At 36.1% G+C, this 72,089-nt stretch overlaps 2 protein-coding genes and 1 non-coding gene across 4 annotated transcripts; 2 read left to right on the top strand and 1 right to left on the bottom strand.

The window, feature by feature from the left end:
- Positions 1-32,267: 32,267 nt before the first annotated feature.
- On the top strand, positions 32,268-36,251 carry LOC133312579 (calcium uniporter protein 2, mitochondrial-like). Of its 2 annotated transcripts, none has more exons than XM_061513805.1 (2): positions 32,268-32,915; positions 35,484-36,251. In XM_061513805.1, the coding sequence occupies exons 1-2, from the start codon at positions 32,367-32,369 to the stop codon at positions 35,940-35,942; spliced, it is 1,008 nt and encodes a 335-aa protein (XP_061369789.1). In that variant the 5' UTR covers positions 32,268-32,366; the 3' UTR covers positions 35,943-36,251. The 2 variants fall into 2 exon arrangements, with proteins under 2 accessions (XP_061369789.1, XP_061369790.1); XM_061513806.1 differs by lacking the exon at positions 35,484-36,251 and adding an exon at positions 33,206-35,474.
- Positions 36,252-46,678: 10,427 nt separating this feature from the next.
- Positions 46,679-46,784, bottom strand: LOC133312590 (small nucleolar RNA R71). The gene has a single exon (XR_009751700.1). It is a non-coding gene; the product is annotated as a small nucleolar RNA R71 (small nucleolar RNA).
- A 1,305-nt stretch (positions 46,785-48,089) lies between these two features.
- LOC133312577 (uncharacterized) lies at positions 48,090-48,994 on the top strand. The gene is made up of 2 exons (XM_061513803.1): positions 48,090-48,389; positions 48,476-48,994. The coding sequence occupies exons 1-2, from the start codon at positions 48,090-48,092 to the stop codon at positions 48,992-48,994; spliced, it is 819 nt and encodes a 272-aa protein (XP_061369787.1).
- The last annotated feature ends 23,095 nt before the right edge of the window (positions 48,995-72,089 follow it).

Genomic DNA, 72,089 nt, shown 5'->3' with positions numbered 1-72,089 from the left:
ATATGGGTCCTAAGAGTCGCCCAAGAGCCCATGTCAACTCAATTTCTATATCTTAATTCTTACCGACCAAAGCCTCTTTTATTTCAAGAATAGGACAAGACATGGATGAAGGTAAGCCACTAATGATAAGTTCCTCCTTCCAACTTTCAACGTCCTACGAATTGCCAACTGGTAGGTCTCTTTCCTTAAATGGCATAGCATCTATTATTGCTAATACTCATTCGTGTTTCACTATTTATTAATTAATTATGACGTGCCATTGGAAGTTATTACATGAATTTTATGAAAGGAATTTTTCAAAGTTTTCAGCCACAATCTTCAATAAGAGTACAATCAATCCCATCAATCTAAATTTTCATGAAAAATAGGACAATACCTCGTCCTCTACTTGCCAAGCACAGCCACTAATTCATATTTGAGAATATTACGAAGAAACCTTGAATGACATCGGAAATTTACTCCCCAATCAACCGTAGAGAGAATAAAAATAATGTTCAACCATGCAGTAATCAGAGGACAATAATGCTGCAGAATATATGCTATAGAACATTGCATATAAACTTCACCATACGCTATCATTTCCATCTTCCTCACCCTAGGTAATGAACTGTAAGGTGACAAACATTGCTGCTTTTTAAGATATGGCTTGTTCTATCCTCGCTGTCCCTAAGGCAGAGGTACCTTACATCCCCATATTCAGGGGCAGAGAGGCTAGGGGGCTACTGTCCCTTGAAATTCCAAATTTAAATTTCACTTTAGTATACAATATTTCACTTGGATGTTATGCTGTGCATACAAATTGCTAGTGGAATAACTTCACTTAGGTGGTTATTGTCTTGTAAATACAATGGGTTATTAGTTCAAATAATAACATGAATTCTTGAAACAAACCCAATTAATAACTATACAGCCTTATTATTATTATTATTATTATTAGACAATGGAAGACTTTGAAATTAAGTGATTTGAACGTATAAAAAATATAATAAGAAAAGACTTCCTGGCTTAAATAATTTTTTTATATTATTAAAATGATATTTTTCATTATTAATATATCCTTCGTAAGAAAGTTATTATTGTTCAGTTTGTCTTATCTTTTAGCTATTGACGCATAAAAAATTCATTAGAATCTCTTAGAAGTTTTGTTTTTTCAATTTATGCTATTATATTATATTAAAAGAGAGGGACTTTTGACTCCGGTATAAAAATAAGAAATTTTATTTTTCATTTCAACAATTGATTTTTGTATACCTGACATTTATAATTTATTAGGAATTAATAATTAATTAATAGATATAATTCAAAAATTTGCAACAATCACATGCACAAGATAAATGATTGAGATTGAGAAGAAGATTTTTTATTTTTATACTGAAGTCAAAAGATCTTTCCGGTAATATTATATTATGTATTTTTTAAATATTACAATTAAGTTGGGTTTTATATAGTTTTTAATTTTAATTTTCTTATTCAACCTCTTAACATATGATAAACTGTTAATCAAGTAACCTAACTCTTTGACCAAATCCACTAGCTATTCAAGATATAAAACTATGTACATTGCTAATGGCCAAAGTCTTTACTTCCTTGCAAATAACGCACGAGTTTCCTGTCTTTTATCGCAAAGCTTGGGGACTTGGCGTAAACAATATGAATAATCAGAATGTGGAGTGAACCCCTCAGGTTCGGTTCGGTTCGGCTCGGCTCGTTGTCTTTATTATTTTCCTTTTTTTTTTTTTTTTTTCCACTTCACCAAAAACAATACGGAGTCCCATGTTTTACCTATGTTTTCGTAGCGTCCTATTTTTGACTTTCGCATGTTACAGGTGAAGTTTATATCACACACGAGTACAAAAAAATGGAAAATTCCATTAACATATTTTGTTTGACATTCTATTTTGGCCGACAATTATTTATGTTGGTCCTTAGATTCTTTTCTAGTATGAAGAAATGGACAATTATTTTATACAAAAAAAACCACTATCATGATTAATTATTATAGAGGTACTAGTTAAACTTAGGGCGGTAGATATTTGTTAGATTTTGTTTATGGGGTTTTAGTCGGTCCTTTAACATAACCAGAAAAACTTTTCTACATACACAATATTTTATGGGGCCCACACTTTTTAAAGCAAAAAAAAAAAAAAAAAACTATGGCATACAAAACAAATCTCTATAACATTACACAATCACTTTTCCTACAACATAACTCTTATAAAACCCTTTGTTTATTACTAAAAGTTCCAGCGTCGTGTGCTCTCTAACGTAAATTTTTTTCATGGTTTTGCACCTCATCTTACCCTCTTACCTAAAAAAAATTAATTTAATTACGGTACACTTTAATACATACTTTAAAACTAAAAGCGATTTAAGATTGGATAAAATAAGAACCTAAAAGATCGCCACATATGGTAGCTTAGTTGGCACATGAACATGTAGAAGTAAGAACATGTGTATAATTCTCGTAGTAAGGATTTAAAGTTTTAATCCTGAACCGTCCCCGAACAGAATTGCCTCACATAAAGAATATATGTGATTTGCTAAAAAAAATAAAAATGATCGTCACATTTTTCTTATTATTTTATTTCAACCAAATCTACTGCTATCATGCACCGAGTCCATTCGTGTTAAAGAGTTAAATTTGTGAATTTATTACGTACAATACTTATTTTTAGGGGTGTTCGCGGTCTGGATTGGATTGGTTTTGGAAACAAAAATCATCTAATTCAATCTGTTCGGTTTGATCATGTAATCATCCATTCGGTTTGATTTTTTTTTTCAAATCCGATCCAATCCGATCAAATTTTAGTCGATTTAGATTGGATCAGTTTTCGATTTTTGAAAAACCTAAAATTTCAATCATATAAATCACTAGCTATATCAAAATAAGTCATACAAAGTTACAAACCACTAGATCTTTTCATGTCCACAAATCAATGTTGTAATTAGGGCTGTGCATGGGTCAGGTCGGGTCAGGTTTTTGTCCGACTCGACCCAACTTGGTTTTTATAGGTCAGGTATTTTGACCCGACTCGCTTTAATTTGATCCAAGTCAGGTCTGACTTGAATTGGATTTTGTTGAACTAGTTCAGAACCAGTTTGGATTTGACCTGACTTGGTTTCTGAAGTGGGTCTGACTTGGTTTCTGAACTGGGTCAAATCTGACCTGACCCGTTTTTGACTTGGTTTTCTCAAAAAAATTTGTCGAAATTTTTACGTTACAAAAGACGAAAATTTCGTCACAAAATTCTTTTTTCGTCGAAATTTTTACAAAAAAAAAATTTTCTATTGAAATTTAGTTTCCGTCAACAGTTTTGACGAAAATGATTTCTTCCATCAAATGTTTTAAACGAAAAAACAATTTTGTCAAAAAATTTGACGGAATGTTTTTCGTTCAAAATTTCGATGGGAATGTGTTCTGACGAAAATTTTGACGAAAATTATTTCGAGGGAAATGTTTCATTTGAAACTTTCGACGAAATTTAGATTATCTAAAGAATTTTGACAGAAGATTTTTTTCGTCAAAATGTTTTTTTTGACAAAAAGTTTACGGAATTTTTTTATAGAAATGTGTTTCGTTGAAAATTTTGATGGAAATTTTTTATCAAAAAACTTGACGAAAATATTTAGTTGAAAATTTTCGATGGAAATGTGTTTCGCTAAAAATTTTGACGAAAATTTTTTTTTGTCAAAAAATGTAACGAAAATTTTTTCGTCGAAACTTCCGCCAAAATTTGAAATCTGTAAAGAATTTTGATGAATTTTTTTGCCGTCGAAATTTTTTGCCGTCAAAATTTTTTGATGACGAAAATGTTTCCGTCGAAATCTTTCGCCAACATTTGAAATCTGTAAATAATTTTGATAAAATTTTTTGCCGTCAAAATTTTTTGATTACGAAAATATTTCCGTCGAAAACTTTCGCCGAAGTTTGAAATCTGTAAAGAATTTTGATGAAATTTTTTGCCGTCAAAATTTTTTGATGACGAAAATGTTTCCGTCGTAAACTTTCGCCAAAATTTGAAATCTGTAAAGAATTTTGATGAAATTTTTTGCCGTCAAAATTTTTTGATGACAAAAATATTTCCGTCGAAAAATTTCGCCAAAATTTGAAATCTTTAAAGAATTTTGATGAAATTTTTTGCCGTCAAAATTTTTTGATGACAAAAATATTTCCGTCGAAAAATTTAGCCAAAATTTGAAATCTGTAAAGAATTTTGATGAAAATTTTTTCCGTCAAAGAATTTCGATGAAAATGTGTTTCGTCGAAAGTTTTTATGAATATATTTTTTTGTGAAATATTTTGACGAAATTTAGATTCCTTAAAAAATTTTGACAAAAAAAAATTCCGTCAAATTTTTTTTCCGATATGTTTTTAGTCACAAATTTTGATGAAAATATTTGTAGACAAAAATTTTTGCGATAATTTTTATGAAAATATTTTCCATAAAAAATTTTGACGTAATTGTTTTACGTTAAAACTTTTCTTTTAATGTAATTGTGATTTTTTTTTCACGTAATGGGTATGGGTCAAGTTTTGGGTCAGTTGGTCTATATTAAAACGAGTCATGTCTAAAACTGACCCAAATAAAAGTGGGTCAGTATTTAAACCAGTTCAAAAAATATGGGTATTTATGAGTCGGGTCAAGGTCGGATCAAGGGCAGGGCAAGTGAACCAGTTTTTTTGCACACCCCTAGTTGTAATATATTCATATAATATGCAAATAAAATATCGTTTATATGTATTGACTTTGTAAAGTTTGTAAAATAATTATGGGTTTGTTTTTTCTAAAGTTACTTTAGATAACTTTTTTAATGTTCATCAAAACGACGTCATTTTGGGGCGGAAATCATGGTATTTTTATAATTTTAATTTATTTCAATCTACAAGATCAAACTCATAGAAGGCATTAAGAAAAGATAAATTCATTCAATTATAAAAAGGAAAATTACAGTAAAAATTCATTTCATAAATATAAGAATTCAATTGCGTTCTATTTACCCTTAACTACAAAGAAATCTAGCCTAGCATAGCGAATTCAAACACACAAGAAAACAATAAAGCTTTCCCAAACTCAATTGGTGTGATGGCGTTGTTAATCTTTAAAGCTCCCAGCGTATCCATGAATTCAATCTGCCTCTGATACTCTAAAGCGTAAAACTCACTTCTATGACCAAAATAGGATTCTGCTCTTCCGAATTGGCAAAAAGATCCTTAATTGTTTCCCTAAGTGAAAACAAGAATTTGGGCCCAAGTTGGATCTTAGTAGAGTGCTAAAGCGCTGGTGAGCGGGCTTTAGCGCACTTGCCTTATACTTTCTCACTAGAGGAATGTACTTTAATGCGCTTTTCGAAAGGAATTTTCTCCATGATAGCGCATGTTAGCGCACTCCTACAGAAGCTTTTCTTCATTTATCTCTGTATCTAGTGCATTTTAACGCGCTTGGGTGCGCTAAAGCGCGCTCTTTCAATGTTAAAATTGCTTCTTAAATGTGCTTCAGACTTCTTTGATCTTCTATTTCACGCTTCAAATCCTCTAAGTCCTTTGACTTCATTCTTTCCTTAATTTGTGTCAATTTACCTTCAAAACACATAAGAATGAGTAATGTTATTTTGTAACTCAACTTTTCATGATTTTACACCAATAAACCCTAATATTCGTGCTTTTGACTATATAATATAACCGTGATTTTAGCCCTTAAAACATGATAAACTAAAGGTTTATCATTGATCGTGTCGGCATCAGTCGAGTTGCTCCTATCGTTTAAGTGTATTAATGCCCCATGCCCATTGTGGGATGGCATAGGTCCATTGCCAGAGACGTGGTTCGAATTAAAATTGCCAGCCATAAGAGTTTTGAGTGGGATTAGGAATTTATGGTTCCCTGCAGGCGGCGCCAAATATTCGGAGGTGGACAAAGATGTCTAATCAAAAAGCTAGTGATTGTATCTATAGAGCACTGGTAAAGATGACTAGCAAGGAATGGCACTACACCTTTATCCAACAGTCCGATGAGAAAATATCACGGCTGTGTGTATACACCTAGAGATTATGAATGCTCTAAGGCTAGAATAAGCAATGAATTAAAGTTTTCCCCATTGGGTACTGTTTCTAGTATATATTAGGCCCCAGGGATGGTTAGGGCGGTAAAAAATGATGTAGAGCAGTTATCTCAAGGTGGTGGATATGGGTGAGACAGTGACTTCATAGTATCGTGGATCGTAGACCCACTTCCCAAGCTGGAGGGACGAGACAGGCTCTTGTCCGGCCCGATTATACATGACTACCAGAGATCCTAAGCTGGAAGTAACCTGGGCCATGATGCCCAGACCTTACTTGGAAATCTCCCCGGAATAGTTGTGATGTTGATAGAATGCTCTATTCTTATTAGAATAAAATAAATAAATAAATATGGAAAAATAAAATCACATATGTAAATAATGAATGACTACAGTGTTTTTCTTATACACATTGTAACAAACACTAACTGAACACTACTCAACTAACTTCTAACCAATTAGCCACGTGTGACCTATACAACACATCCCAATACACTCACTGCTATACCGCTATTACAGATTAACAAAACAGTTCTTTGCCAATGTGGGAGAACCTTTACTCCTTGATGATCTCCTCAACGTATCATTTGTTTCCCTTCGAAAGAAACCTTATCCACAAGGTTCAATTGTGGATAGTAATGCATAAGATCTTCTTCGTCTTCCTAAGAAGCATCTTCAGGTAAGGAGTTGGACCACTGAACCAGCCATTGCTTCTTGATAGATCCTCAGATATTAACTTCTGTGGACATCAACACTGCTAATGGAGTTTGCATAGTGGAATTATCATGAGTCAAGGATGGTAGAGAAAGCACAGATACTTATGAATCTCCTTTATATGGATTGAGGACTGAAACATGAAATGAAAGGTGGATTTTGCAGCCCTAAGGTAATTCTAGCTGATAAGCCATGGGATTGATAATACATTTTACAAGAAAAGGGCCAAAATATTGTTTGGCCTATTTCTGATTGATAATACATTTTACGTTTGGCCATCGTAATCTGCCTATATGGTTACACTTCACAAGCACCAAGTTACCCACTGCCAAACTGATGTCTTTTCTATGACGACCTGCCTGAATTTTCATCCGGTTTCGGGCACAAGTTAGATGGTGTTTAAGCTTTCGCTATAACTCATCTCGATGGCCATGTAAGGTATCAATTCCTTCTATGGAATAACCCCCCTTGGATAATGTGGAATCATTGTAGGAACCTTCCTATACAAGGCATGGAATGAGGACATACCTATAGAAGAATGATAGGTTGTACTATAGTGTAACTCTACCCACCTCAAATAAAGGAACCAACTCTGATTTTCATCATGGCAATATGCTCGAATATACTGCTCCAAATAACAATATGTGAACTTGAATTGACCATCCATTTGTGGATGGTATGCTATGCTTATCTTCAACGTTGTGCCACTCAATTTGAAGATTCATCCAGAACTTACTAAGAAAGACACTATCTCTGTCTGAAACTGAACTTTTGGGAAATCCATGTAGCTTAACCACATATCACATTAGAGTTTGGCCACCAAGGAAGCTGTATGATGAATTGGAAGCGCTCCAAAAATTTGTGAGACGATCTACAACCACTAAAATTATAGAAAACCCACGAAACAATGGTAACCCCATGATGAAGTCGAAGGTCATGTCCTCAAACATGCCTTCAGGTATTGGAAAGGTTGGAGAAGACCCAAGGGAGTCGAGGTTGAAGTTTTAATGACCTGACAAGTAGGATAACTTTGGACCAACTGTGTAACTTCCTTAAGCATCTTTGGCCAAAAGAAATAAGTTGACAGACGTAAAAGGGTGCGAGTAATACCCGCATGTTCCCCCAATTTAGAAGAATGAGCCTTATTGATTAAGGTTTCACAAAGCTGAAAATCAGAGCTTAACAGAAAACAGTGCTTACGAAAGAGAATGCCATCTTTAATAGAGATATGAGGATCAAAGAAAACATTATCCAATACCTGTTGGTGTAGACTTAGCAAGTAAAGATCAATTTGATTTTCTTTACATACCTCATGCAAAATCTGAAAGGAAGGTTGTGGCAACAGCATGAAAACAGTGGCATCATGTTGATCATCATGACTACGAGAAAGAGAGTCAGCAACAAAATTCGACGTGCCAGTCCTATACTCAATCTTAAAATCGTACCCCATGAGTTTATATGCATATTGTTGTTGTTCTACTGTTTGAGACAAAAGTCCTTTCAAGCTTCGATGATTCGATCGAATCACAAATAGAGAACCTAACAAATAATGTCTCTTTCGCTTCATAGCTTTAGTCACTGCATAAAGTTCACGAACATAAGTGGATGCCACCCGCATACGAAGTCCTAATTTCTTACTGAAGAATGAAATAGGTCTGCCTTGTTGAAGAAGCACTGCACCCACACTTGTAGAAGATGCATATATTTCGATCACAAAAGACAGTGAAAGGTCTAGTAGGATTAGCACAAGGGTTGATGTCATTGCGTCTTTCAGAGCTATAAAGGCTTGTTGAGCGTCATCACCCCAAGTGACTCTCCCTGTTTAAAAATGTCAGTTAGAAGGGATGCAATAGTGGCATATTGCCTTAAAATCTCCTATAATGCCTAGTTAAATCGAGAAATCCTCTCAATTGTTTAATATTTCGAGGCTAAGGCCATTGAACTATAGCTTCAATTTTCCTAGGATCTTCCTTGACACCACTTGTTGTGACCAAATGTCTTAGATAATCAACCTCCGGAAGTGCAAAGGCACATTTGCTTAGTTTAACTACAAAGTTGTTATCATGAAGGCAACTTAAATCAACATGCTAATAATGCAAATGTTCCTCCATGGTCTTGCTATATATCAATATATCGTCAAAGAACACAATGATGATTTTCCTCAAATATGGCCTAAACATGTGATTAATGGCTGATTGAAATGTGGAGGGGGCATTTGTTAGCCCAAAGGGCATAACTAAAAACTCATAGTTCCCTTCATGAGTACGAAAGGAAATTTTATGTGTGTCTTCAGAAACTAACCTGATTTGATGATACCCACTACGCAAATCCAGTTTTGAGAATACTCCAGCACTACTGAGCTCAACTAGAAGTTCATCTATAGTGGGAATTGGGAAGCGATCCTTGGTGGTTATGTTATTCAAGGCACGATAGTCTAGGCACATTCACCAACTGCTATTAGCCTTTTTCACCAGCAATACAGGGGAGGAAAAAGGACTATGGCTCTCTTTGATAAAGCCTTATCCTAAAAGATCATGTACTTGTTTCTCGATTTCTAATTTATGATTTATGATGATGTGCATATCTATAAAGGCGGACATTAACATTTGCTACTTCAAACGGGTTAATAGTGTGGTCACATTCCATCTTGGGAGGAAGGTCATGTGGTAACTGGAAAACCGTTGTAAACTGAATCAAAAGCAACCATATAGCTTCAGGAACTTTGCCTCTAATAGCATCCAATTCTGGTAGGACAACAACTTCTGACTTGTTTGCTCCTATGGCAGTTAACGCAAAACATTTGACAAATTCAACAGCAGTTTGTGTGGCATCCTTTTCACTTTGCAAAATCACCCTTTGCTTGTCCCACACAAATTCCATAGACATATCCTCATAATCATGCAACATTTTACCCAATTTCTCCAGCCATATGATACTTGAAATAATACTAGTATACATTGCTAAATCAATAACCCATAAATCCAAGGTAAAAGAATGCCCTTGGATATTTAAAGTCATATTTTGGCATTTTCTATCACAAGTCATAAACTCCTAATTCCCCAAATATACTTTCATTCTTTGAGTTCTCAATATAGATAAACCCAAAGCATCAACCAGTTCGCATTTCACAAAATTGTGAGAACTATCAGAATCTATTGGTATGCTTATGAACTTACCCTTGAGACATATTGAAAACTTCAAGGCACAAGGTATAATAACCCGAATTTAGATAATTCAAAATTAGAGAGTTATTATGAGGATCTAAGGGTCATTAATGAGATAAGGATGAAATTATATGAATTTTGATATCCATATTGATGTTATTCTAAACAGGTGGATTTCCACCTGTTAATTTTGACAGCTGATGCAGTAACAGACAATAGAATAATCCTAACCAGTTGAATCTGAATTAGAATAATTCAATTTTGTGAATTTTAACACCCACATTGTGGGTATTCTGATAAAGTCACTTTTACCGATTATTTTATATTGCTGTGGCAGCAACCGATAGAGTTCTAAAATGAGAAAAAAATGAGAAAAGGGAATATAAGTCTGATATAGCCAAACAAGTCATAATTAGATCAATGATGTCAAGTTAAGAAAGTTATGAAGTCCGGGTATAGTTAAGGATACCTGTAAGGACTATAGCGTAATTAAACAGCAATAAGTATATCTGTGAGATACTAATTAGAATTTAGAGTTAGAAATATGATAATTAAGCAAACTTAATATTAATTACTTAAAGTTAGGATCTTGGGAGTTTTCAGGTAAAAATCTGATAACAGTTCAAAGAAAAATTACAGCAGGTGTCACTAAGTGACAGAAAGTCACTTAAGTGACATGTCAAAACGCTAAAAACATAAGGAACCCTTCTTCCTCCCCCATTCAGCCGACCAACACTTCCTTTCTCTAAGTTTAGAGTTTTCAAATTCTCTCCTCCTTCTCTCTAGAATTCCAACACTCAAACTCTCTCAAAATCCAAAACACTCTTCGCAAATCTTGTTCTTTAGCCTTCGAACTTGTGAAAACTTATGTTCTTGACCTTCGGACCTTCATTTTTGTGGCTGTAACCTCACCATACAGCAGCTATGGTTTCCTTCCTTTTATGGCAAAAAATGGTGGTTGAAACTTCTTGTTGAATGACACACATCTTTTGATCATTCTTTGAGTTTCTAGTGTAAGTTTCTTGCATTTTCTTCTTGAAAAACCCTATCTTTACTCTTTGAAAGTTATGTTCTTGGTTTTAAATCCTTGAATATCTTACGAAGGTGTATTCTTGGTGGAAAAGAAGTATTCTTGGTGGAAAAGAAGTATTCTTGGTGGGAAAAGGTTAGAGCTTGAGTTAAAGGAGTCATCTTGAAGAAGTAAGACGTGAATCCATGGAAATGATGACTCAAAAACCCTTCTTTCCTCCACTTTTCATTTCGGCCATGAAGAGTATATGATGATGATGATGTTGTAAATTATTAAAAATGGAGTCTTGGTGTCTAAATGTGTTAGTGGATGTCTTAAAATCAAGAAAAATGAAGATGTGTAAGAAAAAGTGTCACCTTTGGTTAATGTGTGAGTTATTTTTGAAGAGGATGAACTAAGAACCCTAAAATTCCACCTATATGATTCGGCCATTTCCATTAAAATTAGGATTTTATGGTTAAAAATAATACAGCTGATACCTTTAAGGACTAATGACTTGAGGAACTTAATTAAACAAAGAAAGTGTGTAAAAAGGCAAGTAAAACCCCTAAATTTGGCTACCTTGCAATTCGGCCATATAGTATATCCTAGGGTTTGAAATTTTAAAATGGTTCTAAGACTTAATTAGGACATTAATGAAAGGACTAATTTGTCATTAAATTCCCTCACTAAATCCAAATGTGTCCACTTAATACTATCATTATTTTCTACATATTAAGTCTTGTCTCTAAATCTGTCTCTATTAGAGACGAAAAATATAGTCGTCCATATTAGGGATAGATTTAGAGACAAAAATGTGCCTATTAGAGAAGGATTGATTTTTCGTCTCTAAATCTGTCAATAACGGATACAGAAATATTATCGTCTTTAATTCCCTCCCTATTGATGAGGGATTATTATTCCTTATCTGAATTTGTCCCTTTTAGAGATGGTTTTTTTTCCGTCTCAAATCCATATTTTTTTAGTAGTGATCTTGGGTTTTCATTTTTTAGGCCATAATGAATTTGTCAAGTCACTTTTATGCTTATTATAGAGTCTGATGATTGGACAATGACAAAGGAAAAAGATATACTCAATGAATTAGGTGGTTCAAAGATTTCCCAATCCTACAGGGATTGTCTATTCTCATGTTATAAGAGAGATTGTATCTTATGCTATGACACAAGGTGGTGGGACCTATCACTAAAAAAATGATAGCACAACTATCGAAATATTTATGACATAAGACACTAATCTCCACTAATCTCCTATAACATGAGATTAGTATTTCCCTTATTTTATTAGCTACAACCAACACTTGTTAATTCTTGTAATGGTAGCATCAGTATTACTAGGAAATAGCCTCAAAGTTGTTCTTTTGTTATGAATCTCTGACATATTTCCTTTAAAAATTAGACCAACATCGATGTTGCTCTTTGTTGAGAGAGCTTCCTAACTCGAACCAATTTTTCATCTCATAACACTACATAACAACCGCGCTCCTACTATTTGTCATATCTATACACGGATGTTCCTGTGTGTCACTACAAGAAAACAGGGAAATAACGACCGTTATTCTGAGGTGTGTAAGAACCAGTATCGTTAATTTAGGAAATTAATTAATTAATTATGATATTCATGAGATAATTCTATAATTGACCCTAATAATTATGAGAAGGCTTAAATAATTATGGTAAGTGATTAATAATGTTGAAAGTCGCTTTTCTGACGAAAAGCGCAGATACCGGTTCTGCCTCACGGTATAAATCCGTACCGATGAAGTATCCCAGAAAATTATGAAAAGTGTGTATATATTACTAGAATAATATATAATACTAGTATAACAAGTTTGGATTCAAAATAATGAGAACTGGTGTCAGAACTGATACTGGCTACGTAAAAGCGCGTATCAGAAAAGTGCTGCGAAAAATAAAATAAAAATATGAGAAATCCTATAAAAATGGGTAGATTCAGAATCCAAAGTTTGGGATTAAAATGCTAAGCGTAGCTATTAGTGCTAATACTGTGTGTTTAAACTTAAGCGGGCTATATATACTCATTTTGGCCCAAAACCCTAGGTCATACTCTAATCCTACTTGAGTATTTTCTGGAGCTTTGAGGCTTCCACCCTGGCCATCCTCTTCTTCCACCACAGGAGCCTTCAAGAGATCATTTTTTTCCTAGTTTCCTCATTGAATCACCGTAGATGTTGAGAGCAAGTCTTGTGAGGTTGAGAGCCACCTTGTTCAGAGTCTTTGCAGCCACTAGGTTGAGTGTGTGAGGGCTGACTTCACTGTTTTGTGGGGAAGGAGCCATTGTCTTGGCTTTTGGAGCTTCAAGGAGCTAACTTTGTGGAGAAAGAACCATCCTTGATCCCTATTTTTGTGGCTTTGTAAAGTCAGATTTTGGAGCTTCATAGAGAGCTCCAAGAGCACCTCTATTTTCTGTTTTGGGAGCCTTGGGTATGTCCCCAACCTTTGATCATGATTTTCCTTGTTAAAATAATAGTCTTGGCATGTTTAATGAGTTGTTTAAGTAGCTAACATAAGCACTGACCTAAAGGGATTTAAATATGCATGCTTTAACATTTTAATGTGTTAAAAATGGAACCTTGGGAATGATATCTCGCGAAATGCAAAAACTGTTTTCTGTCGCGAAATATCCGGATATGATATCCGGATATGGGGTTGGAGATATCTGGATATGAATATCCGGATATGGATATCCGTATGTGAGCCCGACAAATATCCGGATACTCTGAGAATTTTGAGACAGTGCGTGTTCTGTTCATACATAACTGTATTTGGGGTTTATGGACCCTAGATTGGTTAGTTGAACCTCTGTAATAAATATTCCAAGTCAGAATCAATGAGACTAAGGGCTTATGGCTTTAGGAGAAGCCTAATGGCTTGAGACATTGTCGTTATGTCATGAACTATTGGTGTATGAATATTGATATGATTCTGGTTTAAAACAGATTGTGATTGTGTTCTTTGTGGACCTTGAGCTAGTGTGGACTTGGCTTGGATAGATTGCTTAAGAGGTAAGCTTTCGTGTCCTCGGTTTAGCCATTGTTGGTTCCACCATACCCCATGGGGGAATGGTTTATATGCATGATGTGTTTTCATGTATTGATATTTAAAATGCTGTTGAGCTGTTATGTGCAAGTGCCTTATGATATGCATGTGTTGTTCCACCTAGACGGTAAACCTGAGTATGTAGGAGACATACAATAGGGTGATCCTATGGGTGAGTGCAACTGGTGTCTTGCACTGATTGTAGGTAATAGACGTATGTAAATCTTGAATTTATCTGGCCAGTAGAATATTTTGACACACATGACATGATTATTTTGCTGCATTGCACTGATTTTGGAATTTATACTGTAAATTGCTTTTGAACTTATATTGCACATGTAAGTTAGCTTGGGGTGGAGAAATCCTTGAGGACCCTTTGTCTTACTGAGATTTCTTTTTAGAGATCTCTCCCCACGTTTGGGGCACATTTTCAGGTTCTGGTAACTCGGGGGTTGAGACCTCGGGCTGCAGGAGGCCAGAGCTAATGTGATATGCTGCTGTTTTTACTGTTATGTTTGGATGCTGACATGTTCTATACTTACTATTATGTATTTGTTGTTGAGACTCTGTTGGGCTTTGTTGCCTTATTTGGTGAGCATGAGGGTTGTCCATGCCACATTGATTGACTATGTCTTATTTTAGAATTGAGTTGTACAATTGTATTAGGATATGGTCCAGACTACGTGTTGCAGTTCCGTGATTTAGATACACACATTTATATTTAGCTGTCTATTTGCGATTACATACAGGCAATGTTTTGAATAAGGATTAAGTAATCAACTTGGTAATTAATAATGACGTCATAATTGAAAAGAAAAAGTTAATTCCGCATTTTAATTAAGCAACGCTTAATACGATGACATGATAACAAATCGGGTATACACAGGGTGTTACATTTTATGGTATCAGAGCACTTTCTAGGGAAAAGCCTGTATGTATTGCAATAACTTAAAATGTTTTGCTGTGTATCTTGTCTTGTGTGTTCTTTGTTGGGTTTTGCTATGAAGATGCATATGTGACCACATTGCGTGGGCCTGATCAACTCATTCTTTGTGTAACTTGTGCAGAGTCATGGTTTTACCGAGGAGAGACCGAGAGACAAATGAGGATCAACCTGATCCTATCCTGGCTGCATTGGCTGAGAAGCAGGCAGCTCGACTAGCCGACCAGGAGGCCATGAGAATGGCAAACCAGGCTATGTTGGACGCCATTGTGGAGGCGAACAGGAAAGCCACCGAGGACGTGTTGGAGGCGAATCGCCAGGAGAACATGACCATGATGAGGGTCATGTTGGAGGAGATGAGGGCTGGTACTGCTGGTGGCCAGTATCCTCCACCGCCACCACCACCGCCTCCACCCAGTCTTCAGGATGATAGCCAGAGTCACATGGAGGGTGCCAGTCATCTTACTGGGATGATGCAGCCCTACCTTAAGCCCGCGGAGGATAGAGAGATGATTGGTCGCCGGCTGAATGCTTTTCGCAAGCATAAGCCACCTTCTTTTTATAGATCCTATGATCTTATTGCGGCTGCGAGATCGCTCCAGTCCTTGGACAAGATCTTCAGAGTGATGCAATGTACCAACCCGCAAAAGCTGATGTTTTCCACCTATATGCTGGAGGGCGACGCTCATGAGTGGTGGACGAACACTTCTCACGCTTATGAGATCTAGGGTCATGTCATGACATGGCCATTCTTTGAGGATTTCTTTTTGGGTAGATACTTTCCCTATGATGCGCAGGAGCGAAAACAAGGAGAGTTTGACCGATTGGTGCAAGGCTCGTTGACTCTGGACGAGTACTTGGCTAAGTTCAGTGAGCTGGCCAAGTTTGCACATTTTCGCATTGCTATGCCGACCCTGACATTCTTGGCTTCTAAGCTCCGCAGGGGACTTAATGAGGAGATAGCTAAACGCATTGCTGGTGCTGCATCTAGAGATTTCGGCACTTTGGTTCAACAATGCCGTGACATCGAGGATGTCTGTATTGTGAGCAAGGCCAAGAGGGCCAAAGTAGCTAAAGTGAAAGGAACTGGTAGTTCCACTTCCTGGAAGGACATAAATTTTGCTGAAAAAGGTAAAGGAAATCAGTTGGCTGCTAGGCAGGTGCCTAGCCAGTTTAAGAAGACTTCTACTCAGAGGAGTTTAGCTAGACCTTCTACTCCCAGATGCTTGGGATGTGGGAAATTTCATGTGGGGCCGTGTGCTACCGGCCAGTTGATCTGTTTTTAGTGTGGCAAGGCGGGCCACTACTCCAGAGATTGTCTGTTGTCAACCGCGAGAGCTGTGGCGATTCAAGCAGTTCCACTTTAGATGATTCCCTTTCCACCTATAGCGGCACTTGCAGTGCCACCTGCCACTGGTCGCGTTTATACTTTGGATCGGCAGCAATCGGACAGAGCTCTGCACCTTGTTAGAGGTACTGTTTCCATTGGTGGAATTGCTGTTGATGTTTTATTTGATTCCGGGACGACACATTCTTTCATCGCGACCCCGATTGTTGTGGGGCTTGAGTTACCCATTGCTGTGCTTTCTCCACCGTTGTGGATGACTACCTCCGCCGAAGAAAAGTGTGATACCTCCACTGTACATCGAGATGTCGTGTTTCAGTGGGATGCCGTGAGTTTTCGGTGGATCTGATAGGATTGCCGATGGCTAATTTTGAGATCATCCTTGGCATGAATTGATTGTCCAAGAATTGTGTGATGATTGAATGTTGTATTGAGATGTTTGATAATATAACCTGAGGAACTAGGTTGATTGAGTGGGTTATTAGCCATCAGCGTATTGTGGACTATCCTTGGAGGGGATGTATCCGAAGAGGGTGCCTCTGAGGAGTTTCATTGCACGCTCAGTTGATGTGTAAGTCATTGAGTGGTCCTTGTGTACGAGGTACACTGGAGACTAGTATGCCTACTAGTTCCTTGGCCGATAACCTATGTCATGGGTTTCCCTTTAGGGATTGGATCCTAGGGGTGTTGACTCTTGGAAGTCCTATGAGGGCACCGATTTGAGTTTGACTCATCGGGTGGTCCGGGTGCACGAGGTGCACAGATCAATCAATTTTAGTTTGCCTCATGGTATAATAATGAATTAAAAGACTTGAAATATGAGTTTAAACTCTACAACCACCAAGTGGTGGGATGAGTAAAATAGACGAAGAGTGATATGCCAGGTTTGGCGTGAAAGGTAAGATTGTCTTATGCCATTACTCGTTGTGATGGTGCTTTATTTTAAAAACGTAAGAGGAGATATCTTATTACTGGTGAGCGAGGAACACTCTCTAGTCAGGTTCGTTGAGAATGTGAAATTCTCATCAAGGAGTTAAGTGTGTAACACTTGGACTTTGTGGCAAGGCCACAAGCGATTTGTCATATGCGAGGAAAGTGTATGTACAGTTAGTTTTGTGGGTCGAGTGGTCTCCATGACTCTAGGTTAATATGTTAATTATTGATATGTTCATATGTAGTTGGCATGTTAACACCATGGATAGTGCTAAGCATGAAGTAAATGCCATGAACTGTATAAATACATCGATGTTGTACCATCCTTTATTGACTTTCGATTTTGCAGATGACATGGAGATTGAGGTTGATGTTGCATATAGTAATTATTTATTATGTTATTCGAATTGGAAAATTTTGCAGGTGTACGTGAACTACGGTACGTTACTATGTGAATTAGCATGTTAACTAACATTTATTGATTGAAATGAACATGATTATGATGCCGTATTGTGAAAGGAATATGATTTTATTTGAGAATAATGATTTATTAAATTATAAGTCAAGAAGAGACTAGAGTCATGGAATAGGACCTAAACTCACCCGAGTTATTGTGAGGAATAGAGTATGTGGGGCCAGGTCACCTCTATTGATGAAGTGACTGGTGATCCCAGAGAATCGAACGACGAGTTTGTTGTTATTGAGAAGTTTGAGATCATATAGTGACCTCTTTGTTTGGGGGTGCACTTGTCAAGATGGAAACTGTGAGAGTTGAGAATGAATTGATGGAAAAGATCAAAGAAGCGCAAGTGCAGAGAGAGTGCCTTGACCATGTGAAGAATCAAGACGGCGTATCTTGGAACGAAGATGGTTTGTTGATGTTCCAGAAGAGGATTGTGATTCCTCGAGGTCCTCTGACTGAGGAGGTGATGACATAGGCTAATAAGGGGCAGTTTAATGTCCACCCTGGTGCTACAAAGATGTATCAGGACTTAAAGAGAAATTTCTGGTGGCCGTGCATGAAGAAAGACATAGCGGTCTATGTGTCCAAATGTTTGATATGCCAGAAGGTGAAGATTGAACACCAGAAATCGTCTGGTAAGCTTCAATCTCTTGAGATTCCGCAATAGAAATAGGAGAGCATTTCCATCAACTTCGTGGTGGGATTGCCTAAGACTCAGGTTAGTTGTGACTCTATCTGGGTCATTGTGGACAGATAGACCAAGTCTGCCCATTTTCTTCCAGTAAAGGTAAGCTTCACTACTGAGCAGTTGGCCAGACTTTATGGTCGCGAGATTGTGAGGCTTCACGGGGTGCCCGAGAGTATCATCGGTGATAGGGACCCGAAGTTCACATCTCGATTCTGAGAGGCGCTGCAGGGAGCTTTTGGTACTCAGTTGAGATTGAGTACAACCTATCACCCTCAGACTGGCGGACAGACTGAGCGAACCCTCCAGACCTTAGAGGACATGTTGAGGGCTTGCACTTTGGGGCAGGGTTCAGCATAGGATATGTACCTTCCATTGGTTGAGTTTTCTTACAACAATAGTTTCCATGCTAGCCTGGCATGGCACCCTATGAGGCGTTGTATGGTAGGAGGAATCAGAATCCTACCTGTTGGTCTGAGGTTGGAGATAAGGAGTTATTTGGCTTGGATCTATCCAAGATATCACCCAGCAGATTCCGATGATCAGAGAAAAGCTGAAGCAGGCGCAGAATTGCCAGAAGAGTTACTATGATGTCAAGCATCGTCCACTGGAGTTCAGTGAGAGTGAGCACCTGTTTTTATGAGACTATCACCTGTCACCGGTGTTGGTCAGGCACTCGGAGTGAGGAAGCTTAGCCCGCGATTCATTCGGTCATACCAGATTCTTGGTAGGGTAGGGCTTGTTGCCCACCGGCTTGCCTTGCCTCCGAACTTGGCCAACATCCACGACGTGTTTCACGTGTCTCAGCTTCAGAAGTATATTGTGGATCCATCGCACGTGGTGCAACCTGATGATGTGGGAGGTCAGAAGAACTTGAAAACCCCCGTTGGGCCACTAAAGATTCTCGATCATGGCGAGAAGAAGCTGAGGAGCAAGATCATTCCGATGGTCAAAGTACAATGGTCAGGAGGAACTCCTGAGGAGTGTACTTGGGAGCGAGAGGACAAGCTTCTCCGGCAGTACCCCGAGTTTCGGGACATATATGTTTCTGATTTCGCGAACAAAATTTGTAAAAGGTGGGGTGAATGTAAGAACCCGCAACGTTAATTTAAGAAATTAATTAATTAATTATGAGACTCATGAGATAATTCCATAATTGACCCTAATAATTATGAGAAGGCTTAAATAACTATGGTAAGTGATTAATAATGTTGAAAGTCGCTTTTCTAACGAAAAGCGTAGATATCGGTTCTGCCTCACGGTATAAATGCGTATTGATGAAGTATCCCAGAAAATTAGGAAAAGTGTGCATATATTACTAGAATGATATATAGGACTAGTCTAACAAGTTTGGAGTCAAAATAATGAGAACTGGTATCAGAACTGATACTGGCTACGTAAAAGCGCGTACCAGAAAAGTGCTGCGAAAAATAAAATAAAAATATGAGAAATCCTAGAAAAATGGCTAGGTTCAGAATCCAAAGTTTGGGATTAAAATGCTAAGCGTAGCTATTAGTTCTAATACTGTGTGTTTAAACTTAAGCGGGCTATATATACTCATTTTGGCCCAAAACCCTAAGCCATACTCTAATCCTACGTGAGTCTTTTCTGGAGCTTTGAGGCTGCCACCCTCGCCATCCTCTTCTTCCACCATAGAAGCCTTCAAGAGATCATTTTTCTTCCTAGTTTCCTCATTGAATCACCATAGATGTTGAGAGCAAGTCTTGTGAGGTTGAGAGCCACCTTGTTCAAAGTCTTTGCAGCCACTATGTTGAGTGTGTGAGGGTTGACTTCACTGTTTTGTGGGGAAGGAGCCATTGTCTTGGCTTTTGGATCTTCGAGGAGCTAACTTTGTGGAGAAAGAACCATCCTTGATCCCCATTTTCGTGGCTTTGTAAAGTCAGATTGTTGGAGCTTCATAGAGAGCTCCAAGAGCACCTTTTTTTCTGTTTTGGGAGCCTTGGGTATGTCCCTAACCTTTGATCATGATTTTCCTTGTAAAAGAAGAGTCTTGGCATGTTTAATGAGTTGTTTAAGTAGCTAACATAAGAACTGACCTAAAAGGTTTTAAAGATGCATGCTTTAACATCCTAATGTGGTAAAAATTGAACCTTGGGAGTGATATCTCGTGAAATGCAGAAACTGCTTTCTGTTACGAAATATCCTGATATGATATCCAGATATTGATATCCGGATATGGGGTTAGAGATATCCGGATATGGATATCTGGATATGACCCCGACAAATATCCGGATATTCTGGGAATTTTGAGATAGTGACTGTTCTGTTCATACAGAACTGTATTTGGGGTTTATTGACCCTAGATTTGTTAGTTGAATCTCTGTAATAAATATTCTAAGTCAGAATCAATAGGATTAAGGGCTTATGGCTTTGGGAGAAGCCTAATGGCATGCGACGTTGTCGTTATGTCATGAACTATTGGTGTATGAATATTGATATGATTCTGGTCTAAAACAGATTGTGATTGCGTTGTTTGTGGACCTTGAGCTAGTGTGGACTTGACTTGGATAGATTGATTAAGAGGTAAGCTTTCATGTCCTCGGTTTAGCCATTATTGGTTCCACCATATCCTATGGGGGAATGGTTTATATGCGTGGTGTGTTTTCATGTATTGATATTTAAAAAGTTGTTAAGCTGTTATGTGCAAGTGCCTTATGATATGCATGTGTTGTTCCACCTAGACGGTAAGCCTGAGTATGTAGGAGACATACAATAGGGTGATTCTGTGGGTGGGTGCAAGTGGTGTCTTGCACTGATTGTAGGTAATAGAAGTATGTAAATACTGCATTTCTCTGGCCAATAAAATATTTTGAAACACATGACATGATTATTCTGCTGCATTGCACTGATTTTGGAACTTATACTGTAAACTGCTTTTGAACTTATATTGCACATGTAAGTGAGCTTGGGGTGGAGAAATCCTTGAGGACCCCTTGTCTTACTGAGATTTATTTTTAGAGATATCACCCCACGTTTAGGGCACATTTTCAGGTTCGAGTAACTTGGGGGTTGAGACCTCGAGCGGTAGGAGGTCGGAGCTGATGTTGTGTGCTTGCTGTTTTTACTGTTATGTTTGGATGCTGGCATGTTCTATACTTATTATTATGTTTTTGTTGTTGAGACTTTGTTGGCCTTTGTTGCCTTATTTGGTGAGCATTGTGGTTGTCCATGCCACATTGATTGACTATGTCTTATTTTAGAATTGAGTTGTATAATTGTATCAGGATATGATCCAGAATACGTGTTGTAGTTCCGTGATTTAGATACACACATATTTATATTATGAGGTTATTCAGTGTAGTTAGCTGTCTATTTGCGATTACATGCATGCAATGTTTTGAATAAGGATTAAGTAATCAACTTGGTAATTAATAATGACGTCATAATTGAAAAGAAAAAGTTAATTTCGCATTTTAATTAAGCAACGCTTACTACGATGACATGATAACAAACCGGGTATACACGGGGTGCTACACGGCGGTTATCCAAAAATCGCGTGCAAGTGACATGCAAAGGCGGTAGTACAGGCGGCTCTCTTTAAAATAGGCATTTTTATAAAAATCGCCTTAAAATAATAATTAAGGGCCGTTATTTGAACCGCCCCTGCATAACATTTTGCGGCGGATATTCAAAAACTGCCTCTGTATTCTAAAATTTAAGGCGGTAACGTAGGCGGTTATATGTTCTGCCTAAAATTTAAATCATTTTGAGGCAGTAAAATAAAAACCGCCTTTAAATGTGTACCGTACGCGGTTTCAAAAAGTGCCTCCATAGATCATTCTGAGGTGGTTTTGTTTTAAGAGCCTCTAAATATATTTTATGGGCGTTTTTATAACCGCCTAAAAGATCTATTCAAAGGCGATTTATTGCAATAGTTAACCCACTCATTGATAATTGACAACAATTACTCTAGCATCACTCGCAACTTCGAAATTAGAGTCTATGGTGATGTCTTTATGATCATATTCAACTTGATCGGATTAATCGAATAATTCATGAATCGATACAGAAATGTAAAAAATAAAAAATTTGCACGAATATATGTATAGTGATGATGTAATATAAGGTGGTATATACAAATGGTTGGTCGATATATAAAACAAGTGATTGCCATTAAGACTGAGATAATGAAGTAAGGAAACTTAGCTAATTGCCATTAAACGTAGCCAGGTATATATACTTGTGAAAATAGACATCGAGCCCTGCACTAGTCCCTCAAACTATCCCTGTATATCATCATATAGGAAATACCTCCCCATGAACAGCTTCTCAATCAACTGTCAGGTCATAATCTGGCCCTACATCTGATAGGCCCAAGAGATGTTTATCCATCACTCATGTGCATCTCCATCTACACATGTACGTAGCAAACAACAACTTATTTGGTTTAGTGCACTCCATCACTGTAAAGATCTTATCGAATGCCTGAAGCCATCTAGTTGCAGTGTTAGGATCAAAGGTCTTGAGTTCAAATCATATCTTCATGCAAAAAAATTATCATGAAGAGAGTTAGTCCAACCTTGATGTTGATACTTTTGTCAACACACATAATTGCTTCTCATGAAGAATACATGTGGTTTATAAGGAAAAAAAATGCAATAAAATAGGTACGACATTGTCAAGCCTCAAGTTTAAACCATGTTTCTTACTCCCGCCAAATAATGGTTGGCGCAATATAAACGCTTGAATTATTTAATGTTTGAATATGATGAAATAGGGGAGGGAACAATCAAAGCCGGGTATTATAAATAATTGAATATAAAACTAATAATATAAATAAGAAAAAGGTAATTAAAAGAAAAAAAAACAAATACGTAACTTTATCGTAAAAAAATATTAATAATTAAAATTTAAAAATGTGATGATAAGTACTATTAATGAAAAAAGATATGAATAATATTATTATTTTGTGCCATTATTTTAAAATAAACGGATCCTTCTCCTTAGTGTAATTTGTAAAAATTTGTAAAAAAAAAACTTGTAAACGGAGGTAAAGCCTTATTTTATACACAAAAAGTATGTTAATAAATATTGGAAATAAAATTAATTATTTTGGAATATTTTAATTAAATGAAATTTCAATTATTATTATACATTAAAGAAATTATAATTAAAAATTTACATTAAAAAATGAAGTATGGTAAAAGTTAAAATAAAAGTTTAAATAAAAAAATTAGTTATTAAAATTTAAAGGTATATGGAAGTAGTATTCGAACCCTTCCCTCAAAACAACTTTTGATTGCTGTAAACCAATTTGACTACTGGAACATTGTGATAAATCATCACAATCTTGTTATTTTATTTGTACCTTTAGTTATCCCTCCCAAATTTTTATAGAATTCCCCTTTCCCACGTTTTCGTGCGCACAACCTGGCTCTTAGAGGGTGTTTGGTATGAGTATTTGATATGGAATGATGGAGAAGTGGGGTGGGTAATATTTAATGACCATGTTTGGTATGGGTATTGTGAAAAAAATCTCAGCAAATAATTTCCCCAGTATTTTCCTTTTCAACTACACAAAGGCAAATAATTATCCCACTGATTCTTTGGTATTTTTTTTTTGCCTAGGATCTTAGATTCTGAATATAATATGTTGAGTCAAATAATTATCCCATCAATATTTTATCATCAACCAAACATAGCATAAGTAAAATGAACCCAACTTTTCCGGCAAAATTTTAGCCAACCAAACACTTTTTCGAACTTACCCGAAATAAAAAAAATTCTTACCAAATTCTCAACTATCTTTTTTTCCAAGTTAAAAAAAATATCTCTGATACCAAACGCCCTCTTAGGGTTTTCAGTTTCCCTCTCTTTCTCAAAACCAACTATTGTTTCCCCCTCTTTGTCAAAAGCGATGTGAAGTGACACTTTTGGTTTGTTCCCTCCTTGGACCGTCAAGGACCTTGTCTCTCAAATCTCTTGGTTTGTGTCTCAAATTTGTGTGGCCTACTGCAAATATTGAGCAGGTAAAATTTCTTATTCTCCTTCATTGTGGTTGCTAGTTTCATTTTTGTATGTATTTTTTATTTTTTGTAATAATTTTTTTAACTCAGATTTGTAACAACCAGCAATAGTTTCACTTCTTTGTTTCAACAACCTTCAGATTTGTTCCCTCTTCCAGTGTTTCAGGTAAAATTTCTTGCTCTTTTCCTCTCATTTTTAATTCCCTTTTCCACTGGTGCTTTGTTCCCTTCCTATAAAGCTTCTAAAATTTTATATCTCATCCTCTGACATGCAGTGTCAGCTTCTTTGGTGGTTTTCTAATGCAACCTTTATGCAGTGTCAAGTTTTTTAGTTTCATTCTTCAAGTTTGGTTACTGGTTATAGTGTCTGCACTCTATCTTTACACAAGGTACGTATAATTTTATTTATTTATTATTTTATAAGTTTTTGAATGTTATAAAGGATAATGTAATGACACATAGTGTATGTTAGGGACATATAGATCTTGACAGAGACTCTGGCTTCTTGCTCTCATGTTTAGGACTTGTATGCCGCTGCTACATTTAACACAAATGATAGTTAGATTTCTTAGGTTGCTTGTATTCTTTAGTGTAAAGGTTGCATTAGAACACTTACGCTATAAACATTTAACACTTATGCTACATAACTAGTTAGGATAAAGTGAAAGTAAATGTTGGAACACTTACGTTGATGAGAACTTATGTTATACTATATTAGTGTTGTTACATAGCATGATGGGCTAATTATGGAGGATTGATCTTCGCATTATTAAGCAAGAAAGTAAATTGTTGTGATTCTGTTTGACAGTCAAACACGGTTGTGATTAATTTATTTTAAATGGCATTTAGGTTCTTTGAATTTGATTGGGGGTTTAAGAGTTTGATTCCTTTGTAATGTTTTCCGAGAATGACATGTTTTCTACTAGGATAGGAGTTAAATTTACTATTGTTCTATAATAGAAGGGGTGATATTTGAGATTTTTGTATCTATGTTTTTCTAAGTGAGTGGGACTTTTGCGTGAGATTCACTCATGCTTGTGGAGAGACACATCAGAGACCATTGTTTATTGGTTTGAAAATTTCAATCCCTCATAATATCAACTGAATTGTCAGATATTCTTTTGTTTAGATTAGTTATGATGGTAGTCCTCCTAAATGAGGATGAAGATATGGACATATAAGGATTTTCTTAGTTGGATTATTTTATGCCTGATTTCATCGGTTGTGTCATGGATTATTTTATCTCTGGTGTTTTGTCTATGGTTTATTTTATATCATGCGCAACCTTGCTTGTTCTTTTGTGGCTAAGACTTGATATTTGTAATTCAGTTTGTAATGCTCAAATACAATGAATTTTTTCTTCAGTTATATTGGCAATGGATGATTTTTATATCTGTTAAATATATGTTTGCATGTTATATATTGGACATAATGATCAGGTAACATGGTACGAACAAAGAGATTTACAGCAAGAAAAATTTCATCAAGCTCTTCTACTCCTGCAACCTTATAGACTCAAAATGTGCAAGCCAATATTGGCTTAGAAAATATAGACCAAGCAGATGAAGTTAGTGTTGAATCCCAACAAACCATTCATCTACCACCTGAATACCAGCAAGTCAAGAGGGTATGCAACAAATATTGGGTTGTTGATGTTATAGGTATACCATTTTATATGTTAAGCAACTAAAGTAATTTTTTTTTTTTTACTGTATGTCTATGGCCTTTTATTTTTATACTAACAAATATCACAAAATATTATATGATACAGATGATAGAGGAAGGGTTTCAGAGGAAAGATTAAGGATCAAGGATGTTTTGGTACTGGCATATCACAAAAAAGTCATTGTGCCATGGGGCGAAAATAATCAACCTGTTGAGGATGCTTCTTCACTTCTACATGGTGTTTTGGGACATTTAGCTTCTAATGCCAATCTTTTTCCTATATCTTACGACAGGTGGCCTGATGTACCTTCTTGTTATAAGGAAGAAGTTTGGAAACTGATTGAGGTATAGATGCTCTTTTAATTTCTTTTACTGGATTCGAAGTGTTATGAATTGATATTGGGTAATTTTCAAATTGCAGAAAAAGTTTGCACTTTCTACTGATCAACAACAGGCATTTTGTATGGGAAATATTGGTAAAAAGTGGAAGGACAATAGGTACAGGTTGTGTGTTGATTTTATAATAAAAATGCAAGCTTGGACCAAAACATAGAAAATTATCCTGATGGCATGTCTAGAGAGCAGTGGGCTAGTTTTCTGGCCTATAAGACAAGTGACAAAGCAAAGGTAATGACTTAAGGATCATAAATTTGCTTAATATGGTTTACTTAACCAAAAATGCTTTGTGAAATGTGTCACAATGCAGAAATATAGTGAGATTAATACAAGAAATAGAGCAAAACAGACGATAATGCATACACTTGGTTCCAAATCTATTGCAAAGACAAAACACGAATTGGTATTTATGTTTATTACATTTCTTTATCTATATCTGTTGCACTTTGAAATTAACTAACATTTATCATGTTGCCATTGCTTTAGGAAAAAAATATGGGTGCAAAATTAGTAGGGGGGAGATGTTTGCCATTGCGCATAAGAAAAAAGATGGAAGCTTTGTTAGTGAGGAAGCTAGATTGAAGAATGTAAGTATTTTCTTTGTGAATTAAAAACCTATACTCCCTATTGGGCATTATGTTTGATTTTGTGTTATAGGACGAATTACTGGAAAATTTGGAGGATTTATCTGATGAAGATGAGGCATATGAGATGACGTTTGGGAAGGAGCACCCGAGACGCGTAAGAGGAATGGGCTTTGGGGTGATTCCATCTCAAATACGTAAGCGATCTCGTGATTCAGGATCATCTTCTAACAATTATGGTCCTACACAAGCTGAGTACAATTCCCTTAAAGAAGAACTTGACATGTTAAAGACACAGATGGCAACAACAATGCAGCATATTGGTGCTCCACTACCCCCTAATTTGACATCAAATCAGGTAAATGTTGGGTCATAAGTTCGAATGACAATTTTTGTCTGTTCTTCCCTATTTCTGCCATTATGTTATTGGTGTGATACAGGTCCATTGCTTGTTTGAACTAAATAGGAAAATGATATCCATTTGTTTCTTGTAATGCATTGGGCTGTGATATATTATTTCACGTCACTATGATTTGTCCTACTTACTTCAGCACTGTGTTTTCTTTTTTTTCTTTGCTTGTTTGCCATTTTACACTATTCTCTCTTTATTACCATTTTACACTGATGGATAAGAAATTATTAGCTTATAGGTAGTTTTTAACTATACATTGGTTGTTTATCAGATGGAAATGCATATTAATTTTTGACTGCTTCATTTACTGGTAATCATTTATAACAATAGTTAAAAATTAATGATTCATTTTAATATTCACTCAAGAAAATTTTCATTAATAAGAATTACGTTGCAATGAGAGAACTAACAAGTTATAAGATAAATATTAGTAAGTTAGTGTATTTCTTGTTTTGTTGTATTGGTTTTGGATGTTGCCTCTGTAATAAAGCATGTTTGGGGTATATCTTTGTTGCCTTTAATTTATACTTTGGTTAATGCTGATATTTTTTGTTTTATTATATGGTTGTTAACTTCTTATTTAACCCCACAATTTTTCCATTGAACATTCCCATGTTAAGTTCATGATGATAACCTTCTATCGAATATGCTTTACCCCTGTATGTTGTTTGAATGGAGAAAACCCTCTGCTAGTCCTACCCTTTCTCTCGCATTCACCCCTGTATGTTGTTTCCCTTTTTCCACTATGCAATATGCTTATTTTGTATGTTGCTGAAAATTTGCAATTCTTTTTTTACACAAGCCAATTTGGTAAGTTTTTCTTCTATCAATCTGCAATATGGGAAATTTAAGGTTGTTTAAGTGGTCAACTTAGTGTTGTGTCTCATCACTGCTATTGTATTTTTAAAAGACTATATATGATTGCATTCACTTTATTGTTCTATAATAACAATGTATGCTCTTGCTATCATCAGGTTGGAGATTTGGGTTTCGCAGGACATAGAAGATCATCTCATGCTAGCCATACTCCACGTGTTGAAGTACCAGATTCATCACCTTTGGTTCAACCTCCACCACCTCAGCCTTGAAGATTATTTTGGATTTTGTCATTGACTTAGGAGGTTGTTTTATGTTGGCACAATTATGGATTTGTTTTAAGGATTGAGACATGGTAATGATTGTTTTGTACTTTTAATTAACTATTAAATAGTGCGTGGATATAACAAATTATTTTGTTCTGTGGTAAAATTCTTTGTCTTTTTCCTTTTTTTTAATTCTTATTTTTTATTTCATTACATTTTATTATATATATATATATATATATATATATATATATATATATATATGTCTGTGTGTGTGTACAATAATTAATATGTCTAATAAAATGTATAATATTTATTCTGATTTATTAATAATTTATTTTTGTAATAATCTTCTATTCAAAATTGTATATTAACAAAAGATGCTTATAAATGGAACAATTTAAATATTACAATATGAATAGAAACAAAATTCAAATAAATGTATAGAAAGTAGGTTTAAAAAAAATAATAAAATTTACTCAAAATTAAATTAAAATAAATATATTTTAAAAATAATATTTAATTCTGTCAGACTAGAAACTGCCTGAGAATATCATTTTAAGGCGGTTTAATTAAATAAAATTACAAGGGCCTATATAGAACACTAACCGCCTTCGTATAGAAATTGGATGCGGTGGTAATAACTGATAACTCTCCAAAAGAGAGTTATCCTAGGCTTAAATGTGATGTTTTGGGTACTATGATTGCATGTTATTCTCTTGATTTTATATGATTAATGCATGAATTCTGTGATTTCATGGTTTAATGGAGAATTATGTTAATTATGAGAGTTTGGGCATAAATTGGGGTTTTAGAAACATTTAAATGCACTTGTTATTTTACTGCAGGTCGATGCTGTAGCATCAGGAAGCAGTGCTGTAGAAATGGAGATGAGGTCAGCAGTACATACTGTTGACATCAGCACTAGCAAACCATGGATCCAAGCCCAATTTGGTTGATGAAGCTTCTGAACGCGTACGAAAAGATCTGATTGGAAGACGCGCTCAACATCATCAAGAAATCACAAGATTATCTTCATCAAATCAATGATTACAGATCGGATTAAAATCTAAATTGTAAATATGGAAAGAATCCTGTGAGATATGATATAGCACATGCTGTCACCTTGACAGCAAAATAGAGTGCCAATCTCAATCAATCACAAGGCAGCTTTGAGTGATGATTTGCATGGACTGGAAGAGATGATTGAAGCCCAGAATGTCAGAGCTATAAAGGAACGAACTCTACACAAAGAACGTACGGCTGATATGTTTTGAGACACCCAATTGGAGGCAGATTTAGAGAGAGAAAGTGGAGGAAACACTTGGGAGGAATTTGAGGGTTCGTTGGGAGAAATCTCGCGGATCAAAGGAGGAAGCTGGAGTTCAATTGAGAGATCATTGAACCCAGCAACTTGCTGCACTATTCCGGCGGCTGAGGCAAGGTTGATGGTGGTGGAGCTCACGGTTGCTGCGATAGCAGTGCTACAGCATCGTCCCTGTTTTCTTTACTTTAGATCTATGGAGTCTTATTCTTCCCTTGTTGTTTCTGTTCACCATATTATGGGCTAATTTATTAGGATTGGGTGATAGAGTACCCTTATTGTGATGTAAACAGTATTGCCTAAACTTTGCTACATGATTTTCCTTTCGGTTGATTAATAAAGTGTTATATTTTCTTTAATCTTGTTGATTCATCGAGAGAGGGTTGCAAGATAATTAGGATGTATGTTATAGAGATCTAGATATTTCCTGAATGTTATTAAGCATTGTGGTTTAATTAAGTAATATTAGTTAATTGTGAGTAGATAAATCACTTGCACCACAAAACCAATTGGAACTTGAGCTTAATGGACTCATAACTTTGTTGGCCATAGAAATGTGGGACTTAGTATAAATGTATTGTTGGTGAGAGCCCTTGCATGCATTGGTGTTCTGGTTACTGTTTGGATAATTGTTGTAGCATGGTTACTCCATTCTGTTTATATTGCAATAATGGGGAAATTGATCCTAATCTGTCTTGATACATTTGAACACTTCTTTTGATACTGAATTCTTGTTTAGTTAATCAGTAGCCTTAGTTTACTTTGCTTTACTTTTAAGTGTTAATTTAGTCTTTAGTTCTTCAACAAATCATCTTTGTTACCTTGATTGCTTCACGAAAGCTATAGCATTATATAATCTCTGTGGGAACAATATCTGGACTCACACATCCACTCTATTACTTGTTGATATGTGCACTTGCGTTTTTGTGTGATTTAATTGATTACGAAATTGCACAACAATAACCGCCTCATATAATGAATACAGGCAATTCCTCCAACCGCGTGCAAATTACTTTTGGAGGCTGTATTCAAAAGTGCCCCTGAAAATCATTTTTCGGCAAATAAGAAAACCACCTCAGTATACCGTTTGAAGGTGGTTCAAAAATCTGCCTCGAGAACCACCTATGTATATCATTTTAAGGCGGATAATGTATCCGCCTCAATAACCGCCTCTGAATGGTATATGCAGGCAGATATTCCAGCGATTCATCTCAACCGCTTTAGATTGCCTCTCGGCGGAGTTAACGGAGTCGGTTTGGGAACTGCCTCATGAGTTTACTGGAAGCGATTTAAACCGCCTCTGAATGGAAAAAAAAAAAACGGCCCTGATTGCTCGTTTTCTTGTAGTGTGTGTCAATTAATGAAATTTATTTGTGTTTTTATCCCAACATTAGCCATCTCATTTTGTTGCGATTCTAGACCTTAAAGGTAACGTTGGTTATGAGATTAACAAATAAAGAGTGCAATATGATCTTACCAAAAAAAAAAAAAGAGTCCAATATGAAATATATGGTTTACAACGGAGGTGAGTCTACAACTCTAGATATAGTGTTGGGACTGTGCAATGCAATTAATAAGCAGCTACAGGAATGAACAAAATAACAGCCTAGATGTAGATGACAAAACTTTTTCCACAAGGCCAGGGCCAGAGAGACAATTGCGTGGACGCAACATGTTTTAGCTGCAACTCCCACTTATTTTTTTCTCGCCCGGTTTCTTCTTCATTCTTCATTCCATCCACCCTCACTCCGTGTTTGCGCACGCTCTCATTCCCTCCCATGCAAAGCATGCCTATTTTAGTATTCTAATAAATTAATTCGATTCGCTTGCCTTCTTCATCTTCTCTTTCCATTTTATTGGATCAGATCATGATCCCTACATTTTTTTATTCTTTACCAAAATTGAAATAAACCTCAACTTGTTAGAGTGCATCCTGTCCAGGTTCCAACCGAGTCAGCATCCATCCCCACCCAGTCCGGAACCAACTCTAGAAACCTCCCTCTCTCTCTCTCTCTCTCTCTCTCTCTCTCTCAACAACAATTCTATTCATTATTCACACGATCGCACGGTTGACATTTGCAATCGACCTAGTCTTCATTCCTCATCCAAACACGTGTACAATACTCCTCGTGAAACACCATTCTTCAATTTCAATTTATCGCTCCTTTTGGCATCCGAATATTCCCTTCCTCCCCCTACTAAGTACTAACCGCAAAACAACAAGGCAAAAGGAATCAAACCCACCTTCTCGTTCTAAATTCAATATCTCACCGACGAAATCGGATCTAAATTCTCGCGTCTTTATCATAAACTTTATCTTAACTAGTTATTCGCCTTTTTAATTTTTTTTTTTTAAATTAAATTAATTTGCTAGCGATGGGTGTCCTCCATTGTTATGGGACACCTATAAATTAAGTTCCCAATACCTTCTTTTACTCCAATCCATTAAACGACACCAATTATAATCACTTCCATTTTCTAGAGTTTTCTCTTTCTCTCTCTCTATTCAATTCCTCGAACCTCATCCATGGCGTTAAAGAAAACCCTAGCCCAGCGCCTCCTCAGCATCACCAAAATCTCATCGCAGTCCTTCTCCAAATGTCGCATTTCCTCTTCTTCTTCTTCCGTTCAGAATCGGATCCCTCGCACCGCATCGAAGCCTGATATTGCTCCAGATCCCGGAGACAATGGCGTATTCCGCAGGTTCCTCCACAAGAGGGCCGTCTTCCGACCGGAGCTGCGGTCTCCTCCGCCGGCCGCCGATAACCTCCTCCAGAAGCTCAGAGAGATGGACATTTTTAAGAGCCGGATTCGATTGGACGGGTTGAGTCCACCGGCGACGTATCAGGGAGTGACGGTTGAAGATGCGCGGAAGTTGCTGAGAGCTGCGCAGCTTGAGATGGTGAAATCGAAGCTGCGAATGATTCCACAGAACTGCATTAGCTATTCGGAGTTCATTCGAATTTGTGCTGAGAATTGCTCCGATCAAGATCAAGCAACGAGGATTGCGAAGATGCTGGACGATTCAGCAGATGTAATTATTTTGGGAGACGTCGTGTTTCTCAGACCTGAACAGGTAAATTCGTTTTCCTCTTTGCTATTTATTTTTTGTTTAAATTTCATTAACTAGTTTATTTATTATTTTTATCTATTTTGCTTTGTTTGTTTTTGTTGTGTTGGGTTGTGTTTTAATTTGTGAGTTCATACAGAGTGGATCATGGTGTGGAGGTTAAGATCCAAGATAGGTTTTTAACTTTCTATCGATCAGCGCATATTTTTTTAATTTTTTAACCATTTGTTCTGGAGACTACCGAAAACTGATAAGGTTTTGTGATGATTTTTTTTGTCTTTTTTTTTTTTCGACAGGAAATTGAAAGTTTGTTGTTTCCTCAGATCTAAAATGTGTAAAGATTCAACACGTTTGAGATGGTAAATTAGGGGCTTTTCACGGACCCGCTAAAAGCCCCTACTTCTTTTACACACACTTACTTTGGGGGTTCATAAATGGGGAACCTTTTTAAATTATTTTTTTTGCTTTGATGAAGATAGAGATTAGTCCAGTTTATTAATTGGGATCTCCTTGGAGAAAAAAGAAAATCACATAAGAACCTTTTTATCATAAATGCTCAAACCTGTGGATATGTGTAAGATTGTGTGATTTAAATATTTATTTTAAAAAATTCTATACATATCCACTGCAAATAATTTGAGTGTTTATTATATTATGCTTACCTAATCTGCTTATTTTATTTTATTTTATTTTTTATACAAAAACAGAAGGTTCAAAATTTGTGGGGAGGGCAGGTAGGCTAAAATTCAGTCAGAACAATCATTTAATTTCTTGGTTAAGGTATTTTTTTTACGGAGAAGGATTGATTTACAAATTTTTTTTACAAATTACACTGTATTCTCCGGCGAGAACATAGTGTAACTAATGTTCTCTCGGAACAACATAGTGTAGTTTGTAAGAGTTTGTAAACAAGAAAGTTTGTAAATATAATTTGTCCCTTTTTTTCATACGGACTTGAAGTAGTTTCTTGATTATTTTCTTTTTTTAAAATAATAATAAAATTTGTTTGTTAACATGTATAATATGCTAATGAATATAAAATAATAATTGTTAAATAAAAATTATATGTATTTAATTTGTTAAAGTTTAAAAATTATTTAATGCATTTTTGAATTTTATGAAAATTATATGTAATATAATATTTGCTTGTTAACAGAACATAATATTTATTAGTGGGTTTTATGATAAATATTTATGTTTATTAAATATAATTAATAATTAATAAATGGTTTAACAACTTATTTTGAGTATCTATATGCATAAAAAAATGAATACTGTAGTGGTTTCCTTTTATACCCCTGGAGTCTATAGTTCCATGATGTGCTTTGTTACACTAATATTAATATTTAAAAATGTTGTTAAAAAGATTTGATTTGATGGTAATTTGTAAATTTTTCAATTAAAAACGTGTTTGATTACTAATATAAAAACTAAATACTACTGAAGATTAAATTAAAATTAGATTTTATATAGCAAACGATGTTTACATTAGGATTAAAATTATATAGATCATGCTATTAAGTATTAGCTGTGTGTTTGTACAGTGATAGTGACATGTCTGGTGTCTTTTTCCTCCCTTAATTTTTGGAGGGAGGAGGATATGGAGGAAGAAGACCTTATTTCGCGGCGCAAGTGGCACGGCAGCGGTACTTAGCTGTTAGATATTTGGGTTGTCGACAGATGGATACAGATCAACATACATTATCGGTGAAATAGGATAACATAAAAATATCACTTTAAAATAGGATAACGTAAAAATAACAATATTTTTAAAAATAATATTAGATATTTATAAAGGTATTTGAATATTGGTTAAGGAATACGTAATACAATCATTAGTATTTTTAATTACTTAGAGAAAGAAAGTTATATATATTTTTAAACTTTTATACATATTAAGTACTTTACTTTTATTTATTTATTTTTACAATTTTTTTAACTACTGTTTTAAGGATACTTGTTAACAACTTTCTTTTGCTATGCCAAAAAAATCCCATTTTTGAACATCATAGTATTATATTAAAATTTATAACAAATGTATATAACTTAGTGGTTATATATTTGTTATTTTTATGTTCTCAAAGTTTTGTCCTTGTAGCAATAGGAAAAATTATTATTACAGGTTAGCATGTGACTATTATTATTTTTTGGGTGACAAATAGTATAGAATATAGTACTTCAATTCTTTGTTTTTGGGTCTTTGTGAGACACTGCATAGAATATGGCTAGGTCCACTCCCAGGGACCGTTTCGGGTCAGAGCCTATTTCTCCTAATACATTTCTCTCCGTGAAATTCATGTCCATAAAATTTCTGTGCTTCATGAAATTGGGAAACTTTGGTTTTTTTGCTACTTTATTTTGATCCTATTCATGGTTACTTGTGATTTTATTCTAGTCAGTTCATTGTCTTATCCTAGCCAAGTTTTGGAACTTTTACAGCCGGGTATATTTTTTTCCTCCAATTTTTTATTTTGGGTACAAGTACAATTGCAAAGTTTGAGTCATTTCTAGAGGAAAAAACAAAGTGTAGATGGAGCCAAGTTTTACCCAAACTCTATCAAATTTATGATACAGGTAGCAAAAACCATCCAGGCTCTTCTCCCTTTACCCGGAGCCAAGGCGAATGACTCAGTAAGAAAAGAACTTGAAGAAATGGAGAAAGAGAAGGCAGCCATTGACAGCAAAGCTGACACCATGGTTCGCCGTGAGCTCTGGGGAGGGTTGGGTTTCCTGGTGGTGCAAACGGCAGCACTCATGAGGCTCACTTTTTGGGAGCTATCCTGGGATGTAATGGAACCTATATGCTTCTATCTGACCTCTATGTACTTCATGGCTGGCTACATGTTCTTCCTCAGGACCTCAAAAGAACCCTCCTTTGAAAGTTTCTACCAAAGCCGTTTCAGCACCAAGGCGAAGCGCTTAATGAAACTTCACAATTTTGACATTGCAAGGTATAATGAACTCAGGGCTGCTTCACCACTGTTACCCTCTCCTGAGTTGGATTCATCCATTGGATTACACAAAAATATTTGAGTTTTAGGGTCGTCGGTATTATTCATATTCACTAGAATAGTGATTATACAGAATATAACTGCACAAATAGCATCCCTTCTACCATTTTGTGGGAACCATCGTTACCCTTTTCTCTGATATCATTCATCACCAAAAATCATAGAAAAAAGAAAAGAAACGAAAATCATACTATATGATTAAGGCGAGTTAGAATTAGGCGCGGCTTTTTGTACGATGGATACAGAGTGATCTTTTTATTTTATTTATTTTTCTCTGTCTCCTTTCCTCTTTTGTTGTACAACATAGCATTACATAACCTTTTGAATAAAATCAAACATCTATTTTAATGTCTAAAGAAAAAGAACGTTAAATATTAATGTCAAATTTTTAAAAAACGAAAGTCAAATCACGTCTGGCTCACTAAAATTATTACAGTAGTCATGTCGCATTATTGAATTAGTGTGACAGGCAATCAAAACCGGACAATAACTGTAGCTCACCATCTTTGACGAAAAACCAAAGTCAAATTCAACTGTGTGGTGGTTCAGTTGGTAGCATAGGGAGAGTGAGTGGTGGGAGAGGACTTTGGTTCGAATTCTACCAATATTATTTTGGGAGGAGCATAAGTACCGTAATCTTTAGATTCGCACCCGAACTCTGGATTAGTTCCATAGGCGGCTCAAAGAGTCGAACCCGTGAGAATACCAGAGATTCTGATTCGCCTCAAAAAAGTAATTATGATATTTTTTTTTTAAAAAAAACCAAAGTTAATTTTTTTTTTTGGTAAAACAAAGTCAAATTTTAATATCACCTTCAAGCCAATCTATCAAACAGGGGCAAAGTTAGATCAAGTGACGGTAGAGAAATTCCTCGACAGACTAGATTAAAGGCAGACGCATCCTTATTTAAAAGTGCTCATTAAGCGCATAGTTTGAAAGGTATTTAATAACCTCAATTAAATGCACATTTAATAGCCTTAATTAAGTCTTTTTATTACTTGAAGAATAAAATAATGCATTATCAACAACTCTTGGTTCAAGTGATAATGAACTTATTTCTCTTAATCAAAAGTCTCAAGTTAGAGCCTATAACGATTCCAACAATATTCAAACCAAACAATATTCAAGTCTATAATGGTAATTGATGAATCGATTGATGATATATCAAAAAAATAAATAAAAGATTACTTCTTTAAAAATTTCAATATATTAAATAATTTTCATTTAATAATTTTTTGTTTTATTCATTAATAGTGTTGATTATAAATGAAAGTGAGTTTATTTGATTAAATTATCTTGAATTCAAATATTGTTATAACCCTAGTAGTCTTCTCCCTCACTTATTACCATTAAATGTAAAGTTAGAAAAAATAATAAGTAATACTTTATTTATTTTCTATAAAAACAAATAAAAAGGAACAAAAGCAATTTTCTAAAGAGATTAATTAAAAAAAAAAAAAACAAAGGGAGTACTTATGTAATAGGAAAATTCATGCAAAAATTGTATTTATTTGATGAAATAGTATGAAGTCTCAATTTTTTATCATGTTAGTCTATCCATATTATATAAATAAATTAACCTCGTATTTGAATAATAGGTGGAACTGTTAAAATTAGGTAAGTCTCGTTAGTCAACCCAATTCAACCCACACAAAATGGACAGTTGGGATGGAAAAAAAAAAAACTAAAATATCAAGCTAATATGACTTGGCTTGTGAAATTTGTGGCTTATTCGGATTCGAGTTTGTGAAATTTGTGACTTATTCGGATTCGAGCATGGTCTCCCCATGTTTTTTGCAATTCCCAAGCCAATCCAGCACCCAAGTGACCTAGTCTCTACACCAACTCCAGTTTCAATTTGCAAATTTTTTTTTTTTTTAGTATTCCAAAAGGGCAAAGCCCAAAAAAGAAAACTACAAATTGCCACAGTCAGAGTCCAGAAACGGACTCAGCTCCAAAGGGGCATCTAACAGCAAAAAAAAATCATCCTCTGCAGCAGAAGCTAAATTAGCAAGACGGTCAGCACAAACGTTACTGTCTCTACGGACATGATCAAATTTGACAATCCACTCCTTGTTACTCCAGCTTCTGATGCTATTCACAAGCTGATGGTTACTACAGATAGTAGACATGCAATTGATGGCTTGGATAGCTAAAAGGCAGTCACTTTCCACTAGCAGCTGTGTCACATTAAGGTCCCAAGCAACTCTGATCCCCTTATAGATCGCCCAGAGTTCAGCTATATAAGGAGAGCAGATACCTATCTTATATAAAAACCCAGCAATCCATGTCCTATTGTGGTCCCTAAAAGCTCCTCCACAGGCAGCGTACGAAGTCCCTGGCTGCACAGCGGCGTCAACGTTGAGTTTTACCCACCCTTGGGGAGGGACCGACCAAGGGACACGCACCATAGGCTGAGGGTTAACCTGCCCAACGATGCAGTCTCCAACCGATGAGCTGATGTCCGAAATGCATTTGGAAATTAACAGCAAAGGCTGGTTCGGTCTGAAGAACTGAGGATCATGCACCTCATTGTTGCGCCATTTCCAAAGATACCAGATAGTTGTGACAAAGATGTCCTTCCAACATAGCAACTGGAAATGTGGCCAACCTTGGGACAGATTCCTTTGAAGCCAGACATTAAGAGGAAGGTTGAAGAAGTCCGAAGGGGGGTTACCAAGAAACCAAGCCTTCCAGATAGATTTTGCACAGCTGCAATCCCTGAGAACATGCAATATGTTCTCCACCTTGTATGGGAAAAGGTGACAAGAGGGGGAGCCACTCCATTTGGCAGTGAAATCATTCGATAGGAGACGACCGTGATACACCATCCACAAAAAGGTGCGCATTCTTTGGGGCCCTCTCCACTTCCAGATGGTTTTCCAAAGAGGATCAGGGATCAAGTCTTCAAAGTCCATGAGGTTATTGTAAGCTGTTTTGACCATATTTTTGTTATTAACTGAAAGATTCCACATAAGGTTGTCCTCTCCTCTCCTCCATCAAGAGAGGGAGGAAGAACAGATCGGATGGACTGGACAACCTCTATGGGGATTTTCGAGCACAGACTCCCAATCTTCCAATGGCCTGAGTTGCTGTCAACAACCTTTTAGTTCAACTCTCCACTATTCGGGTCAGATATAGCATATTCAATCAGTGGTCGATCCAAATGGGTCCACCTATCCAGCCAGAAGGAAATTTCCTTACCGTTTCCAACACTCCAATGGAGGGATTCCAGAAAACCATCCCAGATCTTTCCAATGCTTTTCCAAATATTAGAGTCATAGTGTTGGGTCTTGATGTGTCTCCGTAAGTCTTGATTTCTCTCATATTTGCCAATTATAACTTTCACCCATACAGCCTCTTTGTTGTTGATGATTCTCCAAGCAAGTTTATGAAGAAAGGCTTCATTGTGAATCTGGAGATTGTGAATTCCCATCCCACCCAATACCTTGGGTTTACAAAGACCGTCCCAAGCAATAAGATGAACTCGCTTCCTTCCAACCGTATCCCCCCAGATAAAGGAACGTTGAATCTGTTCTATATCATTGCAAATCGACAGGGGAAGTTGGTTGTGCTGCATATGATAAATTGAAATTGTACTAATGGCAAAATTGGCAAGGGTCACCCGACCAACAAAGGAGAGCAGGTGACTTTTCCAATTGGCCAACCTGGATTTGACCCTATTGAGAACTCCAGAGTAGTTCCGCCTTTTTCCACGCCCATGCCAAAGCATGGATCCCAGATACTTCCCCAGAGAGTTGGCCATCTTAAAACCACTAGCTTGCGAGATTGTTTCCTTGTCTTAATCACTAGTGTTCTTGGAGAAGTAAATAATGGTTTTTTCAATACTGACCACTTGACCAGACATGTCACAGAAATCCTTTAGGCAGCTCATCATTACTTGGAGTTGTTCAAGATTCGCTTCTCCAAACAAAACCAAATCATCTGCAAACATAAGATGAGATATAGCAGTACCTTTTTTTCCCAGCCTTCATGGTCTTCCACAACCCTCTTCTGACCGCATCAGCAATTAAATGAGAGAGTTTATCCATACAGAGAACAAATAAATATGGGGAAATAGGGTCCCCTTGCCTAATTCCCCTAGAGGGGGAGAATTGGTCAGATGGGCTGCCATTCTACAAAACCTGGAATCTGGAAGAAGAGATACATGCTTCAATCAAATTGGCCATTTGGGGCGGGATGCCCGCTTCATTGAGGACTTTGAAGATATATCCCCAATTCCACCGATCATATGCTTTAGCAAGGTCAATCTTGATTGACATGTAGGCTTTCTTTCCCGTCTTCCTATTCATGGAATGGGTCATCTCTTGAGCAATAATGACATTGTCATGGATGATTCTTCCAGTAACAAAACTTGTCTGAAAAGGGGAGATAAGCTTATTCATAAGAGGCTTCAACCAATTGACAATAATCTTGGTAATAGCCTTGTAGAGGACGTTGCAAAGGGCAATTGGCCTAAGCTGGTCAACTTTCTCGGGTTTCTCCACTTTAGGACATAGGACCAAAAGAGTGTCATTAATTCTATGAATTTCTTCAGGCCTATCCATGAAATTGCGCATATCAACGCAAATCTTGTCAGCTAGAAACTCCCAGTTACGGTGGTAGAAAGCAGCCGGGAAGCCATCTGGCCCAGGGGCTTTATGGGGACCCATTTGGAAGAACGCTCTCTTAATCTCCTAATTGGTAACAGGGGATTCCAGGTTCCTCATCTCACTGGGATTAAGATAAGGCCAATTTCTGGCCGTATCCATCCAGCTACGAGAGGGAAGCTCTTCTGAAAAGAGATTTAGGTAATAATCATGTTTCCCTCAACAAACACAAACTATATTATAGAAGGGAGGGTTAAACTTTCGATAAGACACAACATTGCAAGAGTGGATCTTTTTGCCAACAACCATTTTTTAATGAGATACCAGCATCATAGCTCTAAGAGGATGGCGACGAGAAGTCATCAATAGATGAGGATGACTACATATGACGAAGAGCAGTGGCGAAGCCGGTTAAAAAATTCTGGCGGTGCCAAAAAATTTGACATATCAAATTAGCAAAATATTTATGATAATTACACAAATTTATCAGGAAAAAAATTTACTATGAATTCTAACATAATTATCTAAATTATGTACTAAATAATGTCACATAATATTAAAAATTCAAATGAACAATTATCGTTGATTATATATCAAAGCAAACATATAAAAATGCATTAACCTTTTCGGTAAACATTTCAAACATAAAAATTTCACTTTCCTCTCACAATATAATAAGTAATGAACCAAACATTATCCTAAAGATATAAAAACACACAAATATAATAATTATATGTATAATAAGCATTGTCTTTCATCTCCTCTTTCATTATCTTTATTCCTTAAATTTTCAATATCTTATGTTAGAGAACATCGCACTTGTTTGCAACAGCCATAAGCACGATGAAAAGTTCTCATATTTGGGAATTAGGTTTTTGACTATTCTTTGTGTGTGCAATAACCCAAAACACAATAGTTCAATGTACCTTCGTATTCTATAATTATAGTCATGTTATTCATTTGGTTTCATGATTGTTACTTTCAAGGGTTAAGTGTTTGTCCTTTTAAAGGATACAAATTATGCAATAACCCAGTACCCGATTATGATTCATGACTCTTTGGCAAGTTTCTTCTGGTTGGATTGTATTGAAAACTGAGGCAAAAGAGGGTAATGGGTTTGTCATTAAGATGTTCATTGAAAGATTGTGAGGATTGTTGTTTTGTATGATAATTTTCTTGTTGCAGTTCAAAAACCCTAGAGACATTGTCTTCATTCCCATAGTGTTCTTTGATAGAATCCCAAAGTTCTTTGGAAAAATCTGAATACGCAAAAATATCATAGACATCTGGTTCCATGGAATTGAAAATCCATTTTATAACTTAGTTATCAGTCGATTTTCATGATTCGTACTTTGGATCTATAATCGTTGGAAGAGGGCCTGTGATATGATCTGCCTTTGAATGACCGTGGAGAGCGACGGTGACAGCCCTCGCCCAAGACATGTAGTTGTGAACATTGAGGAGAGTGGCAGTGAGACGATTCGCTGATTCGGTTGTTTCGTTCTTGTTTGTTGAAGCTGAGGTTGGCATGAAAAAGATTTAAGATTTGGGAAAGAAATGTATATTGTTGAGCGCTTGACAGGGATGGGTAAGAAGTGATAGTAAATTTATGAAAAAGACCCTAGATTTAAAGCCATAGCTCATGATACCATATAAATGAAACAAGGATATAAAAGGGAATAAACATGAATACCATATGGAGGTTCAATCTGTGAGACGTACATCCTCCCTTTAAACTTCTCCGCTTGTTTTTGTTATTTTTCTAGGGGGTTCCATTCATCTTAAATAGAGTGTGATACAATGAGTCTAATAATAATTTTAATTTGAACTTATGACAATGATAATCCTTATCTGTCACAATCCTAGTTATATTTGAAATAGGACAAGAAGTGATTTTATCTACCGCTTTCCCACAGTCTTCTCCAATATCCTTTTTTCTCGCAACAGGGCATTTATACAATTTTTTATTTTCACCTCGTCATTAAAATTTCTGGCTCTGCCACTGGTTTGCAAGAGGGAAACTTGGAGAAGGAGAAGAGCGATGCAAGATAGTGAGATAGACGAGATAAGACAAGAGTGTTGGTTGTTAGTATTGACAAAGAAAAATAATAGGAACCTAAGTAATAATAAAATCGCAGGTCAGTTGAGGGTTAACACGAGACACAGCCTGAATTTTTTCATGTCATTTTTTTCAACCGAACACGACCCGAAAAATAAACGGGTTGACCGGAACATGAAAATTGTGTCGGGTCCGAGTTGGGTTGGTTGGTCGTGTCATGAATTGCCACCCCTAGGTGCTATGCTCAAGCTATTAAAAATATTTATTTTTTAATATAGTAGTATATTGAACATTTTCTTAAAAAATTTATTTATTTAAATAAGTATTTGATAAATAAAAAATGAATATATTTATAAATTGATATATTATCATGTAAACATTTTTATTTTTATTTTTAAGTATGTTAAAAAAATTAGTATTTGTCCTTTTCTTTTTTAAACAAAATTTGTGTTTATTTGAAGTTTCCTTAGTAATAAAAACATTTGCAATTATTTACCAAAAAAAAACATTTTCTATTCATATATTTTAATGGTAATTTTATTTAAAATTAGAGTTTTTATAAATTATTTTGTCAAGCAAGTAACTCATTCATAAATAGAGATTTTAAGTAAAATTTAAGCTAGAAAAATCATATAATTATCAAATAATTTTAGCTTTATTTCTAGATTTAACTTTTAAATTTAAATAAATTAAACCAAACAGGCTTTAACCATCGGCGGTGTATCATGTATTCTTCAACTTTTCGGTAGAATTCCAATTCAGATCTTATGAGTTGTCAACAATAGGTCAAAGTGACAAATCATGTAATCACAATAGGTAAATATAAAATTATATCTAAAATTAATTATATTAATTGTTTTCTGACACTAGCATTAAATATATTTTTAGTTTATAAATTAATAAATTAATTTTATAACTATAATTAACTATTATATAATTATAAAGTTAATTGAAAATATTCACAAATATGAAATAAGATAAAATAAGTGCAAATTTTAGTATTTTTCTTCTCTGTGTTCTAATTTTAATTCCTAATAGTATGGATATATAAGATTGAGTTGAAAAAAAAATCCCCAATTTATCAAGCCTAATTTGTTTACTGATAATTAAGCACATGGATGACTGATAAGTCCATGAATTGTGACTTGAAACACGTGGTTTAATGTGAAAATATAAATGAAAAGACTATTTTGTGTATAATATTAACCCCAAATTTCATTGAGATGAATAATTCTGAATGTGGAGCTAATGGGCTTGTATTTGTATTTTTCAGGCCCAAAGTGTTATTTCCAAGCAAAGCAAAGAAGAAAAGAAAGACAAAGACTTGGGCTGGAGTTTTACATTACAAGTTAGAAGGACAAAAGGGAAGAAAAGAATAGAAAAAGCAATGAAAAAGGAGAGTGGGCCGCTCTATTACAAAGCAAATTAGGAGCCCATATGAAGAAACAAAAGAAAGAAAGGAAAAAGAAAGGCTAATAAACGTGAAAACAAAAGTGGAAAACTTGTGAACCCTAGCACAACACCTCTGTGAACAGATACACCATCCAAACCCCATCTCAAGCCATCCATCCGGATTCTTTTCTTCAATCGAACCAACAAACCGAACCATCCTTTAATTTTTGGTCAAGCCACAGAACCTTAGCCTCACCCACGGTTCCTTTTGAGAACCAAACCAACCAAAACACCAACCCTAACCGATTTTTGGTTTGATACAGAAAACACCAAACACGTCCTTTAACCGATTGGGTGAGCTGGAGTTTGTTAGGAGTGTTGGCTGAAGATTCTTTTGGTGTGCATTTGCTACCCATGCAAAAGGAGAAGCAACATTGGGAAGAGCGTGGAGCACTCGCGAGGGCTGAGGTGTGGACCGCTTTGCATGATGGAGCATCAGCTATAAAAAGAGGAAGAAAAAGCGTTGTAGGCTCTCTCTTCTTCTCTTCGTCTCTTTGGATTTTATTTTTATTGTTTTCAGTTCTAATTTTAGGGTTTTAATTTGTGTTATTTTTCTAAGCACTGTAGCAGAGCTATTCTCTGAATATAGTTTCTGCCTTTTAATTTTCTTTGTTCGTACATTTTAATTTCCTATTTTGTTATGGACCTTTGCTATTTGGATGCTCTCACAACTATGGTTATGAGCTAAACATTTTTAGAGTTGGATTGAAAGATTACCCGGAACTCATTTGTTATTAGTTGTTGTTTTAACGTTTAAGTGTTAATTTCCAGCTTGTTTACTGTGTATTTTTTATTCTGAGTGTGATATGTGATGGCCACACATAGGCTACTCCTAGTGATGTGGAATTATTGGAAAATGATCCACACTAGACCTCACTGTAAGCACATGAAAAGTTGAGAGAGATCTCTCTCAATGGGTATAGCTCCAGGGATGAAGTGACCCCCATATAGCTTAAGGAAATGGTGCTTCAAGGTCTTGTAATGACAAATACACAGGGATATGTCATCTGTTATTTATGGGAAAAAACTGTTGTTGGGAAACAATGGTTGTTTTAGTATTTTCGTTAAGCTGGAACTGTTGATTAAGAGCAATATCTATTTTTCGGTCAAAGCAACTTAATAGCAAATGGGGGAAGGGAAAATTGATACCCAACTTGTTTTCAAACACTGTTTTCAAATCAATCTTTGTTGTCACATTGTATTTTTGCTAAAATCACAAGCTTAATTTTGTTTTAAAAATTCAAGAGAAAATCATAAAAAAATTTACATTGCTTCCTTTTAATTAATTTCCAGTCAGTTCAAAACTCTTTCACCAACTAAATTTTTATTTTTAAAAAGAAAATCTTCACAAAAATATTTTCCTTGCACTTTAACACACTTGATTTAGAATAACAGTTCATTTAATGTGATTTTATTTTATTTTTGGTTCTGATTTGCAATTAAAATTTTATTCAAATTCAAAAACGCCAAAGATCCTTGTGGGAACAATAACTGGGAACCACAAAAGCGCTATATTACTTGTTGTCGCGCATATTTGCGCGCATACTTGCATAACTGTTAGCAAGACAACAAGTTTTTGGCGTCGTTGCCGGGGATCGAAGGCGTACATTGTTAGAATTCTGTGTGTGATTGTTGTTCCTTAATTAATTCAATTTTCTTCTTCTATTTTTATTTTATATTATTTGAATTCTGTTTCTGTATTATGATAATAGATATTACTGTAATCCCTTGAATGTTGGTAGTTTAAAATTTTGTTCTGTTGATATTCTGTATTGCTGCATGTTTTATATAGTTGTTTTGTCATTTACTTTTTTAGTCTATTGTTTCATAGCTGTTACTTTGGTTCTTAATATTTTCGTGTCAATCTTTTATTTTTTTTCTTGTTTCATTCCTTTAGTTTTTTTTACTGTTCTAAAATTCTATCTGTTTGTGGTTACTGTTACTGCTTCAATTTTGGAATATTATGTTTTGTTTGTTCCTTTTAAATTTTTTATTGTTTTTTAGAAGATACTGAATAGGAATTTTGGGTTGCTTAAGCTAGGCAGGTTTAATTTTTTTTTTGAAAAGGGTGCATGAGTGCAACTCCACACCCTTTCTTTAAAGCTTTTGACCCTGAACCTGAAAGGACATTTAGAATTAGGAGAAGAACTCAGAGAGCAAATAGGCAGATTCCACTTCCAGATTTTGAAGAAATGGAGGATTTAGGAAGTGTAAATGGGAATGAAGGAGGACTTGCGAGGATAGAGAACCCACCAATAATAGATGACAATGATAGGTCCATGATGGACTTCATCATACCTGTGTTGGATGAGTTGGACCTAAGTATTGTCCAACCTGTTAATGGAGTGCCCTTTAAGTTAGAACCTGTGATGTTCACCATGCTCCAAAATATGGGGCAGTTCCATGGTCTACTGATGGAAGACCCACATAAGCACCTTAGGAATTTCATAGAAGTGGCCAACACTTTTAGGAATCCTAATATCTTAGATGATGTGCTGAGATTGAAGCTTTTCCCTGATTCACTGGCTGACAAAGCCAAAGAGTGGTTGAACTCCCTTCCGTCCAACTCCATAACCAATTGGCACACATTGGCTGAAAAATTCATTATGAAATTTTTCCCATCCAACAAGATAGTGCAAACCAGATGTGATATCACCAACTTCATGTAGAAGGCTGGTGAGACCTTAGTGGATGTATGGGAGAGGTTTAAGATCCTTCTTAAGCAATGTCCCAACCATGGCTTGCCCTCTTGGGCAGTGTTACAAACCTTTTACAATAGCCTTAACACTCAAAACAGAGCCTTAGCAAATTCTGCTGCTAAGGGCATGTTTATGTCCATGTCCTTTAAACAAGCCCATGAGTTGTTGGAACAAATGACTCAAAATTATGTCCAATGGCCTGAAGATAGAAATCAGTCAAAAAGAGTGGCTGGTTTGCATGAGGTAGATTATGTAATAGCCCTTTCAGCCAAGTTTGATGCACTGTCCACATTAGTGAAAAACCAAGGACAAGCCATTGAGGCAAGATTTTCTCAGCCTCAAGTTCCAATACATCAACCTCAAGTTCCAATACCCCAACCTCAAGTCAATGCCGTGAATACAGGTGAAACCTGTGTTTTCTGTGGTGGGCCACATTTGTTTGATAGCTGCCCATCTAACCCTGAGTCTGTCTACTATGTGGGAAACCCAAATAGGAACCAAAACATTTTTTCCAATAATTTTAATCAAGGTTGGAGGCAGAACCAATAGCTCCAATATTTCCAAGGGCAGGGGCAGCAAGCTGGACCCTCTAATGCCCAAACCAGACCACCTTTTCCTCCTCAAAATTTCCAACAACCTCCAAGGCAGCAACCCACTGCTCAGTCTTCAGCCCCATTTACTCAAAACCAAGTTGGTGAGATGTCTACCTCTTCAACCTCTTCCTTAGAGGCTTTGTTGAGGGAGTATTTGGTTAAGAATGAAACTAAGCAAAATAGCTTGGTAGCTGTTGTGCAAAGTATTCCCGCATCTTTGAGGAATTTAGAATCACAACTAGGCCATTTAGCAAATACTTTGAATAGCTGACCCCCTGGTACTTTGCCTAGTAACACTGAAGAGCCTAGGAGGAATAATGAGCAATGTCACATGATAGAGCTTAGGAATGGCAGATCTGTGAATCAGCCAGAAGCTGTGGTTAGACCTTCCACCTTAAAAAAAGAGAAGAGGAAAAAGTGCAGCAAGAAAAAGATGTAAATTCTGAACCTGTTCAGCCACATGTTGTCCATAACAGCCCCCAAGGGGCTGAAAATAGTGATCCTCTGCCTGTTCTGGTTGAACCATAAATTCAGACCCAAATAAACCCATCTTTAGGGAATATTTCCATGGAAAAATCCATTCCAAAGGGTCAAGCATTTAAGCCAAGTATTGAGACACTTGCTGCCTCAAATAGACTTCCACCACCTTTTCCCAAAAGGTTGCAAAAATAGAGGCAAGACAATCAATTTAGGAAATTTCTAGATATCCTAAAACAGTTGCATGTCAACATTCCATTCCTGGATACATTAGAAGAAATGCCCACTTATGTGAAATTCATGAAAGAAATTCTTTCAAGAAAAAGGAGGCTAGAAGAGTTTGAGACTGTTGCTCTTACACAAGAGAGCAGTCAATATTTGCTTAGCAAGATACCTCCAAAATTAGGAGATCCAGGAAGTTTTACAATCCCTTGCACCATAGGAGACCATTACATACGCAGAGCATTGTGTGATTTGGGTACTAGTATCAATTTAATGCCTCTGAGTGTGTACAAAAAGCTGAAAGTAGGAGAGCCTAATCCTACCACTGTAACTTTACAGTTGGCTGATAGGTCCCTGGTTATCCTGAAGGGAAGGTAGAGAATGTCTTGGTAAAGGTAGATAAATTTATTCTACCTGTTGATTTTATTATTTTGGACTATGAGGAAGACCGAGAGGTGCCTATAATTTTAGGGAGGGCTTTCTTAGCCACTGGTGGGGTTGTGATAGATGTTAATGGTGAGCAAGTAAAATTCAATATTTTGAAAGCCATGAAATACCCAAGAGACATAGAGGAATGTTCTAGGCTGGATATCATTGACTGTGTAGTCAAAGATAAATTTTTGCATGAGTCTGCATTAGACTCTTTAAAAATTTCTGGTTTTGAGGGTCTAGAAATTAGTCAAACTGATTCTGAGGAAGTTGTTAAATGGTTAAATTCCAGATCTGATGTGGTTTGGAAAAATAAAAATTTTGAGTCATTAGAATTGGCCAAGAGAGGGTTAAAAATTCTCAAACCCTCAATTGAAGAGCCTCCTGTGTTAGAGCTCAAGCCTCTGCCTAATCACCTTAGGTATGTTTATTTAGGAGAAAAAGACACTTTGCCTGTCATAGTGTCCAATCTGCTCACTGTTTTAGAGGAAGAACAACTGCTGGCTGTTCTAAAAAATTTAAGAGGGCTATAGGTTAGTTTTTGGCAGATATAAAAGGTATTAACCCCTCTTTCTGCATGCATAAAATCCTTTTTACTGACCCAACCAGCAGCTCTAGAGATTAGCAAAGGAGACTTAACCCAATTATGAAGGAGGTAGTCAAAAAGGAAATTATTAAGTGGCTGGATGCTGGGATCATATATCCCGTTTCTGACAGTAACTGGGTCAGCCCAGTGCAGTGTGTCCCTAAAAAGGGTGGGATCACTGTTGTGGAAAATGAGAAGAAAGAATTAATACCCACTAGGACTGTCACTGGTTGGAGGATCTGTATGAATTACAGAAAACTTAACAAAGCCACTAGGAAGGACCATTTTCCCTTACCTTTTATTGACCAAATGTTGGATAGATTGGCTGGTAGGGAGTTTTACTGTTTTCTAGATGGCTATTCAGGTTATAATCAAATAGCCTTAGCCCCTGAGAACCAGCCAAAGACCACCTTTACTTGTCCCTATGGCATCTTTGCCTTTAGGATAATGCCCTTTGGGCTGTGCAATGCACCAACCACCTTTCAAAGGTGCATGATGGCCATTTTTACTAATATGATAGAGCAGTTTGTGGAAGTCTTTGTGGATGACTTCAGTGTTTTTGGGGACTCTTATAAAGAGTGCTTAGAAAATTTGGGAAGAGTGCTTAAGAGATGTGATGAGACAAATCTGGTCCTCAATTGGGAGAAGTGTCACTTTATGGTGATGGAAGGCATTGTGTTAGGACATAGGATCTCTAAAACTGGTTTGGAGGTTGATAAGGCCAAGATAGATCAGATTGAGAAACTGCCACCACCTGTGAACATAAAAGGAATTAGATCCTTCATTGGTCATGCTGGTTTTTATAGGAGGTTCATAAAAGATTTTTCAAAAATTTCTAAGCCTCTTAGTCATTTGCTTGAAATCAACACCCTTTTCCATTTTGACGAGGCTTGTCTTAAAGCATTTGAGGAGCTAAAATAGAAATTGATTTCTGCTCCCATTATAATAGCCCCTGACTGGTCACTGCCATTTGAATTAATGTGTGATGCAAGTGATTGAGCAGTGGAGGTTGTGCTAGGAAAAATAAAAAATAGAGTTTTCACTTTATTTACTATGCTAGCAGAACCTTAAATGGAGCCCAATTAAATTACACAGTGACTGAAAAGGAACTGTTGGCTGTGGTGTTTGCCTTTGACAAATTTCGATCATATTTGGTAGGCACCAAGGATATTGTGTATACTGACAATTCAACCATTAAATATTTGGTGGAAAAGAAAGATTCAAAGCCTAGGTTAATTAGATGGGTCCTTCTCCTTCAAGAGTTTGATATGGAGATTAAAGATAGGAAAGGAACCAAAAATCAAGTGGCTGATCACTTGTCTAGGCTGAATGAAGTGCAGCAAGGTGAAAAGGTGGTTGAGCAAGCCATTAGAGAAACCTTCCCTGATGAGCAACTATTTTTGGTTGCCACTAACACAACCCCGTGGTATGCTGACATAGCTAATTATTTAGTTAGTGGGGAGCTGCCTAAGGAGTTAAGTTATCAACAAAGGAAGAAGTTGATACATGACAATAGATTTTACCTATGGGATGAACCTTACATGTTTAAAAAATGTGCTGACCAGATCATTAGGAGATGTATTTTAGAGGAAGAAAGAGAGGAAATTCTTAGCCAATGCCATGATTCACCATATGGTGGTCACTTTGGTGGCATGAGGACAGCAGCAAAGGTGCTACAGTCTGGTCTTTATTGGCCAACCTTGTTTAAGGATGCCAATTCTTATGTTCACAAGTGTGATAGGTGCCAAAGACTTGGCAATATTTCTGCAAGGCATGAAATGCCTTTGAAACCTATTCTAAAGGTTGAACTCTTTGATATATGGGGCATAGACTTTATGGGCCCATTTCCATCCTCTGTTGGAAACCAATATATATTGGTTGCAGTAGACTATATTTCCAAATGGGTGGAGGCTGCTGCCTTACCCACAAATGATTCGAATGTGGTAATTAAATTCTTGAAAAAAAATATTTTTACCAGATTTGGCACCCCAAGAGCCATTATAAGTGATGGGGGTAAACACTTTGCTAGCAGGCAATTTGAAGCTCTTTTAGCTCAATATGAGGTTAAGCATAAGGTTGCTACTGCCTATCACCCACAAACTAGTGGGCAAGTTCAGGTTACCAATAGAGAAGTCAAAAGGATCTTAAAGAAAGTGGTGAATCCTTCTAGAAAGGATTGGTCCCTTAAGTTAGATGATTCTCTATGGGCCTATAGGATAGCATATAGAACACCTTTAGGATGCTCTCCATATAAGCTGATTTTTTGTAAGAATTGTCATCTGCCTTTAGAGCTAGAGTATAAGGCTTATTGGGCTACCACACAGTTGAACCTAGATGCCACTGCTTCAGGAGAAAATAGGCTTCTTCAACTCAATGAGTTGGATGAATTCAGACTTAATGCCTATGAAAATGCCAAATTATATAAAGAAAAAAAGAAGAGGTGGCATGATAGGCAGATTTTAGACAGAAAATTTGAAGTAGGACAACAGGTTCTACTGTTTAACTCTAGATTAAAATTATTCCCTGGAAAATTGAAATCTAGATGGTCTGGTCCTTTCAAAGTCACTAAGGTACATCTTCATGGGGCTGTGGATATTTTCAGTGAAAAAGATGGGAGAAAATTCACTGTAAATGGGCAAAGATTAAAACATTATTTTGGAGAGTCAATAGAGAGAGAGCCAACATTTCCTTCTCTTTGTGACCATTCTGCTCTGTAAAGTAAACACAGTGACAAAAATCTCGCTTCAAACTTTAAATTAAGCATGTTTTGTTTTTATTTTGTTTATGATTATTTTTGCTGTTGTGAATTTGTTAATAATTCTTAATCTCAATTTCTAGTTAAAAAAAAAAAACTCATTTGATACTGACACTTCTATCTCTCTTGTCACAAGTGTTAGTGCAATCTTTGCTGACTTCTGGAAGAAGATCAGATTTAAGTTTGGGGGAATGGTCCTAAGTGTCAAACTGGTGCTATTTTCTTCAATTACTGTTTTTAGTGCTATTTTTCTTCAATTTTTCTTTTAGTTTAAGTCTTTACAATCTACTGTTGTTATTCTTTGTCTTTAGATTTTTTTTATTGTGTTTTAAGAGTCATTCTTCATCATGGTTAGGAAAGGTATTCTGCGTAGTGGCGGACCACACGGTCCAAAACTCCCTCTTAAAGCCCCTAATCCTGAGTGCTATTTCCTCTCCTCTTTTACCTCTGAAAAATCTATAGAGAGGTATGAAAAAAATCATGATAGCTAGAGACCCCACCCCTGATAAAGGATTCGAGGAACACACCTCATATCCTGACTATGTCTATGAGGTAGTCCGAACCCAATATTGGGAAAAATTCTACCTTCACCCTAAAGAGACTGCAAATATCAATGTTGTGAGGGAGTTCTATTCTGAAATTCTAGACAAGAGTCAGACTGAAGTGATTTGTCGGGGTGTTACTGTCTCCTTTGGTCCTAAAGCTATTAGGGAATTCTTTTCTCTACCCAAGAACCCTAAGGATGAATTTGAAAAATATCAAAAGAAAAATGATCATGACTTCATGTTAGAAGTGTTAGGTGTCATAGCTGTTAATGGTGCTCAATAGGACATACATGATAAAAATTACACTTTACAAAAGAATTTTTTGAATTAAAGAGCACAAATCTGGTACCATTTTCTGAGAGCTAGGTTGCTGCCCACAACACATGTGCACATAGTCACTAGAGAAAAGGCTATTTTATTATGGTGTTTGTTGGTTGGCAAACCTGTGGATGCTGCCAAGTTGGTATTCAAAGGGATAGGAGCTTGTGCTAGTTGGAGTAAAGGCAAGCTCCGGTTTCCTAGCTTTATATCACTGTTGTGTAAGTCTAAGGGTGTATCAGCATATTCTACTGATGAGTTTTATCATGTAAAGGAGGCTATCACTACCTCCATTATCAACAAACTCAAAAAGGGCATTACTGCACCTTTTTCTGAAAGGGAAAAATTAAAGAGAGTGGTTGATGATAAGAAAACTCAGTCTTCTACTCAAGAAAAAATCTATTCCAAGTGGTGAGAGTTCTAGACAACAAAAAATTGAAAATATCAGGAAGCATGTTGAGCAGATGGATGCTCCTACTTTAGACCATTTTCCCCCCTGGTTGGTTGCATAATGATTTGACACATGTTTACATGTTACTCTCACAAATGCATGACCATAATCAAAAGCATGATTTGTTGTTTCAGAAGACATATGATAAGTTTTACTCATTCATGTATGATAGAGTCAGATTAAATGATTACATTACAGAAAGAGATAGGGTGTTAAATGATTTTTTGAAAGAAAACTTTTGTAAATTTTCCTGGTTTGCCTCCATTTCCTCAAAGCTTAACTTGGCCACCTTCTTTAGTTTTTACTGACCCTCAGGTTGAACAATTTATGGCAAAAGCAGCTGGTCCTCCTCCTCCTCAACCTACCAAGAAGGAGGACACACCAACCAGCTCAAGGAAGAGAGGAAGGCCGAGATCAAAAGTTGTAAAGGAGGAAGTCAGTGAGCAGGAGGTGGAGGATGAAGTGGACGGATCAGAGTCTGAATCTGAAGATGTTGATAAATCTGAGTCTGGGGACTCAGATTATGAGGAGGAATAGGCCAGAACATCTTTTGGCCACAGGTTACCTTGTTCTCATTTGTTGTATTTTTTTTTTTGGTAACCTGCTGGATGCAAACAGGAAGGAAACTGTTTAATTCAAGTTTGGGGGAGAGTAAATTCATTTTCATAATTCATTTGCTAATTTGTTTTTAGTTCATTTGCTGTTGTGATTGTTTGTAAATATGGATTTTGGAGTTGTAGTGTTTGTTTGTTGTTTTTAAGATAAGTGTTGTTTGTTGTTTTGAAGTTAGAATTTATGTTTAAAAAAAAGAAGAAAAAAGAAAGAAAATTTCTTGTTTCAAGACTTCGTGCATAAAATAGTAGTAGATGAATTCTGATTAAGGAGTTTGGATTTTTTTTTAGAAAATGCTCAGCTTTTAGTTGTGAGAATATAGACATTGAGAGAAGAGTGTTTTGATGGCTAAGGGATGAAATCAAGAAGAGATTGATGATGTTAATGGACTAAGGCAGGGAATAAAAATTGGATCAATAGGTAATTGTGAAGGTAGTTTAACCTAACCCAGTGAGGATTTGAGCTTAAACAGTTGAATTGTTTTTCATAAGAGAACCATACTTGGATAGATGAGACAGAACTTGGTTTGATGCTTAGTGAGTAAGTGTAGCATTTTTTCTGGTTTGAAATGATAAGGGCATTCTTTTCATGTAGCCTTGTTGAGCCAAAAAGCCATCCTGAAACTATTGACCATTGGAAACCCATTTGAGCTTGAGCCTTGTTTTTGTGTAGCCACAATGACTCACCTTATCATGTAGTTGTGATGGAAAACAAGAAAGAAATAAAAGAAAAATCTTGAGGCAAGTTACTGTTGGCTGAAGAAAAATGTAAAGTGTTGTTGTTTACTTAGAACTAAGTGTTTATTATTCTTTGTTGATGCACTGTTAAAAAAAAGGAAAATAAGAAAAAAAATGGTAAATAAATAAAAGAAAAGCATTCAGCAGTAGAAAAAGCAGCCACTAAGATTCTTGGACAGTGCCTCTGAAATGTGTTTTTCCATCACAACTTAGCTATTATTCCCACAGATACCCCACCTACACCTCAGCCAAAGTACAACCCTGGCAAGTCCCTTTGATTTAGCCTTAACTTGTTGTTGCACTTAGGAAACTTTAGCATCTTATCAAGTCTATGTCAAGGCTATTCCTAGTGAGGTATACAGAGAAACAAATCCCTGAGACACTGAGTGGAAATGTGAGGAGGAAGTGAGCCATTATACTTTTCTCAATTACTTGTTGTGATAATTTTGTTCCCTGTTGTTAAGAATTGAAAAATCAAAAAAATCTTCTCTGTTATTATTCCATTAGCCATTGAGTACATTCTTGAATATGAAGTTACACACTGTTTGTTGAGTGGTTTTGATGAATTGAATGTTTACCCAAGCTGCCTGGTTAGTTGATTCAATTGTTGTTGTTCTGATGTACAAAGTTTGTGAAGTTATGTCATGAGTTTGATAATTGGAATTATCTTGAAAATATGCTTGATTGGAAATGAAGTTATATGTGATGATAAGAGTTGATGAATAATCATTCTTATTGTTTTGTTGATTGGAATTTGTTCCTTGGGGACAAGCAATAATGTGAGTTTGGGGGTTTGATAAGTCCATGAAATGTGACTTGAAACATGTGATTTAATGTGAAAATATAAATGAAAAGACTATTTTGTGTATAATATTAACCCTAAATTGCATTGAGATGAATAATTCTGAATGTGGAGCTAATGGGCTTGTATTTGTATTTTTTAGGCCCAAAGTGTTATTTCCAAGCAAAGCAAAGAAGAAGAGAAAGACAAAGACTTGGGCTAGAGTTTTACATTACAAGTCAGAAGGACAAAAGGGAAGAAAAGAATAGAAAAAGCAATGAAAAAGGAGAGTGGGCCGCTCTATTACAAAGCAAATTAGGAGCCCAAATGAAGAAACAAAAGAAAGAAAGGAAAAAGAAAGGCTCATAAGCGTGAAAAAAAGAGAGGCAAACTTGTGAACCCTAGCACAGCACCTCTGTGAACATATACACCATCCAAACCCCATCTCAAGCCATCCATCCGGATTATTTTCTTCAATCGAACCAACAAACCGAACCGTCCTTTAATTTTCGGTCAAGCCACAGAACCTTAGCCTCACCCACGGTTCCTTTTGAGAACCAAACCAACCACAACACCAACCCTAACCGATTTTTGGTTTGATATAGAAAACGCCAAACACGTCCCTTAACCGATTGGGTGAGCTGGAGTTTGTCAGGAGTGTTGGCTGAAGATTCTTTTGGTGTGCATTTGCTGCCCGTGCAAAAGGAGACACACGATTGGGAAGAGCGTGGAGCACACGCGAGGGCTGAGGTGTGGACCGCTTTGCATGATGGGGCATCAGCTATAAAAAGAGGAAGAAAAAGCATTGTAGGCTCTCTCTTCTTCTCTTCGTCTCTTTGGATTTTATTTTTATTGTTTTCAGTTCTTATTTTAGGGTTTTAATTTGTGTAATTTTTCTGAGCACTGTAGCAGAGCTATTCTCTGAATATAGCTTCTGCCTTTTAATTTTCTTTGTTCGTACATTTTAATTTCCTGTTTTGTTATGGACCTTTGCTGTTTGGATGCTCTCACAATTATGGTTATGAGCTAAACATTTTTAGAGTTGGGTTGAAAGATTACCCGGAACTCATTTGTTATTAGTTGTTGTTTTAACGTTTAAGTGTTAATTTCCAGCTTGTTTACTGTGTATTCTTTATTCTGATATGTGATGGCCACACATAGGCTACTCCTAGTGGTGTGGAATTATTGGGAAATGATCCACACTAGACCTCACTGTAAGCACATGGAAAGTTGAGAGAGATCTCTCTCAATGGGTATGGCTCCAAGTATGAAGTTACCCCCATGTAACTTAAGGAAATGGTGCTTCAAGGTCTTGTAATAACAGATACACAGGGATGTGTCATCTGTTATTTATGAAAAAAAAACTATTGTTGGGAAACAATGGTTATTTTAGTATTTTCGTTACGCTGGAACTGTTGAAGAATAACAACATCTATTTTTCGGTCAAAGCAACTTAATAGCAAATGAGGGAAGGAGAAATTGATACCCAACTTGTTTTCAAACACTGTTTTCAAATCAATCTTTGTTGTCACTTTGTATTTTTGCTAAAATCACAAGCTTAATTTTCTGTTTTAAAAATTTATGAGAAAATAATAAAAAATTTACAACGCTTCCTTTTAATTAATTTCCAGTCAGTTCAAAACTCTTTCACAAACTAAATTTCTATTTTAAAAAAGAAAATCTTCACAAAAATATTTTCATTGCACTTTAACACACTTGATTTAGAATAGCAGTTCATTTAATGTGATTTTATTTTATTTTTTGTTCTGATTTGCAATTACAATTTTATTCAAAGTCAAAAACGTCAAAGATCTTTGTGGGAACGATAACTGGGAACCACAAAAATCCTATATTACTTGTTGTCGCGTATACTTACGCGCATACTTGCACAACTGTTAACAAGGCAACAATGACCTTCGTTGCAGTGTGCGAAAAATAATAAAATCATGTATTATTCAACAAAATAAATTAAAATGTTGAGTGGGGGCATTCAAACAAGGCTCGATTTTGTTGCCAAACCTTGAAGAATTTTTTATTTTTTATTTTTTTGGTGTGGTGAAGAATTGATTCTATTTATGACAGTAAAGGGAAAACTCGTTCTTATGAGTTATGACAGTTACGAGTATTTTTTTCGTTAATTATTAAAAAAAATTATAGCTTGGTTTCAAATAAGGCAATATACGATAGTTTTGGCAAAAAATTGATGAAAAGCTTTTTTACTTTTAAATTTTTTATAAATATGATTATTATATTACAAAAATAATTATTCTGTGAATTGTTTTTAGTCATATTATTTATTTTTGTTATAGTGAATAATAATAATTATGGACATCTTTGAGTGGAAGATAGTATGCTGAACAACAATAACAATAATTTTAATACTTTTTTACACTATATATTTAGTGGTAGTATTTTTTTACTCTTAATTTATACATTTAAGTATTTAACATGTCTTATATATTCATTTAACAACCGCTGAATTGTGTTATACTCCCACCAACCTAAATTGCATAACTGGGGAAGGTAATACCTGGACAGGTCTCTCAGGCTTTTGCGGATGCGGTTTGTTTCGAGTCACATCTATTTCAAGGGTGTGACCCTAAATGGGAACACCAATATTTATTCACCAAAATAATAATAATAATAATAATAATAATAATAATCAATAATTAATTTATTACAGTTACTTTAAATATTATTTAATACATAATATAATGTCTCAATTACAGATTACTTTAATTTGTATAGTTTACAGAGACTTTGGCTGGACGGCAATTTTTTCACATGAATAATTCAAGAACCTAATAGCTAGTTTGAGCTAGGTGATTAACATTATAAGGACGGAAGTAACATAGAAACCGACAAGAAACAGCTCAATCCAGTACCACTCAGGTCAACATCATGTTTGCCATCTGAGCCAAATTCTAAGCATTCATTGAACTCACATCATGGTTTAAACAAAGGGTGATAAATGGACAGGCTAGACGAATTATGCACTAAATCATGTGCATAGCTTATAGTCAAAGAGTTATTGATGTAGCTTTTGATTTTTTTTCCTTCTAAAATTTAAGCAAATCCTATAATGGATGGGGAAAAATTAAATCGTTCAGCAATTGTAATGGATGGATATCTGTTGGCGTTGTTAAAAATTATACAAGTTATGCGTAAGTATATGCAACTAGCCACAAATAATATAAGGTGTATTTGAGACCCCAGTTATCTTTTCACAAGAATTTTTGACTTTTTTGACTTGACTAAAATTTGTAATTGCTTAAAATTGAATTTCTAACTAAAAAGAAAACTATGATTATGTTTGGGGTAAAGTGTGTGTCATTTTTTATTTTTTTTGGTGAAAAAGTGTGTGTCATTTTAAAGAATGTAAAGTTGTGTCATTTTAAGAGAGAGAAATAGATAGATAAAGAAAGAGAGAGAGAGAGGGAGTTGACAAAAAAAAAAAAAAAGTCTAGATCTCACTTCTTTGTGAGAGTAAAATGATATAAGTTGTATCTTTTAAAAGGATAAACATTTTTCCCTTATGTTTGATAAATAGAAAATAAAATAAGCAAACAAAAGATCAAAAGTTCATTTGGGTTTTCTGATTTAAATTTGAAAAAAATTTCTTAATGCACAAAATGAAAGAAATAAAATAAATTCAGAAAATTATTTTTGGACTTTTCAAATTGGTTATATTTTGCAAGAATTACTAAGAATTTAGTGAATAAAAAAAAATCAAAATTGACAAAGTGTTAAGAAATCTAATTAGTATAATGGGTTGGGTTATGAATCCTTCCCCACAGCCCCCTAGTGTCCAATTACTTAATAAGATTCTTTCACAATTGTTTTTCAATTGTCAGACAATTGTGCATTTTTAATCCCTTAAAAATCATTTTCCCTTTTGTTCTCACACAACTTATCTCTAAGCAAGTGAGACTAAGAGCTTGAAGCTGAGGTCTTTTTGGCCAAATGGAGGAGTAAAAATCATCTCTGAATTACTCCCTCAAATAATCTCTTATTTGAGTCCAAGAGCTCAACTCATTGTCCAGAGAAATTTATTTCCCAATAAATTCCCCCTAAGCAAACCTATTTCATAATACCGAAATGAAATAAAATTTGAACAGGTAAACCAAAGTTGAACTAAAGAAATTAAACATTCATTTCAGAAAAGCAATCAACACTAGTCACTACGGTTGGGGTCTCAGTCACCCAACCTTTAGAAAATTTAGCTCAAATCCATAGGGATTGAGTTTAACAACAGTAATGAAAGAAATACATAGAAAATAAAAATAAACAGAAAGCTAAAACCACACTGCAAGTACTATCCACTAAGATACCATCGACACTGTGCTCAAAACTAAACAGAAACGAAGAAGAAAAAAAAATACATAAGAAAGTTTGAGAGAGACTCCTTCCTTTTTATATCTCCTTTTCCACATGCATGGGCCTTGGGCTCTTCCATTTTGTTCCCACATGCAAGTCCATCACACGTACACTTGATTCTCTCTTGTGATGCACAACCATATTCCACACTCGCACCACCCTAACGAATCGTAACTGCCTCCAGCTCACAAATTAGTTGGGGTATTCTTTTGTATTTTGTAGAAAAATGGTTTAGCTTGGGTCACTATTTGGGTGAACAAATTGTATAAAAATAGCAAAACAGATGATTTTGTGGCTCAGAGTTTTAACAAAATCAAAAGGGGAAAACGGTTGGGTGAGGAGTGATTGCTTGTGGGTTCAACACAATCAAGTGGGGCTGCCGATTTGAGTGGCTGACTTAGAAGGGGGGAAAAAGCTAGGGTTCAGTTTGCTATCAAATTAGATAAGCATGAGGCACACACGATAACAACCTGATCTCTATCAACACCTTAGCCCTCCATTTACATTTTTGCTCTTATGTGCAAGGCTGGTTTGAATTGATTTGTTGGGCTTTGGCTTCCTTGAATCTATTATTTGGGCCACTTCTATCCTAAGCAGTAGGCTTCAGAATTCTGCATAAAAAATCCAAATTATTCAGCACACGAGTCTTGTATCAAAATATAACAATAAAATCATATTATCATGAGTTACATATAATGAATCCAAATCAGTATTTTTTTCTTAGATTTAAAGACATCAATTAATGATTTTAAGTCTCTTTTTAGAGACTTATCAATATCCAATATATCCATAAGTTCATAAGATATATGAATATCTAGTTCATTCATTCAATATCATCATATTATAAACTCTCTCTATCTTAAATTAAGTAAAATTATAAAATAAATGCACCTAAAATTTATTTATTTTATTGAACGGCCTAAGCCAAAAAAAAGCATGAGGGATTACAACTTAAGAAGTCTAGGAGCAGAAACTCCCATTAGGACAAGAAATTACTTTAATTCCTAGAAAACTTGCTCGCACTTGTGCATCCATTGAAATTGGTTTGGCAAAAATAGGAAGGCCCAATTTTCTGATTCCAATAAGAATTGGATAAGGGATGAAATGTGCTCGGTTAACCTTTGCGCGCTTTTAATGCCGATGGGGTTTTTTCATTCTGTTAATAGCCTGGCATTTATTGAGATTTGTTTCGATTGTGTGGTTAGTGAGATTTTGTCAACCTGGACATCAAACACCCATTTTTCTGGGTTGAGCCTTATGTTAGGTCTACATAGTGATCTTGGAATAATGTTTAATTAACCTTTACTGCTGATAAGGCTATATGATGTTTGCAACAGAAGATACCTTAACCTTTACAGCTGACTTACGCGGAGCTGAGATAATTGTTATTCAAACTTAAAAAAAGTTTTGGATTTTAAAAAAATTATTCACTCAACATACAATCCTCTGAAGTGCAATTAAGACAAGTTATCACAAAGTTGAACTCAAGTATCTCACTCAATATCGTATAGAATGCAACAAGTATATATACCACAATACAAATATAACAGCACTGTAAATGTTTGACAAGTTAATCAAGTTACAGGGCTTTACTTATTTGAACGGTAACTTGATCAATATACCAAATAGATAGGAAAGAAGATAAATTATACTAATCAATTTAGTAGGTATCTGATTTCAATTTAGTCAGTCAAAATCAAGAGGAAAAACTTCACACAAAACAGATATCAAGTGGTAGTTAGAAATGTGCTGACTCACCAGTTCTTACTCGACCAAGTAGAGGTGTCTAATGGCGTAACATTATACTATATATTCGGGAAGGAGAGTAAATATACTCGATTAACACACAACAACAACAAATATGATGTATTTAAAAAGAAAATTAACCACAACTTATAGAGTCAATGCAGAAGAGCAATATGCAGACGAGTTTACAACTTACGACAAGTGTATATCACAAGGATAGCTCTGATGAACACTTGTATCAAATTTTCACCAAAAACAATCTAATAGCACTAAGAGATGCACCAGACCACAAGGTTCAACAACAGTTTTGTTCTTGATTCGAATCAATTTGCTGCAATTTTTGTTAGATAACGTCAACTAATTAAATTGGGTAACGCACTCACTGATACATATGATCGAATTCAATGAAGGTGCAGATGAGACAATTATAATAACAACTGTGAATATGTCTAAAGATCTAGTAATAAACTTACCAATATACGAACTTAGATTTTGTATCAACCTTATATATGGATTATGCAGCAATATCATCATATACTATATGCATGCACAAGATCCTTACAATTCAGCTCAACAAGTATTACAAGACATATTTAAGAAACATAGATGACAGAGGTATTGAATTTTAAGAACAATATGTACATTGAAACTCAACCAACGTCATTTACGTCACTTAAATCTGAATAAAATTCAAACTTAAACATAACCAATTATCAAAGTTATTCATAAACAACATATCAATTCAAGACAGAAATAACGCAATGTTAAACACAAGGCCAAACACAAGATATAGCAGAAATGCAGTCTTGTTTCAAGTTCAAGTCAGAATTGGATATTATTTTGTCAACTAAATTAGAATTGATGTAAGAATGAGCAAATCAATGAGATCAGTCATACAGCAATGTAGAATTCTATTCCTTGAACAAATGAGTAGATCAACACAAACAGAAACAAATATGACCGAAGAACAGTGCTAATGTATTTAAAGAAGAAGAACAGTACTAATTATAAATGAAAATAAACACATTGAATATGAACAGTGAGTGTGTAAATCATATATTAATATATCAAAGTAACTTCAAGAATTATTCAAGTTCACCACTTAACGCAATAAGACAGAATGCAACTATTTTTTGAAATTAACATAGAGCCAACAATTCAAGACCAAAGTTACACCAGTTTACATCACCAAGGTAAAATATCCAAGATTGGTTAAAGACACAATAGAATATGATCAATATAATGTGTGAATCTGTTTTTCAAGAACAAACAAGATATTAAGTACCACACTCAATTTATATTATCGAATTCTAAAAGATAAGAGAGTAGAGGCGCAAAAACTAGATTTATCCCGGTTCACTATCCCTAGTGCAATGAGATGGCTATGTCTAGGTTGAATATATGTTGATTCCTATTACTCCAAAGAAATGTTTTACAAGCACACTTCATACACAAGGATTAAAAGAAATCAAAAAATTAGCCTAGGTTCTACGCAGGTTCAAGCCTCAAGGATTAATCTACAATTTGAGCCAAGGAATGTCCCTACTCCCTCCACAATAGAAACCCTACAGTGTTGTAGGTTCTTGGATGCTCTAGGCCTTGAGATCACAGCCTCAAGCCAAGTAATGGTCTCCAACCTTCTTGGTTGAAACCCCCCACACATTCTGATAAAATCAACACACACACAAATACAAAGACACTCAATAACACTATTCAAGTAATAAATTAAGGTCAGATATCAAATTACAAGATACCTATCATACTGAATAGATCATAAAATGGTTAATCCAAGCTCCAAAACTAGATGAGATGAATACAATAATTTTAGAAGTTTACAGAGTAACCAAAAAGCCCAAGAAATTGAAAGTTAGAAGCTTTTGTATTAATCTTGGTCAGAATTTGAAACTTGAAGCAAATCTCGCTTTTCTACCTTTTCTTTCCTAGAAACTTAAAAGAAACTCCCCACAGCAAGGATCAATCAATCCTTAGTTCCCAACGAATTTTGCCTAAGGAGAAAAGTCTTCGAAAGCTGATAAAGAGAACATAAAAAGCCTCTCATAGAAAAGAGTTCAGAGTTAATCTACGAGAGTTCCTCACAAATTCCTCCTAATATCTTAAGAAGGTGCATTGGTGCAACATCCAGCTCTGTGAAATGGGGACAAATTTTGGTTGCTCGTACGTCCTTCCTAAAAACGGAATAAAAAAGTAAGGATTTAGAGGGAAATAAAGATAAATTGTTGATTTAAATGTGATAATAAATTTCCCTTTTAGGAAAATATGAATACTGAATTCGGTACTTCCTGGCACTCTGAAAAAAAAAAATCTATCAAATGGAGATTGTCAGTGTGGGTAGATATACTAGTTTATATATAAGGGTTCATTTGGTAGTATAAATTTTAGATTCCCAAAAAAAATTATATTGGGAATTCTAGTTATTCCCTTTTAGTACAAGGATTCTTATAATTTTATTGAAAAAATGAAATTCCTGAAAAATTAAAATTGTGAATAAAAATTTCATGAAATAATACCATCAGGTGGGTGGTATTCTTGGATTCCCACCTGATAAATTTTTCACAAGAATTTATAAGAAATAAATAATTCTGCTTTAATATTTTCATGACTAAAATATTCTCTCTTCTTAAAGTCCTAGCTTGCTCTACTTCATAAAATTGTGGTCCTCTTTCCCCTTTCACAATGCCTTTTTATTGGCTTTATCTCTTTTTTACGTCGCTTCGCTCTAGTGACCTCAACACGCATCTTATCTATTTTGTGGCATATTAAAAAAGAATCAAAAATTCATCAACGGTTAATTTTGTCGAATTAATCCACGTTCTCATATATCATTAACAATCAACTAAATATAGAATTAAAAATTTGAGCCAATATTCCTAAAAATATTTTATCATACCAAATAAGTTTTTTTGATAACATTCATATAAAATTCATTTTTTCAACATAAAAAAAAAATCTCTAGCAAACGCCAGAAAGTCTGTGAAAGAGTTATAGGGAACTCGGATCCCTCAAGCTCGGCTTAACAACCCTTTTGCGGAAGTCAGTCAACAAGATCTTGGGTCTCGGATCTCGACAATTACCTCGGCCTGAACTTCACCAGGTTGGGCAGCGCAGCGGAAAAATGAAAACAAAGGTGAGAGAGAGAAAGAGAACACAAATAGTTTTTAACGTGGAAAAACCTTCTCCAATGAAGAAGTAAAAACTCACGGGACCTAGTCCAGATCAAACATCCACTATGAAAATAATGGATACAAAGAATCAAAATACACCAATGTGGTGGTTAACACAACCTTTTCAACAGTGGTGATAATCAAACTACCCTAGAGATGTTTTACTCAAACTCTCTCTAGAGATCTCTCAAATACAAAGCTTAAAGCTTTGCTTTCAAATCTCTCAAATAATTTTCTCTCAAATTTTTCTCTCTCTAACCTAGCCTCCACCCACAACTAATGAGTATATAGAGGAGATGCGATCTAGGGTTTAAGGTTTAGGGTGTTTGGGAAACCCCTAAATGGGCTTGGGCTTAGCATTGGAGGAGGAAGCCCAACAAATCTCCCCCTCCGACTTCAATGCGTCGGCTTCAGCATCAACCTGGATCATTCACAGCAGTCTTCAAATTTTCTTGTTGGAACCGGCTTTGTCATCATGTCGGACCAATTTTGGTCCGTGTGCACTTTGACGAGTTCGAGCTCTCCACCTTCCACCACATCCTGAATCCAGTGATACCTCACATCAATGTGCTTAGTGCGGGAGTGATAGGTCGAATTCTTCGCAAGATGAATTGCGCTTTGATTGTCACAACCCAGCTCGTACTTGTCTAGATCATGGCCGAGTTCCATGAGGAATTTCTTCATCCACAGCATCTCTTTGCTTGCCTTAGTCGTGGCAATGTACTCAGCCTCAGTTATCGCTAGTGCAACACATTTCTGAAGTGTTGATTGCCAAGAGACAGCTCCTCCAACAAATCTCATCATGTATTCCGTCGTCGATTTCCTCGAGTCGGAATCTCCCCCTAAATCAGAATCCGAGTAGCCTTGCAACTCGGCTTTTCCTTCTCCAAATCGGAGGCATAAGTTGGTCGTACCTCTGAGGTACTTGAAGATCCACTTCACTGCTTCGCAGTGCTCTTTGCCGGGGTTTGACAAATACCGGCTTACCATTCTAACAGCATATGCCAAGTCGGGTCTAGTGCAAACAATTGCATACATCAAGCTTCCGACAACGGATTGGTACAGGATCTTCAACATCTCGTCTTTGTCTTCATCAGATCTCGGACATTGCTTCTGGTTCAGCTTTATGTGTCCGGCTAGGGGTGTGCTCATTATTTTGGCTTTGCCCATGCTGAGTCTCTTCAGAATCTTCTCAATATACTTTTCTTGACTTAGCCACAGTAGCTTCTTTTGTCTATCTCGGATAATCTTGATTCCGAGTATCTGCTTTGCAGGCCGAGGTCCTTCATTGCGAAGGACGAGCTTAACGTCTTCTTCAGGGCGGCTATCCTCGATTTGTCTTTCCCTACAATAAGCATGTCGTCAACATATAACAATGAAATCGAAAAATCTCTGTCCTCATACCTCTTCACAAATACGCAGTGGTCGTCCTCTGTCTTCTCAAACTTGTGATCAATCATGAATGTTTCAAACTTCTTGTACCACTGCCGAGGTGCTTGCTTCAAGCCGTAGAGGCTCTTTTTCAACCGACATACCAAGTCTTCTTGGTCTGGAGCTCGAAACCCCTCAGGTTGCTCCATATATATTTCTTCTTCTAAATCACCGTGAAGAAATGCCGTCTTCACGTCCATTTGTTCTACCTCGAGGTCCAAAGAAGTCGCCATGGCTAACACGGTTCGGACTGAGGTCATTTTCACCACGGGAGAAAAAATCTCCTCGAGGTCTACTCCTTTCTTCTGATTGCAGTCTTTCACTACAATTCGGGCTTTGTATCTCGGCTTCTGCCCGTTCTCTTCGTTCTTAATCTTGTAGAACCATTTATTTTTTCGAGCTCGTCTTCCTTCAGGCAGTTCAGTTAGCTGATAAGTCTGATTCTCATGCAGAGACTTCATCTCGTCTTGCATTTTCTTTTCCTATTCTTCTTTCTCTGAGCTCGTCACGGCCTCATCATAACTCTGAGGCTCACTGTCTTCAGTAACAACGGTGTATTCATCAGATGGGTATCTTGTAGAGGGTCTTCTTTCTCGAGTTGGATATCTCGGTTGTTCTTCAGCTTGAGAACCCGGTTCATCATTCACATCCCGGATCTCATCATCAACTCAGACCTCAGTGTCTTGGTCATCATTAGCTTGTTTTTGGTCATTATTTTCTTGATTTTCTCCCCCTACTTCAGCTCGGACATGAGGGATGGGTTCTTCACGTCTGACAGTAACCCGGACTTTGGGCTTCGAGATTTCATGAATGGTCTCATCTTCATGAAAGATCACATCTCTGCTTCTCACTATCTTCTTATTGATTGGATCCCAAAGTCAGAACACGAACTCACATCTCGACGAACCAAGATAGATGCATTATTTTGTCTTCGCATCGAGTTTTGCCATTTCATCTTTAGGGATATGCATGAAAGTTCGGCATCCAAACACTTTCAATTCATTATAGGTCGCTTTCCGACCTGTCTAAACTTTTTCCGGAATTTCTCCTTCAAGTGGCAGTGATGGTGAGAGGTTGATCAAGTCAACAGCAGTTCTGACAGCTTCTCCCCAAAATGATTTCGGTAATCCGGCATTGGATAGCATACTTCAGACCTTCTCTTCAATAGTCTTGTTCATCCTCTCAGCAAGTCCATTAAACTGTGGAGTCTTGGGGGGCGTCTTCTCAAGTCGGATCCCGGCCGCTCTGCAGTACGCATCAAAAGGGCCACAATACTCACCACCATTGTCAGATCGGACCACCTTTAATTTCTTGCCAGTCTCCCTTTTAACCATTGCATGGAATTCTTTAAAGGATTGGAGTACCTGGTCTTTAGACTTCAACAAATAAACCCATACTTTGCGGGAGTGGTCATCAATGAATCAAACAAAATACTGAGCTCCTCCAGGAGATCTCTCTGACATGGAGCAAACATCACTATGGACGAGGTCAAGAATATACCTGCGTCTTATGGGTTGATCCGATCTCACAAAAGAAACCCAGTGCTGCTTTACAGCTAGGCTGTGCATGCAACTCTCCAACGCTTGGCCTTTCAACCCGGTCAGTAATCCTTTCTTGTATAGAATTTGGAGCCCTTTCACACTCATGTGAGGCACTTGTACTATAGCTCCAAGCTAGGTCTATCTCGGACAGAATTGGCTTCTCCACCTTTGATCTTTCCTTGCATCACATACAAGGAGCCTTCCTTCTTACCTCGGGCTATGACCAAGTTTCTCTTGGCCAGCTTCCATCTAACACTACCGAAGTAGTTCACTAACCCGACATCATCAAGCTTGCCTACCGAGATTAGGTTCAATCGCATGTCAGAAACATGTCTTACATCTTTCAGCACAAGTCGGCACCCAACATCCGTAGTCAGGGTTACATCACCGACACCAACAATCTTGTTGGTCACTTGATTTTCCATCTTCGCGACTCCAAAATCACCACCTCGATAAGAGGAGAAAAACCTTTGTGTGGAGTAACGTGGAAGGAGGCACTAGAGTCAACAATCTAGATGCAGTCATCATATGCAACATTCAAATAATTATCCTCACCTAGGAGGAATATCTCGACATCCGAGTTGGCAGCCACCGCAGTGGTGCTCTTGTCTTCCCTCTTCTTGGGAATAATCTGATCCGGCTTCACAGAGCCGTTCTTCTTGTCATTCTGCTGGGTCCAGCAGTCTGGCTTCTTATGTCTTGTCTTCCCACAATAGAAGCACGTCAACTCATATTTCGTCTTTGACCGACCTCTGGACTTTCCTCTTCTGTCACGATCTCGACCCCGGCTCTTGCTTCTACCCCGGGAGTCAAATTTCCCTCTATTCTTAGCAACGTTGGCCTTAGACGTGCTCGAAATACCTTGTTCTCTTCTCCTGGCTTCTTCATTCAGGAGACTACTTTTACGACATCCATCTTCAATTTTCCATCTGGAGTCGAATTACTCAAGGTCATCACCAGAGTATCCCAGCTTTCTAAATGCGAGCTCAACAGCAGCAAAGCCTGCATTTCGTCATCAATTTTCATCTCAGCCTTTGACAACTGATTCACAATACCTTCGTAGGTATTGAGGTGTTCAATCATGCTCATGTCGTTCTTGTATTCTAACTTCACAAGTCGGCGAACCAGGTGTGCTTTGTTCCTGTGAGTCTTCTTTTGAATCATGGACTCTAACTTCGTCCACAACTCATACGCGTCCGTGAACTCGGACACATGCTCAAAGAGGCTCTTGTCAATATATTTTCTGATTGTAGCTACCGCTTTACGACTCTGGACCTCCCACTCCTTATCGGTTTTGCCTGCCGGTCTCTCATCTAGGATAATGGGCTCATGTAAATCTTTGCAATAGAGGTGATCTTCCATCATCGGTCTCCAATACGTGAAATTGTCTGCGGTCAGCTGGAACATATCTCTGTCATGGGTTATGCCACTGGTCTCCATCTCGTCTCCCTCAGAACCCGTCGAACTCAGGCTCTGATACCACTGTTGGGAACTTGGTTCCCTTAAGCTCAGCTTAACATCCTTTTTGCGGAAGTCAGTCAACAAGATCTTGGGTCTCGGATATCGGCAGTTACCTCGGCCTGAACTTCACCAGGTCAGGCAGCGCAGTGGAAAAACGAAAACAAAGGGGGGAGAGAGAAAGAGAACACAAACAGTTTTTAACGTGGGAAAACCTTCTCCAATGAAGAAGTAAAAACCTACGGGACCTAGTCCAGATCAAACGTCCACTATGAAAATAATAGATACAAAGAATCAAAATACACCAATGTGGTGGTTAACACAACCTCTCCAACAATGGTGATAATTAAACTACCCTAGAGATGTTTCACTCAAACTCTCTGTAGAGATCTCTCAAATACAAAGTTTAAAGCTTTGCTCTCAAATCTCTCAATTTTTTCTCTCTCTAACCTAGCCTCCGTCCACAACTAATGAATATATAAAGGAGGTGAAATTTAGGGTTTAAGGTTTAGGATTTTTGGGAAATCCCTTAATGGGCTTGGGCTTAGCATTGAAGGAGGAAGCCCAACAAGAGTATTGTACTATTGTTCGCTTTCTATTCTCCATGAACTACTCCTCCATATTTGGAGCTCGTTTTTTGTGGTCTGGGAGCTTATGCTTACTTTCCAAAAATATGAGGGAAAAAGATTGAGAAAGAATTTAAAAGAAAAATAGGAATATAAAGAAAAAAAATTAATTTTTAATAAAAAATCACCAAATAGAATTATTTTGCAGGAGCATATTAAAAAAAATTCCCATTTTTGGTGGTCTAAGTTCGTACCATCATGTCCAGGTAGGGAAAAGATGTATTTGTACGTCCAATGAAGTGTTTTATCACGGCCCCACGGTGAGTGTCAGATACTCACGTCTGTGCCTTAATTACTAACCGATTTGAGACCGGTATGTTTCTAAACCTAGACACCTTACAATACATTGAATCCCGATTTGAGAAGCTTATTACATGAGTTTCTCAATCTTACTGCCCGTTTGGATGGACTTTTTTTCCTAAAAAAGTTGTTTTTTTAAATAAAAGTCATTTTATGAATTTTTAGATATTTGGATAACAACTTTTTAAAAAAACAAAATTTAAATAAGAGTAAAAATACTACTTTTTTATAGTTAGTAGTTGGTTGCTTTTGAAAAAAGCAGAAATTAAAAGATAATATAAAAAAAATTTAGAAAAAAGATAATATAAATTTTTAAAATACAATTTTAACATTATCCTATCATACCTATTTTATCTCTTCTTATCCCACAATCATGCTATTTTATCTCTCCTTTATTGTAATTTTATATATAAAAAGTGTTTTTTATTATTTTAACATCCAAACAACTTTTTTATGTAAAAGTGATTTTCATATCATACATCCAAACGTAAAATAACTTTACCTTTTAGAAAAAATTATTTTAAAATAAGAAATGCATAAAAAATCATTTTTTTAAAAGCTCATCCAAACGGGCCCTTACAAACCTGCCTTGTTTGTAGAGCTTAGTAAAAGTAGACAATTGGTAGAGTTCAAACATTAACAGTCAATCTTACCCAAGCCCATAGTCATACGCTAGAGATCCTAAACTTAAGAGTTGTTTTGATATGTATATTTAAATGATTTATATTGTCTCGTACAGTATAAAAAAAAATATTTTTGCAGTTATTGCAAATAAGTTATCTGCAATTACTCCTAAAACGCGTCATTTTGAGATTAAAAAATTATAATTATAAAGACTATAATAACCCTGAAATAAATTAAAATTACAAAAACACCATGATTTCTGCCCAAAACAACATTGTATTGATCTTCAAATAATTTATCTGCAGTGACTGCAGAAAAAGCGAACCATAAAAAAATTGGTGATATTCATTTTTTTTCTCCTTTTATAATATATCCCGTCCTTTTTTTTGTGTTGCGTGAGATAATTATCTCACGCAACATAAGAAAAATATTTCCTTTTATATATGTGGTATATATGGAAGTTGAAAAAAGATGGAAGTTACATTTTTGTGTCTGATACGACTAGGGATGGGCATGGGTCGACCTGAACTGGATTTTTTAAAGAACTGAACCGGTTCTGTTCGGTTTAAAACTGGGTCAACCGATTTTGAACGGTTTATAAACTGGTTTCAAACGAGTTTCGAACTAGAACCATTTTCGAACCGGTTTTGAACCATTTCCGAACCAGTTTCGAACTGATTTTGAACCGGTTCCGAACCGGTTTTAAGGAAGATTTTTTTTTCTTTTCCTTTTTATTCTTGGCAATGTTATTTTAAGGTTCTGAACCGGTTTTAAGGTTGTTCCACCAATATCTTATGGACACCCTTAAGGTTCTGAACCGGTCTAGGCCTTTCATCTCATGTCATGGATTGGAATCAAGCATCATTGTTGTAAGTGCAATCTTTTGTCAAGTCAAATACAGAAACAAAACCACCCACAAAAGAAAAAATAGAATTTTTTTTTTCTTTCATTCTCTTTCTCTGTGTGTGTGTGTGTGTGTGTTGACTTATTTACTAATTTGGTAGAATAAACAGAGTATAATCAATTCTCATCAGCTAAAAACTGTGAATTTTTTTATGCTGATAGAAGAGGTGAGAAGGGTACAGAGAACAGTTTCAGGTTGATACTGCAAGAGAATTTGAGCTCATCTAGAACAATTCTGATGCTAGCCAACAACTGCTCTTAAGTTGACAGGGTAAGTGATAGGTTCAACCTATCCTTGATACAGATGCGAAGAAATGTGTCTCATTCATATCAGTAAGGGATGCCATTTCCATACCATGATTCTAGGAGCTGAGATGAGCTGCAAAAAAACCAAACTCAAGATCCTTATTATGTTTGTCTCGTTGATTAGAATCAAAGAAGATAGCAACCATCCCTACAATGTTATACAGAGGAAGTCACAATAGGAAATGAGGACATGGCATTTGAAGACTTGCACGAATACACTATAGTTAAGATTATGGAAAGAAAAGTAGCATGAGTAACATTACATCATGCATGCATTCGAATGCAGAGATCATAACACTGATGCTTCCAATACAGTCAACACTTCGGTCAACTCCCCCTCCAGTCAATG

The sequence above is a fragment of the Gastrolobium bilobum genome, unplaced genomic scaffold, assembly GCF_033153095.1.
Source record: "Gastrolobium bilobum isolate Gb01-03AN ecotype WA unplaced genomic scaffold, APGP_CSIRO_Gbil_v1 utg30084, whole genome shotgun sequence".
In the NCBI taxonomy this organism is placed as follows: domain Eukaryota; kingdom Viridiplantae; phylum Streptophyta; class Magnoliopsida; order Fabales; family Fabaceae; genus Gastrolobium; species Gastrolobium bilobum.
The sequence above is the reverse complement of the archived record's forward strand: the minus strand, read 5'-3'. Positions and strand labels throughout refer to the sequence as shown.

Bases quoted from the DNA above. Each gene is read 5' to 3' on its own strand.
- LOC133312577 (XM_061513803.1), top strand. From the start codon at position 48,090: ATGCCCACTTATGTGAAATTCATGAAAGAAATTCTTTCAAGAAAAAGG. The intron at 48,390-48,475 runs GTTATCCTGAAG...TTGGACTATGAG, and splicing joins AGTTGGCTGATAGGTCCCTG to GAAGACCGAGAGGTGCCTAT.
- LOC133312579 (XM_061513805.1), top strand. From the start codon at position 32,367: ATGGCGTTAAAGAAAACCCTAGCCCAGCGCCTCCTCAGCATCACCAAA. The intron at 32,916-35,483 runs GTAAATTCGTTT...TTTATGATACAG, and splicing joins TGTTTCTCAGACCTGAACAG to GTAGCAAAAACCATCCAGGC.